At 33.2% G+C, this 53,471-nt stretch overlaps 2 protein-coding genes across 2 annotated transcripts; one reads left to right on the top strand and one right to left on the bottom strand.

The window, feature by feature from the left end:
- Nucleotides 1–1,763: 1,763 nt before the first annotated feature.
- LOC106708864 (synaptobrevin-1) lies at nt 1,764–2,834 on the bottom strand. The gene has a single exon (XM_014500445.2). The coding sequence runs from the start codon at nt 2,683–2,685 to the stop codon at nt 2,314–2,316; it is 372 nt and encodes a 123-aa protein (XP_014355931.2). The 5' UTR covers nt 2,686–2,834; the 3' UTR covers nt 1,764–2,313.
- A 206-nt stretch (nt 2,835–3,040) lies between these two features.
- On the top strand, nt 3,041–7,618 carry LOC106708863 (T-complex protein 1 subunit beta). Its single transcript, XM_014500444.2, has 10 exons — nt 3,041–3,225; nt 3,346–3,519; nt 3,604–3,739; nt 3,925–4,144; nt 4,648–4,786; nt 4,910–5,118; nt 5,238–5,412; nt 5,650–5,827; nt 6,439–6,642; nt 7,318–7,618. The coding sequence occupies exons 1-10, from the start codon at nt 3,223–3,225 to the stop codon at nt 7,488–7,490; spliced, it is 1,611 nt and encodes a 536-aa protein (XP_014355930.1). The 5' UTR covers nt 3,041–3,222; the 3' UTR covers nt 7,491–7,618.
- Nucleotides 7,619–53,471: the final 45,853 nt, after the last annotated feature.

The following is a 53,471-nucleotide window of genomic DNA, read 5'->3' as shown; positions in this document are numbered from 1 at the left end:
ATGTTACTTTTATTAACATACAAATTTCTGTACTGTGGTAAGAAGCTCACAAGTATAAATGATCAAAATTGCTTGTGCCAACGGGTGTTTTCAGTTGGGCCGATCTATCTGCCCAATGGATTGTCCAACTAATATGTTCGAATTCCAGAAAAAGATCCTTCTCCCTAATTATCCTTACATAAAATATATTGCTACATTTTCTAACTGCCATCCATGAAACAAAAGCTCTAAGTCTTCTTTGGCAAATATATTTCAAATAAGAAATATGTACTATATAAGATAACACTATAATACCTAAGATTTAAAAGTAAGGAGATTTTAAGCACTAACATACACATTAAAGCATTAAGTGAAGTCCGGCCCTGTGGATTAGCTAGCACATTTCTTAAAGCCTTAATGATACAGATTTTCAGATGTTAAAGATGTAATGAATTTTGAGATATTTTAAATACCAATGCAACCACTGTTTTAAATTTGACTATAAAGAACTGATACAAAGTTTTCACTTTATTGAATTTCATTATTCATTTTTGCAAATGCCAACAAAGGCTTTTTTCATTGGCTGAGAATTACTGTTACCATGGTAACCACCTGCTATTTTCTTGCAATTTTTGTCCCTTACTCGCCTAACATTTTTTTTCAATTTACTTATTTAAGTTAAATGGTGTGAAACTATATAACATAAAGATTGTCGTAAGCATAGGGGTTTTACAAAAAGAACTATTCAATATGCAGTGATTGCTATGATCCTGTGTTAATGCTTTATCATATTAATATCTATATTAAAACTTGAAAATTCAAATATCAGTTGAAGGACTAACTCTAGACTTTACTGTGTTATGAATAATCACTGCCCATATATTTCTTATCTGAAAGTTGATAAAGACTCTCTAGACTGTGTTATAAGGTTACTTTAAATAAAATAAATTTCCATTTCTTGAAGAATACATAGTTTAATTATAATCTTATACAATACAAAACAACTAAGTAAATACAGTATAATATAAATTTAGTAAACAACATCATTTTACATTACTTAGCTTGAAGGTAAAACCAGACAGAATGGAACTCAGATGCTGTAGTAATTAGTAATGCTTTTGGTCCCATATGTTGTCACTATTTCTCATCTATTTTCTTAAATGCAGTATGTTTTCCAAATAATAAGAAATCTTAAAACCAGTATATAGATGTATACTATACAAATAATTGTGAATTACTATATTTATCTATTTAATCAAATAAAGTTTGTGCTAAAGATATGATACAATTTGTGCTTTCTAACATTTTTAACAGGCAACATTTAAAAGCAGATATATCCAATAAGCAACAATAACCACATTATAACCTCTTTTTGTCTTTAATAATGGTATAAATTCAGTTCTTCCAATCAAACTGGCCAGTACAAGCTCTGTATGATCAATTAGTAATTTTTATAAATATATAATTTTTATGCTGTAGAAGTTGGCCACTTTTCAGTAATTGCTTGCCATACATAAAGCAACACCTAGTAATACTTAATATCGCTATGATCTAAACATTAATATTTGACTTTAAGTCAACAGGTTATATAAATATTTACCTGAATAAATTACTTTTTCCTATGCATTAATAATTTTGTAGACACATATCAAAAGCTATTGTATAAGAAATTTGCAAGATATATAATATAACAGTCTGAAGGTAAATATGGTATAAAATATAGTTTCTCATAGGTTTCAGTCAAGTTATAGGTCAAATTTCCATAATAGAATTAATTTGAAAAGTGTGATTGTAGATAATAAATCAACTTCGGTAAGTCTATTTACTCATTCTGCATATAACAAGGGTAAATTCCTTTTAAAATAAATGTTACAACTTTCATATCTTAGATGTGTATAGAAATATTAGCAGACTTTAAAGATTGCAAAACTAAAGACTATATGGTGAGCTTCTAGCATATAATATTAGAAGATAGACTCCACCAGAAGTCTCACTTGTTGCTTCACTTAGAACATACAAAGATTACTCAGTGTTACCCTTCACAACATTTAAATTATTGTGATTTGACCTGCACTGAATTTATAGGCCAGCATGGTTGACTAAGGTCTAGTCACCTTTAATTTGGGGTAGGCTCCAAGCTGCTGGATGCGGATATATGTAAGCTGATGATACCCATAACAATATTGTACAAAGGTTTTTTTTACAAAGGGTCAAAGACAACATTTACTTGTAACTCCAAAATAATTTGAATGTTACTAAACTTAATAGTCTTTAAGTGTAAGTTTCACATATTTACCATTGTTGTAATGCAGAATGAATGTAACATTTGTGCATTTATCGACCAGCCGCTGGAGGAGCTTCAGTAACCGGTGGAGGAGGTGGCGCGGGGGTTGAGCTGGATCCGGATGTAGCCCACACAATAATGATAATAAGTAGAACCGCACCGATAGCACCAATAATTAGCATCATCTTCATGTTTTGCCACCAGTACTTCCTTTTCAGCTTACCGGCCTGCTGTTCAAACTGCGCAGCTCCATGTTGTAATGCATCTGCGCGATTGTCTAGTTCGGATAATTTCTGATCTCTTTCCAATACTTTCTCAACATTGACACGCATTATTCCAACAACTTCATCTACTTTAGCCTGAGTTTGTGCCAAGCGTTTATCGCTTACCCTCGGCGCAGATGTTCCACTTTGTTCTTCCATTGTTGGATGTTAACTTTTTAAAAGAAAGCAACAAAATTAGAAAGAATTAGACTAAATAATGAACCAAAACGATAATACTTGTCACGTATATAAATAAGGCAATATGGCGGAGGACATAACGTTTCCTTTTGACAGCCTTCAAATTATTTTTTCAAAATGAGTCAACGATATGCAGCGTAATAAAAATTTTATTTTAATCTATCGATTTTTTAATTATCTTCCTAGTTCGGACTGAAAAAGGTCTTGACAACTCATTAAAAGTGCTATAAGAGGGTACTTCAAATCACTTCAAGCTTCGTAGTTTTTAGAAAAATCGAAAAATATCAGATCATCTGTATGCTATAAACTGTAAACTATATATTATGTGTGGCAACACCGTTTAAGATCACGAAAAAAGTTGTGCGGCTCTTGTTCATGTCTCATGCATGTTGATCTCTGGTAATTTATTTCTATAGTTTCAAATATTCGCCTTGGTTAGGTTTTATATTTGTTGAATAAAGCAGTGTTTGCAAAAAGGATTTCTAAAAAAATAACAAAATGGTAAGTGTTTTCTTTATAAATTGCAACGTCTAAATCACAAGTGCGCCATGGATGAGTTATACCGATCTTTTTATCCGCACATGTGGTAATTTTTGACTAAATTTCTTTAAATACGTACAGGTGTCACTAAATCCAATCAGAATACTGAAGAATGAGGCTGAAGAAGAAAAAGCAGAGATTGCTCGAATGTCTAGCTTTATTGGAGCTATAGCTATTGGAGATCTTGTAAAAAGTACTCTGGGCCCAAAGGGTATGGATAAGATTTTAGTATCTAGTGGCAGAAATGCTGGCCAGGTATGATTTTTTTACCTTTACAGAGTTTTATACAGTGAGTTTGTTTTTTAATCAGAGATTATAATTCAATGATTCAATTTATAGGTTGAAGTAACAAATGATGGTGCTACTATATTGAAATCTATTGGAATTGACAATCCTGCTGCAAAAATTTTAGTTGACATGTCAAAAGTTCAAGATGATGAAGTTGGTGATGGCACAACATCGGTTACTGTATTAGGTATGACTTTAATATTCAAGATATTATTATGTTGTAGATCTTCAGCTCCAGATACAAAAACAAATTAAAAAAGTAACTAATTGGTAGATTGAAAAAATAGTACTGAACCAGTATAATGTTTTTCACATGTAGGTGGAACTAGCCAGGTGACTTGGGATCATTGAATTTAATATTATATTTTCCAGCTGCTGAATTGCTGCGGGAGGCGGAAAAGTTGATTGAGCAGAAGCTTCATCCACAGACAATAATTGCTGGCTGGCGCATTGCTAGTGCGGCTGCAAAGCAAGCACTTGCCGAAGCCAGTTATGATCACACAACAAATATGAATGAGGCTTCTTTACGTGCTGATCTTGAAAAAATTGCTCGCACAACACTGAGCTCTAAGATTCTGTCAAATCACAAAGAGTAAGTGCTAAGAATATTTATAATTTTTGGAAATTATAATGTTATTTGTTTCTTAAGCCTAAGTAATTTTCAGTAGCTTCATTCTAGGCCTATTTATTTTTATTTGTCTTGAAAATATAAAAGTTTCTGCTAATTGTAAAGTTTAAGCTAATTAAAGAGTATAAAATATAAATGAAGAAAATTAAAAAAAAAGTATACTTTAATTTCCCTTTCTAAGTAGCATAGAGTTTTAACTAATCTTAAATTTTTTTTAATTGGGCAATGCTATTTTTTTAGTATACAGTCAAAACCGTTTATAGCGACATCGTTTAGAACAACATACCGGTTAAATTGACCAAAATCAAAGGTCCTGGCTGAATGTTATATACATATCTTTCCTATTAATACCTGTCACCGGTTGTTACAACTATCGGTTTTTACGACTCAATATGAGTAGTCCCTTCGATGTCATTATAACAGATTTTGACTGTATTTGTTAATTTAAAATAATGATAAATTTTCAGGCATTTTACAAAGTTGGCAGTTGATGCAGTACTTCGTCTCAAAGGTTCTGGCAACCTTAAAGCTATACAGATTATGAAGATCAGTGGAGGTCTGTTGGAAGAATCTTTCCTAGATGAAGGTTTTCTTCTGAATAAAAAGGTAATTATTAAAATATTATCTTTTATCTCTAGTAGGATAGGATAAATTTTAAGCAAAACAAAATAAACATAGTTTGAAGCCTGTATAATATTCTTGTATATAAGGTTTATTGTTTTTTTAAAGGTTGGAGTGCATCAGCCAAAGCGAATTGAAAATGCAAACATTCTTATAGCCAATACACCAATGGACACCGATAAAATCAAAATATTTGGATCTGTCATTAAGGTGGATTCTATGGCTAAAATTGCAGAGTTAGAAGTTGCTGAGAAAGAAAAGATGAAGGATAAAGTTAATAAAATTTTGGCTCACAAATGTAATGTATTTATCAACAGGTTAGTATTTCATAGAATAAACTATTCAAAAAAAACTGCATATCCATGTGTAAAAAGAATGTATCAAATTCAATATATTTTTCCTCACAATAAGATAAAGTTAAAAACACTTTTTACAGGCAACTTATTTACAATTACCCTGAACAATTGTTTGCTGATGCGGGTGTGATGGCGATTGAACATGCAGACTTTGACGGCATTGAGCGCTTAGCTCTCGTCACCGGTGGTGAAATTGTTTCCACATTTGATACACCCGAGAAAGTCAAACTTGGACATTGCAAACTTATTGAGCAGGTAGGTTTTTTAAATAAATATATGATTTTAATTCATAAATGGTTATGGAGGAGCTTTAACTGGTTTAATTATATTGTTTTTGGTATTAGCTTTGGTCCAAAAAGTGTGAACTTTTTTGGACCAAAGGTTTCTTAATCATTTCAGAAGCTCTCTCGGTTGTACGATTTTGTCAAATGTATGTCACATTCAAATTTATCTTTGTTTTGCTATTTATTTTCAACAATTTGGATAATTCAGGTGCTTATCGGTGACGAGAGCCTAATCCGGTTCTCTGGTGTGGAGCTGGGGTCTGCCTGCACCGTGGTCATCCGCGGGGCCACACAGCAGGTCATTGACGAGGCGGAGCGCTCTTTGCACGATGCCCTCTGCGTGCTCGCTGCCACCGTCAGGGAACCAAAGGTCATCTTCGGTGGTGGTGAGTCTTGTACTTATATATGTACATTTTTATATGGAACATAATAGATTTATAGTTAATTCAAGTGATTGACTTTTTTCCTACAATATTTCTTTTTAACAATGTTTTCATAGTTTTTTGGTAGTGGTAGACGCCAGCAACAACAACATCAGTTGCACGAATAGGCTGGCTCGCCCAGTCCAATACCACGACCACACAGAAGATAGATGTGAAGTGGAAGTAATTCCGCGTACAGTCTGATGAATGTGGTACCGGAGGCCTAATTTTAGTCCTCTTTCCTTCCCACCCCTTTTCTTATAACGAAAGGATGGGAAGGGGAGGTGGATTTGGAGGAGGAGATTCATAGGAAGGTTAAATATTCTTTTTTTGTGCGTCTCCTCCTTCGTCGATTGAGGGTAGGCGACGCATCTGCAATTGCGAATGTCTATGGGAAGCGGTCGCTTCGCCGTTTCGGCGAATTCATGTGGCCGTTTACTCGTTTGCCACCTTGTAATATATATTTAAAAAAAGTTTTGATAGGTAATACTGGATAAAAATGTCTTAAATGTTATTAAAGAGTGTGTCAGTGAAGCACTATTGGCTTAGGAATATGTTTTTCTTTGTTAACTTAGGTGCAAGTGAGATGTTGATGGCGGAGGCCGCATCGAAGGCGGCGTCGCGTACTGCGGGTAAGGAGGCTATCGCTGCGGAGGCTTTCGCGGTGGCGCTGCGCCGTCTGCCCTCCGCCGTAGCTGATAATGCGGGCTACGACAGTGCCGACCTCATCGCACGTCTCCGCGCACATCACGCACAAGGAGAGAACACCATGGGACTCGGTATGTACCATATACTTCATTTAATAGATAAAAATATACTAGTAGGTGGCTTATTTACAAATTAGGAAAATGTTTGCTGTAGCTTTTTTAAGTTGCCTTATTTGATATGGATTGTGTTTTATTAAAATCGTCTATCTCTATGACATTATTCGGAATTTAGTAACAATATGTTACAAAGAGTTGTTAATAAAACACACTTCGTGTAATTTTTTTGTCACTGCATTTAAACCATATTTTTTCTCTATACACTATCATTTCCCTGGCCTTTATCCCACTTACGTGGTGTCGGCGCACAAGGTTTTATAAATCCTAAAGTTTTGCCGCCAACCCTGCTTGGCAGGAATATCTTAAAATTAAATATAATAGAGACTAAATAATAATAGCTAAATAATTCAAAATTCTAAAAATATACCAACAATCAAAATCTAATATATAAAATTCTCGTGTCACAGTTTTCGTTGCCATACTCCTCCGAAACGGCTTGACCGATTCTCATGAAATTTTGTGAGCATATTCAGTAGGTCTGAGAATCGGCCAACATCTATTTTTCATTTTTATTTTTATTTTTTTTAACTGCGCGCGGACGGAGTCGCGGGCGACAGCTAGTTAGTAATAAAATTAGTAGTTAGTAATTTAACACTATTCACACGTTACAATAATTTTTGACTATAACAGACATGGAGAACGGATGCGTGGGTGACATGAAAGCGTTGGGTATAACTGAGTCGTACGTGGTGAAGCGGCAAGTTCTGCTGTCGGCTGCTGAAGCTGCAGAGATGATCCTGCGCGTAGACAACATACTGAAGTCAGCGCCGCGCCGCCGTGGTCCAGACCGCCGTCCTTGCTAACTCCTCACCACCATCACCTCATTGTTAAACAATATCTGCTACATGTTAACAACTACCAGTCTTACTTACCAGTTATCATTTAAATTGTTTAAATGTTCCTACGTTCTAGTGTTTCGGATGTCCATGGGCGTCGATGATCACCTTGGTGTTCCTGTCGCTTGCCCCCTTCTCTTATAAAAAAGGTTATAATTATAAAGTAATTAAAAACGGCTACACTTACGTATATTATACGAAAGTGTAGCCGTTTTAAATTAGTTCCGATTTTAATGAATGATCTTTTTTTTAAACTTAGGAAATCATCCTGTACTTGTTAAGGTGAAATAAAGTTAAAAAATCCGCATTTTTATTTTTAGTTGGAATTGATAGAAATGCAAACAACCGTCTCCATATGAAAAGTGACTAGCAGATATTTGTTTGATATTGAAAACTTGTAAGATGGGAAGTGTTATGAAAATAACAAAATATTGATTCTTACACTTCCAAGTATAATTTTATAATAAAGTGTATGCTTATGAAATAATTTTCACAAATAACTATTTTATTTTCATTTAGTTAGACTGCGAAAGAATAAACTTATAATTTCATTTATTAGCGGAAGTGATTTCAACTTTTGCATTTATTTTCTTATCATGCACAAGTTTGTTCTTTTGTAGAAATTTAATTAACTTTAGTTTTGCTAGAAATTCAATACTGAATTATTTGCTTTAGTTTGCTTGGCGCAAGTTAGATGTAACAATTTATTTAATTAAAAAATTAACACCCTAAGTTTGTTTTTTATTTTTAAAAACCTGCAAATTCGTTAAGCCTATACTATGCCCACGTGAGTCCTCACATATGCCCACCTTCCCGTCAAAGTCCCTTCTAAAACGGTAAGACAAAAATAAAAATAAATGTTTTTTAGTGATCAGCCATAAATCATGTGTACGAAATATGTCATTTTTTATTGGATTGACATACAGACATTCAGTTCTGATAACTAGATAATGAATTTATCTCTTATATGATAAACTGTATATGTTCAGATTCTAAAGATAAAATATTGCTTTGTGATCTTGTAAATTATACAAGTGGTATAGTGCGTTTCATATAAGGTAACCTTCATCTGTCAAACAGCTCTAAAGAAGTATACGGAATTCGACGAAAAATTATTTCCTTAAATATTATTTTTGAACTCGAAGATTCATATTCAAACCGGCATTATTTACAAAGTATGTATTTAACTGAGTCTACCTTTTTACGATTTGTTAGTTTAAGCAACATAATAAACGACGGGTTTGTGCATATTTTTTTAGAACGTATTGAAAGTCCACTGGGACAAAACGATTGTGACATACAACCTATAATAACAATATAGATCGGCGCAAATAATTACCCCAGTTCTATGTAATTTGAAAACTTTAACCGTATAAGTTCCGCTTAACACCTTTACATAAAGTATGTATAAATATAAACCTTCAACATCCTAACTCCTACAAACATTCAGTTAAATCCTATCAACAAAATGAAATTATTTATTTTTTTGTCTCGACAATTCCATGATTTATCCGAACCAGGGACTCTAACACAATTTACCGTTATTATTTGATTTACCTCTTCAATTTATTCCCGTATAAAAATAGAAATCGAAATTTTCTAGTCTAAAGGTGTTTTATTTGCTGTCCTTTTGGGATAATAAAATGTCACGGGATATTTATTACATAAAAGTATATGACAATTTGTATTAAATTATTGTGTTTCATACTTTTTGTTTTTGACAGATTAGAAAGGAAAATAGGAACAAAAATGATATAAATATATTTAAGTAGTTCCTAGTTAAATAGCGTGAACTGTACAAAACAAACAGTTTTAAGTTTCCTAAATGTATTTAGATTTTCTTTTTACTTGTGTCCTCATGCAGATCTACAAATGGCCTAAAATTGAAATTATATAAATGATCTTGTTATGCTTTAGCTGACGTAAAAGAGTTTAATTGTTGAGATAAGGCATAATAGTCAGTTGATATGAAATAACTACGTTAACGTGATTATACCGCGCCGCCTAATAGTCTACAAACATGCGATTGTTACCAAATAAGAAAGTTCTATTATAATTTTGTTTTCAAATTTTTTTTTAGAATCCAGTTAACAAACAGCGACTCAAGTTAGTAGTTATAAATGTTATGTAGTATATTTATTATTTACAAAATTATCATGGTACACCAAAGTACAAATAGTGACTTCAAAACTATGTTCTTATATAAATTCTATTAAAATGTCATTCGCAATAATTCAGCAAAAAAAAACACGCTTCATAAATCAACCGCGACAAAGACAAATATACTTAAATGGATAATACGTATCCTTGTTACATATTTTTTCGCGGAACGAATCGGTGCGGGCGAAACTCGAAGCTGACATCTTTTTCATTTTTAACTCCACCCTCGCGCCAGGTCGGAGACAATTTGGATAAATTGAGTATATTCGCTGGCGACCGTTTAAATTATTCAGACGCCAGCCTTCGCGTCTTCATGACAAGGAGAGGATTGCACAATAAAGCGGAATATTTAGAGAGTGATCACGTACTTACGTCGAGCCTACGGACAGAGAGTGCCGCCGCCGCGGCACCGTCTGTTCCTGAATATGGCGTTTCTATTCTTGCTGTACGATCTATGCTGAGTTTTATTAGGTAAATATATTTCAAGACTATACTGACTGTCAGTTACGAAAACTTAATCTGTTTGGTATGTGAAAAGCTTTCATCTTTTGAAAGCGGTGTGAAATTATAATGTGAAAGTCAGTTTGGATATTATATTACGTATGTGTGAATATTAAATAGCATCTCCAACTTACAATATATCTACAGTTATGATGTTATCATAAGATTTTGTACAGGAAAGAAATAAATATAACGATTACTTTTAACTCAATATAATTAAAGTGTTCTAAAGTTCTTTTATAAAAACCTACGTTTTTATGTCTCACAGTTAAGAAGCGACGGGCACCCTTTTTAAGTAGTAAGAACATAAAAGAAGCTTTAACATGTAACTTAAACAGCATTTCATTAAATGGCAGACGCAAAAAAACAAACAACCGACTGAATAATACTAACTAATGACGGATGTTTGTAGTTGTTGCAATGTTTCCAAACGGCAAGCGGTATACCACCACTGCCAGCGAGTCGAGATATAATTTGTCCCGGTATAAAGTTGGAAGAAGGGCCATTTTAAATTTACTTTGCACAAATTAAAAAAAATTGGGAGATTTTTTACAATTTCTTTTAGAGTATTTAACACAGTAAAACATTTTATGTAACAAAAATCTTAGTTTAACAGGGCACATTGAAATTGCGTTTTGTTCTAACATCGCATCCGAGTCATAGATATTTAATTAATGTTTTATGTTTTGTTTAGTATGTTTTAGGTTATGATAATAAAGATATAAAATGTAATCGTATTTATAACAGTTTATCCTGTTATCCCGGATTACTGAGGTAGTAATTATCCAAGTATTGTGATCGCAGCCAAAGTTTCGACGAAATAGTTTTCTTTGCTCTCGTTTATCTTTCTTAAACACTGGAATTGGCCGGGGATTTGGGGGCTAATTACATCGCCGCTTTGTTGCTTAATAAGGCGACCGTATTTCCTTTGCAGGATATAAACATCCGTTAGTTTATTTAATGTTTTTGTATTTCGTCCTCTGAGTTTAATAAGAAACTACTAAATAAAAACATTATTCTATTACAGTAAAGAGTATTTACTGTTGTATTTGTTTAATTATTAATAATTGTTAATAATTTTTACCTTATGTATCTCCTGTACAACAACAACATAGTCGTCTTATTCCTTTTTTTTTTTATAAAAAGGATATTCATTGTTCTATATCTATACAGTATACAACAGTTAAAATTCACAATTACAAGATACAACTAACTCAACTACAACTACAATATTTTAACAAACAAAATTAATACATATAGATTTTAAATGACATCAATCGTCAATGTTGTATCGACATTCAGGTCGGTCTCATGTAAGCTTTAATTGGCCCAGTTTAGTTGGGCAGAGATCGCACCACTAAATAGAGATTTGTGCGGGACTAATCCTCCTTGATCCGTGGTATCTACTGGCATACCTTTACATAAACTGAGCGCGCGCCGAGCCCGGCCGGCCCTAAAACTTCATTGCTCCACTTTCCAAACATACTCGACATAACAGAAATATTTTATATTATGTAATCTTTAATCAGACGTTAAGTAACACAATACTGAAGTTCGAGAGTCAAAATGTAAGAGGAAGACTACACTACAATCTTAAATAGTAAAACAAGAAAAAAAACACAAATTATAATGATAAGTGAACAAATATATTATGATTGAAATTACAGGAAAACAAAATATTAAATATTTTTACCTGTTTTTCCTTATTCTTACGAAATATCAACGTCATGTGGTTTATCGACTTGGTCTTACAACTACTTACAAAAGAAAATATTTTCTGTTTTACAAGCTCTCTGTATTCGAGGGATAAAAATCTCTTAAATCCTGACTGACACTTCCCTTCAATATTTAGTATACTTTTGGAAGCCGTTTTTTGAAACTAACATTTCATAATTTTACTATTTCCGTAAGTACAGTAGTAATTGTTGTGATATCTGTAGAAAATTATTTGTAGTAAAATGATCAAGATTTTTTAATCCAATATGTTAATGACAACTTCGGTATTATTCTCGGTATAGGAATTGCATTATTTCTTTTTTCTTCCCATCTTAGTACTTATTTGAAAGAAAGCAGCTAAAAACTTCAATTTTTCTAAATCCTAACTCATGTACATTTTACCGATAACTTTTAAATAAGGACAAGAATCCACTAAGGTGCCAAACAGAAAATAAATTACTGTCAAAACTGTATTTCCCCATTTATTGTTTACTTGACTTACTTAAAAAAAACGTACGTTTTAACCCATTGCTATTGATAAATATAGCAATTCATATCTTAAATGAATTAAAAAAATTAATCACCCATCGCTTGAAATCAAAATTAAATGCAAAACTTATCTACTAAGTTTAATCTGATTAAAAAAAACGTACTGTTTATATTTCTGTCAATTGATTTGCTGTAGTGTGTCGCAGACTTAAAGCTATTGTACGAAGTGACTTCCCGACACGACAAAGTTTAGCAATGCGCCAGGATAAGTTTCCTAAGCACCTAATATTGTTTTAGTTGGTGAGTCGCGAGCGGGAACGAGAGCGGGACTCCGGCAGACAGTTTTGGCAGCTGCTCTGCTCAGTACATGATGTATGTTAATGTCAACTCGGAGATTATTTCTTGGCACTGAGACATGGCGACCGTCCGTGCGATTGTTAGCTTAGCATCTCCCCTTCCGACATCGTATTGTGCGTTAACGTTTTGACGATGTTTTGAGTTCTAATTTTAATCTGACGTTTGTACTCCTTAAGTCTTCAAAAGACTGCAGTGAACAATTAGATTCAAATGCTCAAATGAAGGTGTGGTTTAGATACTGAATGTAAAGAACTATATTACGACACAATCACACAACCATCTGCCGTGTTTGTGATTGTTTCCAGTATTAAAAATAGACCAAATGTATCGTCTTGTAACTTGCATACTAGAAGTAAGTAACAAAAAAACTTATCCCTATCTTCATTGGTATTTAATTAGTCTTACTACGTCTGGATCAGACCGTAAGTGGGAAATAAAAAAAATACGCAGTACACAAAACGAAGACTTAGCATTACTACTAAATTTTCGATAACAGAAATCCTGGTAATATAATTTTCCACTTGAACAACTGGTAAAGTGCTATAAATTGTATTTTACAAAAATCCAACTTTGTTCGTCGTATCCGCGCAAATAAAATTCAAGCGGCGAGTCTGTACATTCGCAAAAAGAAAACAATAAAATACAATAAAGTTAACGTCTGCCTGTGATTGAATTCGCTAAGTTTAAAGTGTGTTATTTCTTCAGCGGAGTTCGCTTCGCTGACAGTACATAATATTAAGTTCAGGATGCGTGCCAGTTGTAGCCGATGAATGCATCGGCTCTATTAGATTTATATTCTCAAACAAGAGCATTTTATCAGCAACAAATTAGTCTGGATGTTTGTGAAATTGAAGTATGAGAAAATTCAAAGTTTGAAAAGAAAGATGAAATTAACTATTTCATAGCTTACAAATAAACTAACAGAGCAAACTTTATAATGTGTTTCATTTCTTCTAGTTTTTCTTAAAAAAATAACTTATCAGAGGTCTAGTAAATCTCAAAAAATGTGTAAGGTTACCTACGGATACTGTACCTTTTTATACGGATTGAAGGGCTCAGGGGGCTAAAAGATTTTCCTATATTTATTACTCTTGGAGAAGTTTCTTAGAATTACTCGATGTTCTTCGTCATAATATAGGCACAAAGGTTTTATGAGCTACATTAAGCTAATGGACACAGGTGGGCACAGTTAATCCAAAAGTTAACTTCGTTAATCGTTAATTCGTTAATTAAAAAATTAACTTCGTTAATCGTTAAAGCGTTAAATTCTCGAAAATTTAACGCAAGTTAAAGTTAATCGTTAACAGTTAACCATACCAAAATTATACATACTAATTTCACACTTATTGTGGCGGCACTTGTTTAAAATAGTAATTTAACTATGCATTCTATAACAAATTAGTATTGGAGACAAGTATGAATGCATTATAGTATATTTCATTACGAGTGCGGAAAGTCTATCATTGCAAAGAGTTCCGACAAATGTCTATCCGAGCCGAGGCGCAGCCGAAGGTGAGGGTTGACAGTTGGGACAAGTTGTGATAACAGTTCCGCACGTGTACTACACAACTATTTTTAATACAGTTGCGAAAAAATGAAGCAATTTAATAGAATAATAAAAACACAATAAACTCAACTAACTAAAATGTTTGAAAAATGGCGCCAACTGTAAAAGAATACAAACAGAGATTTTTTTTGTTTTTTTCTTCACCCATTCTGGGTAGGCAAAGGGAACTATGCCCAAACGGCCAAGTCTTCAGTAGATTATTTTTATTGATATGAAATTGAAATGAAATTTAATGAGATGAAATAAAATGAAAGCTAACCTAATTCATTGAACCAAATCATTAAATCGGGTATTGTAATAAATTAGGATCTTCTTTTTAGAAATATTTGCATGAATCATAAAAACTTCAATGATTTTTTTTTGTAAGAACTTCGTGGTTGGTTTTTTCTTTTTATTAGACATTATTTTGACAGTTGGGAAAGAGAACGCACGAGTTTTTAAAAGCTAAAGAAAAAGCACGAGTAAAAAATTGTTTTAATACAGTTGCTCAAAAAGGGATCGGAGGGTATTGCAGGGACGAAGAGCGTTCGGAATGTGGGCTATTACATACTCTTGTTTTATATACTCGTAATGAAATATACTATTTCGAACATTCTTTTAATTTTGTCCTGTTGGTCACGTCTTTCCCGGACGCTCTGACGCATCACAGTTTCACGCGAACTTCACATATATCAATTATCAACTCGTTCGTTTACCATTCGAGTCGCCCAACATAGTTGAACTTACAACCGTGGCGTGATGCGTAATTTAAACAAAATGACAGTACGTCTCCAAGTTTCTAATTTAACGATTAACGGACTTTTATTAACGGAAGTTAATTTAACGGAAGTTAACAAAAGCGTTAACACTTTTTGAAGTTAACTTAAAAGTTAATCCGTTAAGCAAAATGTTAACTTCGTTAATTAACGATTAACGGATTAACGAGTTAATGCCCAGCTCTGCTAATGGATATGATCAGATGATGAATGTTTCAGGAACAACAATGTAAGTACTTTGCTCTCAATAAAGTATTATAATATCAATGAAATTCACTAAAATTCGCTACTTATAGAAAAAAATAAACTTCTCTCTGAAATAATAGAGACAAGATGTTTTTTTACGTATACTTGTGCAATGGTACCCCAACGTTATCAGTACTAATTGTGCAAATCTAAGTTCCATTTAATAACTAGACTTTGCCGGATTAAACTGGAAACTGTCGAATAAAATACTCGGAAATGCTAACGTATACAGTATACACATTGCTGCAAAACAAATATCTTTAGAAGAACCATTGGAATAAAAAAATGTTATATGTTGTGACACATAATTCAAAACTGACTTCAATATACTTTTATGTCTAAACTTATAAGTGACATAGAATAGTATGCATACTCAAGTTACGTAGGAAGTAGTGACACCATACACTTCAAGTTAACTTCGCCGCTCTATCCGCGTCTCGGAACTAGCAGCTTCATATTAATCAATAGGCGGTTACACATCACTTTGAAAGTTCTTGATGCAACAACTTCTAAGGTACCTAACGTGAACGTAAAGAACACGAGGTATAACTTTCTACCTTATTGTTAAAATATATTTACTTACCTACAGCGTTATGTGCAGTTAAAAACGTTTTATTCTGACTTAGTTTGTCCTTTTATATCGTTTGGTTATACTACGCGGGGTTTAATTTTATATGGTTGCATCTTGTGACATTTTTATTTCAAGTGATTTATTTTACATTGTTCCTGGTAAATAATCAACTTAATTTTAACTTAAGTCATAGAGTTGACTTTAAGTTCTGTGGCCCTAGCACGAATATTTGCGATAGTCGCCATCGACAAAAATTGTATTAAAATGTATGCAGCAGGTGTAAAGTACACCAAAACTCTTATTTATTTTGATATAATTGACGATACGATCGTGATTGACACATACAATGCTAGGCCCTCTGCTATGTCATGATAGTTGCAAAGGTTTTCTCAAAAAGTGACAGCCCTATGCAGACGAGCCTGGTAGAGTAGAGATAGAGAGGCGCGTGCGGCGGGGGCAGCAGCGCGTCATGGACTGCGTCCGTGAAATTGAATTAGCAAGTCATTAGTGACGCCAATAAAACGAGCCGTCGGGTCACCCCAGTAGCGCCAACCCTGTTCCTGCAATGTGACTTATGCGCTTCTAGTTACGTTTTATTACGTATTAATGTATTTAAGTCGGAACAGCCTTAATGATGCTTCGTTTTCCTTGTGTGTTGAAGGCGCTATTTTCATTAATCCAAATTGCGGAGTTTAATTTAAGTAAAAGTTTCTTGATTTCCCCAATAGCAGTAAAAAATTAGTAGCGGACAAAATAGCGGTAAAAAATTTTCACCGCTATTTTGTCCCCAATCATGCTATTTATCAGCTACAAGCATTAATAGAACTAATTCCTTAAAATCAATACGCTGTTTTTCTTAAGTAATTCTTAATCATTTGTTCAGGATAAAATATTCATTTTTAAATGGTGCGGTAAATTAACACATAAATTAGTAAATGACTAAATAAGTGACTAAAGCAGCGCATACGTACAGGTTAGTAAATACGTGTCTATGTCAGAAATATTTCAAAGTGGCTGAGCGGGATTCCCTCGGGGGCGGGCGAGGGTAAACTCTTGCGAATTATAGGCACTTAGTTTAAACGATGGCCCGTCGGGACACCGCCGTACACATTCACTATTCTCAAACAGAATGTGATTTTAAACAAATCAAATTATTTGTCACCTCTTTCTAGATTTATGTTAATTAGATAAACTCGACGTTGAGAGCACTAATCAAGGTATACATTTCAAAGGTACCTAAATGTTTGGAGAGTTATTTTATCTAATAATTACCTGGTGAAAGGTGTAGAAGAGCTTGGATTTTCAATAGTCAATGTATAATATTTTATGCTGTTGATTATTAAATCCCTTATATTTATTTAAAAATTTAAATCTTAGAAAAGGAAGTGGTGTTGTATCACCATTTAGACCACAGCAACATACAGATTTTTTTACACAAGTTTTACACGAAGATAAGTATATATTTATAGATGAAATAGCATATTATTTGTATATTTTTCGATTTAGTTTTGGAAGTTCTAAGATTCATTTCTGAAAAAGTATTATAATTTGTTAGACTAGACGCACGGTAGTAATTTGTTTTCGGTAACATACGAGTACTAATGGAAACGATAGTAAGACCAGAATGTATGGAAGAACTGATCATGCCAAATGGAGATTAGTAACCGCTACTTCTAAAAGCATTGTCACTGAGTCATGTGAGTGTTTCATGGTTAAAATTTTTTGTCATTTTGAGATTTGTATTTTGTGTAAATGTTTAATTTTTTTATAGTATAATGATTCAGAATATTTTTCTGTGAACGTTTTAATTAAATTGAGGTGAGATCGTTTTTGCTTAAATTTTTAAATACCTCCTTATGTTTAATAATGTTAACTTGAATTTTTGAATGAATGTTATGGTAGTGCTAACCCGTTGAACCCGTATGAACAACATTGTTTGACTTCGGAACAAAGTAAATAGAATGCATTCAGTATTGACGTCTTTATGCCTGTAAGATCAAAGTTTGTGTTGAGTTAAGCGACTAGCGACCAATCGAAGAAGTTGTGTTATGATCAAGCATTACTTCGTAACTCGGACGGTCAGCGTCGGTTTGCAATTTGCAATATTGTCTCTAAAGTCTTAACAGTTTAGGGTTGTGTTAGCAGCGCATTGAACCAAGATATACTTTCAAGAGCAGTGTCGCATTACATTAATAATGAAAATAAAATTGTCATGTAACTGCGATAAATTTAACAAATAAAAGATTTAATAAAGTTTATAAAGATATTAGAAACTATGTACTTATGTACTCAGTTCATCTTAATTATTTTGTAAAATAAATTTGAAAGCCAATTTTAGAATGTTTCAAAATCTAATTCCATGGCAGCCCCTGTCGCGACTCTACCCAAGTTAATGTTGCGTGTAAAGTTATGGCCCAGTTTGAGAACTGCATGCGCGAGCTCCGCGGTGACTGTATGAGCTTCTAGAGGAATTCACGTCACGCAGCGTTAATCCTATCCTAACCCGCAATATTTGTTTTACTGTGAATATTAAAGTAAAATGTTGAGAGGGAACAACTGAGTTAGATATTTCCTGTCTGCCTTTAGCACATAAAGTACGAATCTATTTACAGTAGTCAAATAAAGGTTAAGAAAACATTAGACTTTTTCTTCGCCACCCTTTTTGTCGAAACCCTTCAGTTTAGGTATACGTTAATTGCTTCGTGAGAACAGAAACACCTGACGATACTAAGGTATGTGTTGTACAAAACAACCGAGCAACATTAAAGTCTTACATTTATTTTGACTCGTGTTTTTTTTTCATCGTAAGGTGGCAAACGAGCAAGCAGCCACCTTAATTTACTGAAATGGCCAAGCGACCTCTGCCCATAGACATCCATAGATGCGTTACCTTACTTTAACTTTTTAAAAGGTGATAAGGATAAGAGGACCAAATTAGGCCTTCGGAACGCAAAGTTCTCAGACAAAACACGAGATTGCTTCTACTTTACGCCTATCTTCTGTGTGATCGTGGTAATGCACCGAGCGAGCCGGCCTATTGGTGCAACAGATGTTGTTGTTAATGGCGTCTACCACTGTTCGTATTTACTCAAAAACATCGTTTGAAAAAGTCGGTGCTCTTGTACCTTTCAACATCTGTATTCACATATTATATGTAAAGTTTAAAAATCGTAAAAAATGATGTAAAGGATAATAAGGAATTTCGAAATTTATAAGTCCTCTCTTCAAATATGAGCCTATTGCTGCTTAAAAATGTTAATAATGTTAAAAGAAGTTAGTTCTTGAGTTATCAAGAAATGTTATAAATAGCAGGGGTCGAGCGTTTAAATCGCTAAAGTTAAATACGTTACAGTAAAATATGTGTGTAGGTGGAATTCAGTGAGCTTAGCGTTTATTAATTTATTCCGCCCACCGACCTTCACCCCTCACTTTAAACCATAATATCATTGTAAATATTGAACTATCACAAGACGATTATATATTTCTAAATATGCGTTTCTCTACAGAATACACCGTCAATATTCGCTTACGAAACATCTGAATAAGACATATTATTCTCTTCCTTATATTAATAAATTTATTGATCCACAAAAATTTTACAATTGACTCTGCCTCCTGTGGTACCTGTGTTACAGGAGGTAGTACCTTCTCTCTTAATCTAAGTCTTAAATAGGTACTTATTTATACAGTAAGCTTGTATGTGTGCGCGAACGCGCATGTGTGTGTATGTGTGTGTTTGTATTTGTGCTTGCGTATGTGTGTGTGTACGTGTATGTGTTTTTATTTTTATTAAGAGTAATGAAAGAGATGTTAACATTTTTTGTCCTTGTATTCCGGCAGTGGAAACCCACAGTTACACTTCGTTTGAACCGTTTTGTGCAAGATGCATTAAATCATCCATATTTGTCATGAGTTTTAAATTAAAAATTAAGATAAAAACCGTAATAAAATAATAACATAATAAAAGAAGTACACCACTAAAACAAAAGAAAAATACTTGTATCTTGATTGAATCGAGAATAAAACGAGCATCGTGTGCATGTGATTATCGTTTTGAATTTAAATAACGTCGCTTGAGGGAGTCATAACGTGAATTATTTAAGGCGGATGACAATATTTTAGAAAGAATAGCTTTATTTTAAAATGAACACCATCATAAATCCGAGCTCGCTGCAATAACGTAGGACAGGTCCGATGTGCGCAGAATATAAAACACACATAGTTTTAGAACGCTAAACCTATTGACATCATAAATTTTATAACGAAGTATTACTCGGATAGTGTTCCCAATTGTATTATAAATTTTATCACAAAATATTTTCTAATTACTTTTACCTGCGTTACTAACAAAGTGCAGGGAACAGAATAAAAATTATGTTCCATATTTTCATATCATGATGTTTTTTTGTTTATGAGTAAAAGGAAAATGCGGGAAAAAGGATGAGAAAAGGGCTACACTATATTAAGGCACTACAATAGCATAATGAAACAATATTGAACTCACTACTTAGTTTTCTGTAAGAGCTCACTTTCATGCAGAGAAGAGTTTTAATCACCAGGGAGATCGTGGTCAAGAGTGCAAGGAACAAAAGAACTTGACAGTATTTTACATTAAAAAAAACTCGAGCAGGTATAACAATAGGCAGAAATGTTTCATCTGATTTACGTAACATTTGTAAAAGCAATTTACATAATGTATGTCTGTGTAATTCGAATGTCTGTTTCACACGGCGTGAAATTTCGTCGCGAAAAGAACGGATTTGTATTAAGACAGATTTATGTTCTAATTAGCCATTCTACGGATGGCGGGGGACCTGCGTAAAATAAATTTATGCGACCATACTTTCTTGTTTGTTCGAATATTCAATGGTTTAAATATGGCAGGTAAAGGGTTACATTATATTAAAAACAATTGATTTTAAATACGCGAAGAATCGTATGCCATATAACTTTGTTTTCGCTCTGAATGGCGAACAGTGAAAAAATCGCCAGTATATTTGCAAGCCTACGGCCATTATCAATTCACACTGGATGGATTGCAACAAAGGGTTCATTCGGGTTGTCGTTTTTATTCTTTTTTTTCAACGCTATAAAATGTCCCTTGCGTTAATTTAAAAATCCTCGCCGGAACAAGCGACAATCTTTCCATTATTTAAGCTATAAAATTTTGCATTAAGTACTTAAAGAATTGTTGTGTCTTATTTTTTATAACTCGATAGACATATAAGTAGAAAAAAAAAGTAGAATATTTTTAATTGATTAATCATCTTCTTTCGTTTTACTGTAACTGTGAGATTTAAGATTATTTTAATGATTGTGTAAGATTAATTCGTATGTTACATTTGTATGTATTTACATTTCTATCTCTTGATTGCAGTCTGGTTATCATATTATTGTTTTAGTTCTCGAACGCGGTTGAACAAATGTTCGTTGCGGTGTACCGTCAGGAACCTGTTTTGAAGTTAAATTACCAAAGTTTGACAAGCGGCCCGCCTCACCAAACTACGCTGGCAATAATTCTGCACGCCCTAGTCCGAAGACGATCTCTGATGCAATTGCAATTGATCATTTTTCATAGGAGAGTGGTTGCCCTTTTTCTTTAATTCTTTATAATATTTGGAGCAGTAATGAAAATAAATTTTGACTTGGTCATCCTTTACATATCGCCAATATATTTAATTAATTAGTTTAACGTAATTTATGTATTAGTTATTTGCTTATGTAATATGCAAATAACTAATGATGATTAATGATTACTCCTCAATATCAAGAATTGATCTTGTGCGAAAATATTAAAATACACATTTGAATAATGTTTTATATAATTGGTCGCTAAAGATGCACTGTGTTTCGTCACCTTCAATGACGAACTATATTTTTGAATTTAGCGGTTCGCCTATACAGGTTTAATGTAGGTAGCTCGACTCATTTTTATTCTCACGCACATGCGGGTAGTTAGAAATCCCTGACCGCTTCGGCACAGCGCGGGGCCTGCGGGGGCTCGTGCGGGGAAGACATTGTCGAGAGTCGAAGTAAGTTAGACGGAAAGAGTTGCACATCGGACGTGTCGATTAACTAGCGTACAGGGTTGCTAGAATTTCACGGTTCCGCGTTCGGTTCGATAACAACGCGTCTATAGCACGCTTACGGGAAGCGGTGCATCAAAAGGGCCGCATCGCAGGCGCCTATAGACTATTTGGCTGTGACTTATTTGACTCGGCTAACACCGACAGAGTGACCAGGCACCTGCAAGTGGTGAACGGGGCATCGAGTTGATAAGTGCCACTTCATAAATTTAGAATATTACGCCATCCCTTTCAACGTGTAGTCGAAGGCAGGATGTGCAGCGGGACCCGAACCCGTCGTGTACAATAATAATTTAGCTACCAATTTTGAACCACTCCTTTTACAACGAGTTGGTAAGTATCGTCTGGACCAATACAGGTGTCTGTCTCACCGGCGAGCTGATTGCTTCCTTACATCTAATGAAATACTTCTCCCAAGGCACTCGGCCCCGTCGTCTCTCAAATTGAAACTGGAGATTATCTTGTTCCGGCAATTTCGTCTTTTCTTTATACTTTTCATTAAATCGAGCGACTTCACGATGTTACTATTGACGATAATTTGAACGTCCCTTACAATTTATTTTCTTCAAACAATTTCATCTAGACATATTGTAATAGATGTCTCGTTTAGATTCAAGATTACCCAATAATATTAGTTCGGTTCGGTATTAATTTTAGTTGCAATAAGTTCGGGACACAAGGAGGCTTATAACATTAGAATAATTCGGTCGTTCTGAGGACTTCCCGCGACTGTTAGCAGGCCGTTTAATTAAAACTAACAGTTGTCTCATACAGTCTCATCTGGCAATTTGCGAGGTATTACGGGCCGAAGTTCACCCACAAATTATCTCGACTTCATTTAACAAAGTGGTTATGTTAATACGATCTTGCGAGCGGATTTTCTTAGAATGTTTTTGTTGTGGTAGGAGTGTACCTAATGACGGCATTAAGAAGAATTATGGTATTTAATTTAAAGTTGATAATAATCCAGTGTTATATCGCAGTTCACGGCGTGTTGGGGCGGCGGCCATTAAAGCGAAGCGCAAATGAGTTTTTTATAGGCATCATAACACTTACAGATGTTGAAATGAACTATTGAATTAGTAATAGCGTTTAATAAACTTTACGGCGCTTGTGATGGACTTCAGAGTTAATGTATCTATGAAATTTTTTATCGTTTTTCTCGATAAAACTTTGATGTGGCGCGACGGGAATAAGTTAATACATTTTGAAAGGATAACGCTATTACGTTTCGACGCACGAATTTTACTCGAAAATAACAACAATTACTGGTATCGTGCAATGAAACAAATCGCCCTCCATATGTTTAGGAATAAAATCCGATTGTCTTCATACATATAAAATTCACTGGTACCGGTCGTGAAATATGTGACGCAAATGTCGACAATGAATCCAGAGGAGGCTGACATCGCGCGTGTTAGCTCCCTTGCGATTGGCTGCCGCCCTTATCTTTACTATGATATAAAAGGCAAAGCACCATTCTCTGAGTAATATCTTATGCGTAGCAGTGCTTATGAAATATGAATTCCATCTTACAAAACATATTATTTTGTTATTACCGAATATACTGGTATTGCTGAGGTAGGTGAAACGGCATCCCTTCAAAGCATGATGAAATAGTGTTCTATTTTACGAGTGAATAAAATAAGTTAAAGTGTTTTAAGATGGATTGTGTGAATGAGGATACGTAAGAAGTTATACTGTGCCGACCCACCAAGGGAAAAGGGTAGGTTGATGGTAAGTGTTGGTTGTAAGTTGTGACTAATTTTAAAGGGTAATTTTAAATTTCAATTTATATTATATTTACTTTTTTAAATCGCCCCTATACTATATTATACAATCCGACGCGAGAGGTACTTAAGAAGGAAAGTTTAGGTGTTCGTGATGCCAAACAGCATGAAAAGAATATAGGTAAGTAAGGTGTTTGAAACTAAAATAGTAGATATATGATAAAAGAGATATGCACAAGAATTAATAAAAAAATTCTAAGATAAAGCTGCTTTGTTGTAGAGTAAGTTTTAGTATTTGACGGTGCAGAGAAACGAAGCAGCCCGTGACGGCGACGGCGCGGCGCCCGGGTAAGCGTCAATGGAACTCGGAAGCTACGTATATAAATACCGGTCAAAAGCCAACTTACATTAATTCGTTTTATTTATTAGTATATTCTGGAATGAGCTCTACCCTTACTAGAGGCTTGTTTCTATACAATATATGTAAAATGTCATTTTAAAATGTTTGATAACAGTGTTCTTATTCGACAATGATTATTGAACATAATTTATAAATTTAATTTCTTTGAATATTTAAATTATTAAATTATTATTCAGTATCAATAAAATGAATGTTCTAATTTTCTCGACATAACAAGTCGTTGTAATGTTCTGCAGTAATAAAACAATTTGCCTTTGTGTTCTAAATCTCCACAGACTCAATTGTTTCACAAAGCAACGAATACATTTCAAGTAATAAAACTGGTGAATCTCAAAAGACTTGACAAGATTCTAAAGTTCGTAAAATTAGCCGTCGTTGCCAAAACGTTGAGTAATATTACTTTGAGTGCGTTTTGTTTTTGTTATGCGTTTCGGTATGGCCTTAACGATTACTCCGGGCATTGTGGGGCCGCGGCCGCTGCCAAGACCCCGCGAAGAAAGAGCTAAACTTACAAAAGTTTCCGAGTCGTTCAAATGGGCGGCTTTTGTTAGAGAGCGACTTATTGTTCGGGACAGATTGCGGGGGATCAGCCGCCGACCCGGCTCCCAATTCGCGCTAGACGTAAGACACGTGTAAGTGTTGTGGGAAAAATTGTTTTTCTTTTATTTTCCTCCCCTAGTTTATGGCGTCGTACATAGACAATGTTACTGAAGTTTCCTTTAGATGTTGTTTGCGAAAACATCATAACATATTTTGGTTTATATCTTTGTTGTAAGGAGCAGTATTTGATACTCAAAGTATAATTAAATTTTATTACGATCCACATTGTATAAAAAGTTTTTATCTGGTATACTAGGGAAGTTAGTTTACATTTAATTCATAAATAAAAAATATATTAACCTACTACAATATACTTACATTCACGTAGACTTCAAGTGAAAAGATTGAAGGCTTCAGCGGGAGCTGTCCGGGCGACATAACGAAGGAACTCGATCCGGCGTCACTTCCGGCGGCCGTCGCGCGGCAACGACTTCCGGCGCGGCGCCAGCCCGAACTCCGCTCTTCGCGCCCGAACTTACGAACACTTAGCCCTCGACAGCTGACGGAACTTCTGTAAACATCGGATAATACGTGAATTTGGGGATCCATAAGCACTGTCTACATTAATAGAAAACCAAAGATAATGATTGTATAAGGAAAATTATATAGGAAGAGATTTTTTTCTACATACATGTTATGATGGGAGTCTTCAGATCATTCTACCATAAATTTTTAGAAATGCATACAGGAAAATCAATCATTTTCTTTATATAAAAGAATAGAAACGGTCTCAGAGTCTTAATACAAAGTAACATCTTAGATAGGTCGGAGTAAAGTTTCACCGCTGAGAGCCAATATGTGGCTGACAGTGTTAATCCCACGTAGGTAGAGCTCGAGTTATAGGTCGACGGGACGCAGAATTGCACGATCTAAGCGAATACCCGCTCGCTGTGAAAACTTTTGGTTTAAACCTTATACTTATCTTGATTAAAGAAACCCACAGATACCTTTGTATATTGTTAATACCATAATTCAAATGTCTTAAACTGAAACTAAATTTCAGCTCTTAACCTAGATAAAAATATTCTTCATTATACTAGAAATGTGATATTAAATATTCCTTAGAGATAAGTTTATATACATTATTTAAGACTTGTTTTTGTAGTTTAAGTATGTTGTTATATATTTTTTACAACACGTTGGTTAAACAATCCAATTTCATTCTGTTTCCTGTTAACGATGTTTTTTGTTTATGACATTTCCATAATATTGATAAAGATCACCTCCACGCTCCAATGAACTTAATTCGTTCTTATTTTCCATAAATCAGTGTCGATTCGGGAATTCTTCGCTATTTTCATACATATATCTGTTTAATTTCCGTTTGGGCATTGTTTTTAGAGGGACAAACGATTCCACGAAAGTCGAACGTCAATGTGGACCTATGTAATTTCCTTTCGCATTCAATTTAATACTTCGAGGACTGAATGTCGCCGACCCTGTAAATTACATATACTGACTCGTTAAGCCGAACGTAAAAAGGAAAATTCATTTATGAAAATACAATCGTTGTGAAAATTTCGAGAAATCTGGCCCCAGTTTGGCTTCGATACGTCACTGCACTCAGTCTTCGCTTCAGTATGTACTCGAGTGATGTAATGAAATTTTATAAACGAAGGACGCGAGTCTGAGCTAATGTTTGTGAGGTCGTTTTTTATTAAAAATCGTCAATCATTTTGCTGTCGCTAAAAATTTGCTGAGTGGTGGCACATGATGGCCTTGCCATGCCACAAGATTCACGAGTATGCTTAATAGGAGTACATGTTATTAACATGATTAATAAATAAAAAGTATCAAATACTTCAATGTGAATAAAGTGTAATAGTGTTAAACGTTATTCAAAAGTTTTAAATAACCGGTTTTATTTGCTATAATTTGTTTAAAATTTAATTTATGTTGCCGGAAAATTGACTGTAGCATCAAAAGTCGTTAACTTAATATTACATGAGTACTAAATACAGGTTATTTTCTTTCATATTCATTATTAAAATAGTAATTTTCAATATAACATACTAAAAGTCTGAATTGAAAGTTGTGTCTAAATTATTATCTATTTGTCTAAATTATATTCAATTTGATTTAAAACTAGTCCACACGACAGGTTCTATAGAATCAAAAAGCAAAAAAGGTGAATTATAAAAATCGTTCCACATAAGTGAAGTTCTAAGGTGAAAAATATACAGACGAATCCGAGAACCTGCTATTGAAGTCGTTTAACAAGTGCGTGCCTTTGCGTGGGGCTGCACGCGATCTCGCCTGCCGCACTATCGCATTACACCCAGTTAAATCTGCCCCAATATTTGTAAAGCCTGCTTATTATCGCATCGTTTTGTTTAATTGTTTCGTCTTGTCACGCCGGCCGCTTTTTGTGTGCGCATTAGAATTTGTACAATGGAAATTAATTGCTTGTCGTAAATACAACTCGCTGATATAAATAACAAGGCACAATTGTGTTCGTAATTACTAAAAAAAAGAAAGTTTTATGTATATAATAATAATAAGTATATTTAAATAGATGGATTTAATATTAATCGTTTACATTTTAAATCATGTTAGATAGTTATAAGCGATTTAAAGTAAGTTAACAGTGAATTTAAACTTGTTTGGCTCAACACATGCATGTTATTGCTTAGTCTACTTTTGTATGAGGTGTAATCTTAGTACGGGTTAAGTCGGGCCGTGGGATTGCGAGGCGACGATGCGGCGGGCCCGTGAATAGTGCGAGCCTGTGAAAGAAAATCTAATTTGGATTTGAGGGATTACAGAGGGAGTTGTTTCGGCCTAGTGACGGGTAGAGGGCGCTACGCCCTCGCACCGTCTTGCCGTGCAAATTGAATTGGAGTGAAGGATTTCCCTGTCTCTATTTCGTTCAGTGTCACCTTCCTTTAGAATTGCCCGTTTCAGTGAACGCATAGATCCTTAATCTTGTATGGTAATATTTTGGTTTTGATACAAAATATTTATTAACTGTTTTGTGGGGTACATTTTTTTTGGAAGAAGGGTTGAAAATGTTTTAAATTTGTAAATTAGAAGGTATAAAGATTCGACTAACCATAATAATGTTAACAACGAATTGTCTTAGGAAGTTTACTAAAAATGAGTTTATTTATTAATATAATAAAAATAAGAATTATACAATTATAATAAGATCTCTTAAAAGATCAGAGAGATTGACTTGACAATCGACTTTAAGTTTATTCGTATTGTTTAAACTATCCGTTTGGGACAGTTGGCAGTCCCACACTTTCTTGTTAGCGTATAACAAAGTTCATGTTAAATGTACCGCGCCGATATTGAATAACTAATGTGGGCAGGCTCGAACTCGGGACCGAGTTGCCTGCATATTTCATATCAAACGTTGAGCTCTTTTATTTGTGTCTGACCGCTGACTCGCCGGTCGCGATTGAATATTTTTTATTAAAAAAACAAGCCTCTTGTTTATTGTAAGCAAGAGGACATTTCTCATGGGAGAGGCATCTTTCATTCATTATAATTTCTTTAATTATATTTTATTGTAAAATCATATGTCTCTGTTCTAATAATTAATTTAATCGGACATTTTTTACAACTTAAAATCAACAAAATTCTTGCAAAAATCCTATTGGAAGACGACTTATAGGTGGAAAAATTAGTATCAAAGGTTAAGAAAATTTATGAATATCTCAGATAAAATTCCCAGCCGTTGGCCGATGATGAGGGAACGAAGATTTGATTAAGTTATCTGAGGAAACTATCCTGACTATTTATGAGAGGGAGGAAATATGTAACCACGCGGATATCAGTCGACTACTCATTTCGGTATAATTACACCTGACCAGCTTGCTCTTTCTGAACGTAATGGATTTAAGATACTATCAACGTGAAGAATGAGATAGAGAGTTTTATGCGTATAAATATATGTAGTATGTACAGTAACACTTTTTTCTGACACAAGAATATTTTAAAGACGAAAAGTGCTCTTTGTTTTAATTATTGAACCTTTATACATATAATTTGAAAAGGGCATTGACGTTTACACATTTATACCGTCAAAAGGATTTATTTGTTGTGGGAACTAATCCGATACTAATTCTATTGAATGGAACCCTTTATGTAGTTAAATGACACCGTGTGAGAAAACTTTGTAGGCTATTTTCTCCGTGTAAAGACGATTAATCCGGATATTACTAAATGATACGCCAATATATCGGATCGTAAATTTGCCGTAAAACCCCCAAATTCTCGCTAATCGAAAATTAATGTAGGCGGTAATTTACGAAAGGGCACCCATCAAATTATATCAGCACGTGACATTTTGGTTTATTACGCTTTATCTATTGTCTTGATTACTTATTGCCTTGTTAATGTTTGCATTGCGGGTAATAACTCCTGTATAAATAATAATATTATGACAGAATTGATTCATGATACGAGATCATGTTTTATTTTTGGATTACGATCTAAATCATTTTTTTCATACATTTTTATCCTATTAATAATAATAATTGAATGACAAACTATAACGTAAGAACGCGTCATACTTACAAAAACACGTGATTAAAACCTCTTGGTACAAAATGACGGGAAGGTTTGTTAACTTCGACAATCTTAGTGCACAAAACACAGGGGAAAATAAGCAAAATTAGAAAACATGGAAGATATTGTCGCTGCACGATTTAACATCTTATCCCCTGTAATACATTTTCGGGCACATGTTCCTTTTCTGCTCCCGTCTACGCCTAAGACAGATAACTTCCCCATGATTTAGTTTTATTGTTATCCGCAGTCGAATGCCTGCGATGTTCGATCGCTCGCTACGTGCCTTACTATTCTGATATTTATCGATATATTCCTTGTAAACATGCAATTATTGAGAAATATTATTTGCAAGGGGATCGGACGAACTTTTATGCTCAGTAACAATGTAATATTTTCATTTTTATTAAATAACTGTACCTGTTGGCACTGTAAGATATATCTGAAGTATAAAGTTTAAATATAATAAATGCAGCATGAATACTATTTACCAAAGTACAGTAAAAAAAAAAATTTAGAAAATATGGATGTTGTTCGGAATGTTAAATCATGCGTATGTACTCGAGACGGCCAGCTGGTCACGCCAGGAATCGCAGGATAAATGAGGTAAAAAAAGACCTTAGGAAGCTCAAACTCCAAGACTGGGTCGAGATGGCACAGGATAGAGGAAATTTGAGTCTTTTATTGTTTGAGGCCAAAGCACACTTCGTCGCTGCGTTACTCTAGTAAGTTAACATCTTTCTTTTAAAATATGATAAAAATTTTGACGGTCATAAAGTATTTTTTCAGAATGACAATTCATTCGTGAGGACCAAAGATAACCTCTGGCCTCGCAAGCGATTTCTTGTGATAGACCGCAGATCAATTAAGCTATTACAGTTCGAAAAATTCGACAGTATTTATAATACCCAGTTTACTTTGATATTGATCTTACAAAGTAAATCACGTCTTCTAACGACAGTCAAAAAGACGATTGTCTTTATATAAGTGCTGCAACAATCGAATTCCACAATTAGGTGTTGCGTAGTATTTGACTATTTAATACAGCAGTGCAGTTGAGTTTTTTCAAAGGGGTTTTTATTGACTCGTTCGGTCACGTTTCGTCGAAAGATCGCCTCTTTGGTCAAAGTGGAGGCAGTTTCCAGCGATTTAGGTTAACGGCATCGATTCATCGTGAGAACACATCGTTTTACGATTTCAACGGAACATTTTTTATATGGTAGTCGCCAATGTTTATATAACCTTTACACTTTCGACTCAAATTAAACAGCAATGCATTTTAACAAAAAACAAGCTGAGGAGATTTTAAGTGATCTTAATGATTTTTTTTAATCCGCTACAAGATGTCTACGAATTTAAATATGTACCATTTCAATTATTTTACATAGCCGTTTTTACACATGTTACTTTGTTTATCAAAAAATGAGTAGGTAATCCAAAAAAATTCAATATTTTTATCATAGTTTATCTCAAATTATTTAAAACCATAAATACAAAAAAAAAAAAAAACATGTTTCGTTGTATTTATGGATACAACGAAACATGTTTTTTTTTTTATTAAAGTAAGTTTGCAAGGATCCATTATTTCAGAATTTTATACGATTAACGGTCACTCCTAAAACATAAGGCCGTTGAATAACAATTTCCCTAACTGAATTCAACCACCGCATAAATTCATATTACGATAAAGTGGATGATAAGTTCAAGGGGCACGATGAATAGATAATAGACGGCTATAAAACATAAACGGACTCTTGAAATTGCGGAGGATATGCGGACATAAAAGGAGTCTAACACGAAACAACAGCTCAAAGCACCTAATTTCAGGTGCTCTTAGCGTCTACCCATAATAACAGGGCAGACTGGGTAACTGCTATTCAAAGGAGCCACCCACGGAATTACAATGCGGTGTAATTCATACTAACGTGAAGGTTAACCCGTGACCGCTACGGATTCCTCGTCACGGCTGAACTTGCTTATTGCCTTAACTTAACCTTTAAATTGTATTGTTCTCTATGATGTATAGCAGAATGAAGCCATTCCTCTTTCGTTAATGGCGTATCCATACATTGTATGAGCTACATTTGCAAGTTAAACACTTCTATTTAGATCAACAAGACGTAAAATAAATAAAAAATCATTTGTACCATTCTACGTGGAGGTATGTCTGTAAAAGACTCAAGTATTTTGCAGAAAGCAGACATAGTGTTTTAGAATTCATATTTAAAAAAACGTATCTGTCAAAGAAAATAAAATCTTTATAAAAATATCACAGAAAATTCTAAAGCTATCCTTGCAAATAAAATTCAAAGTGTACAACAACGAAAAAACTTTTCTATTTGTAGTTGTGCAACGGCGCAAGTAAATATGCAAATAGTTTGATACCAAAGCGTATTTACATACCTCTCTTTGAATAATCTGGAACACAGCGAATGGAGGGTGCATGATAATAAAACTAAATCACAGAGGCTCTGCCATTGTGCCTCACCGGCGCCGGCGGAAAGCGGACATATGTGTAGGGACAACTTGATTCTACTAAGAAATAAACTACACAAATATATATATATAACGTACACTTCAATCTTAGCAGTTTTTCCTTTAAATTTATTTACATTTAAAATATTTAACTTTCTATAGTTAAATATGCATAAAGTTTACGTAAAGTTTTTATTTTTACGCTTTTCTACTTTAAAATGTTTAAAAATCGTGAATATGTGTCATCGATATCGGCGTGTAAAATGTAACTACCGAGGATTTAAATTTCTTTACATGCAAAAAAGAAAATATAAGTAACAAGAATTTTTGCAAATTATATTTTGATCTATTTTAACTCCCTAAATTTAATTTACAATAAAGTAAAAATAAGTAGGCCTCTATAATCTTAACTCAAATCACCTAAATAATTGTATAGTTCATTTTTGATAATAAACGAAACGTGAGTGCTTAATGCCGCTTTTCCTTAACGAATATAAGTTTAGTATGACCATTAGTTTTAATGGTGCCTCCAATCAGTAATTTTAGAAGTAAAACGTTTTAGTGAATGGTACGGTTATAGTGGAATAGTGAGTTTCCTTTTGTGACCGGAATATGGAAACAATCGATGTAGTTTGTCGGGAGCTGGACAAAATTGAATCGTGGTCTACGCCGGAAACCGGATATACGTCCTTGTAAGTTCCTTCTATCTCCAACGGTTACTATCATTTAAAAAAATGTTTTAAATTATTAGTTTGGATTTAAATAAACGTTGAGACAAACAGGAACATTTATTTTATTTAATAATAAAAGTACCACGTCATTTTACCCAACGCCAAGTATACGAGAAGCATAGAAGATTAAGTTTTAAAGAAAATTGTCTTAACGGCTCAGTGACCGGCAACAGGTCTAACTTGCTCAACTTAGGAGTTGACTTTACTTGAAACGTACTTTATACTAACAACTTGGATAGATTCTATTTTAAGAAACTTTAGTGCTTTAAGTTTCTGGACAAAGTTTTTTTGAAACATTTGTGATATAAAAATGAGCTCTTACGATTTTTATCTTAGCGTTACTTATCAGTCGTTAAGTAAATAAAACCTAGATTTTGTTTACCGTACCATGCCAAAAATTAGCTTGTACATGTCAATTTACTAGTAAATAATATAAATTAAAATTTTCATTATATATCTCTTTGCATTGGAATGAAAACTCATTGCCAAAAATCACACTCAATAAAATTTGTTAATTTAAAAGCATTGAAAATTACCATGGACGACTTAGTTGATAATTATAAATCCTAGCATTTTCATCGAGCACACATCATTCACGTACATCGACTTTTAATTACTTTCACTGCGCCTATTTAATCTCGAACTTGCCGCATTTGTTTTTGAGTTATGGCTGAAATTAAAATGAACGAGTCTGCATAAAATAATCGTACGAACTGCGAGCGAATGTTGAAAATTGTTTTCGGTTATACATACAGGAAATGAAGGGTATTTTTATGAGTTACAGCAAAGGTTATATCAAATTTTATGTAAGTATCTTAAAACGTTATGAATTATATTGCACAATACATTTTATATTTATTAAATATTTGTACGTTTTTCCTCTCACGATATCCTTACCTTTTTGTGGCAGGTCATTTACCTTCAATACCTTCGCGTCCATATGTTAATTTTCGTATAATTTATGCAGTTCTAATAACTAACAAATAGCAATAGACGTAAAGAAATTCAAAGATATATGTGAAGTCAATCAACCCGCATTGAGCTAGAGTAGTTTACGGCCAAGTCACCCCTAAATCAGGGTAAGCTCCGAGCTCTTCAGTGAGGACGTATAGTGAGCTGATGATGATGATAAATATTTTAAAAGTAAAATCTTTTTATTCATTAAAATGAATCCTTCATTCAACATTAAATATACAGCCGTTGAAAGAAAAATTACTTTTATATCTGAAAAACAATTAGGGAAAAAAATGTTTTTATTTAAAAAAAGGTGGAGACTCAGTTTTAACGAAATACAAACAATAGAAGATATGACGTCCACACGGGTAGCCCCTGACATATATATGATTTAAAATTTCCATAGAACTAGTTCCACATATCCCCGGGGCATCGCGAGACTACCTCTGTAGCATTCTTAATATTTTCTACTTGACAAAAACAATTATAAAAGTAACAAAGCCATCGTTGGACGTTTCCGCCGTTATACTTTCTCAAGATTATTTTATAGTTAAACAGTAGAACAAAACCAGTTTTATTGTCATATTGAAAGAAAAAAATATTATGATTAAGATTATCATCATAGATAAAGTCTACGTATTCTCGTAGCCTTTTGAACTCTACGAAACTTCGTAGCAATAAGACTATTTAGTCATTTTATATAATTAGAGGTTTCTACTTACTTTCAAAAGTACTTAACTTCAAATACTCTTGTAAAGTTTATTACTCAGCAATAATAGCAATCACTAACTACATAATTTCACGCTACTAAAAAAATAAGTAAAAAAGGAAGAAAAATAGTGAATAGGAAAATCAGTACGAAAGTAGAATTTATTACACATTGTAAACGAAGAAATGACTTATCTCTTCATTATAATGTAGATAGTTTTTTTTATCTGTGTAGATTTTTTAATCATTGAACATCTAGATAAATTAGGTAATCGTGGTAATAAGGAAAATTCAAGTAATTTAATTGCTTTGTCTAGCTAGAACTGTGAGAGCTTACGAGGCTTTGTCGAGATTTATTGCCTCAATTATACTTGCTTCTACCAACTTACACCTGCAACTGCCGTCTTTTGTTCTCATACGGACGGATCCAACTAACACATTGACTTACGTTAACGTCAGATTCCACTGCCTAAAGTTCAATGCTAAAATGTGTATAAACCCAACACATACTTTGTAAAAAAAATGAAGCATGTAAAACAAATATTTAAAAATTATATCATACTAGCTGTCGCCCGCGACACCGTCGGCGCGGAATCAAAAAAAAAAACTTAATAAGCAGCTTATGTATTTTTCCAGACTATGTTTTACATCTATGTCAAATTTCATCAAGATCCATTGAACCGTTCAGGAGATATCTACAAACATCCATCCATCCATCTAAACATTCGCACTTATTATATTAGTAAGATTTACTCTTAATTTAAATCCCTTTGTTAGAAAAAAAGAACTTTACGCCATTTTTTCTGAAAAAAATTGTATGAAAATGAGAAAAAAAAATTATATGTATAGTCCACTATTAAAATAGGATTTTTATAGATTTAACAATACGATATTTTCAACCGAAAATAATATTAATTTATTGAATCGAAGTATAATAAACATAATATCTCGTTATTAAAAGGGCGAATCTTAATAAATTAATTTTAAGCTTAATTTATTATGTTCATACGAAATTGTTTCCAGGAGGGATTTAGTGATTTTAATGAAAAAATAAATGATTATACAAAATCTCTTAATTGATTTTATACAAATTCAAAATAAAAATAAGCATTCAACTTTAATTTAACTTCTTGCTTTTAAGTGCAATTGAAAAACCAAAGACGTCATAACCCCGCCAAAATCTACTTCTACATTTGCTTAGAGTCTAATTGAGGGACCCGAGCTTATCTAAGTTATAGAAGTAATTATGAACTCATGTAAATGATTGCTCATTTTTTTATAAGCCACATAATGTTAATAAAATATTGCATTTTTTTAGTGACAGAACAAAACCAAAATAGCACCACTTTAGCTAATATCATTCAAAATAGAACACGTTTCTAAACGAGTGTCCCTGACATACATATACCATTTTAATTTTTCACAAAACTGTTCTGAATACTGAAGAGTGGAGTCGAGGAGACGAGTACTGTTATGTTTTTTTTAATAATTTAAACGTATCACTGACTGCCATATTCAGAGTCGTATCATGGTTAAAAAATGCTAAGTTTCAAAGACGTAATGGTTAGGTTAATTTGTTCAACATCAATTGTTTTCTATTAATTTCAATCTCTTACAAATGGGTACAAGCAGCGGTGGGTAGAGGCGTGGTGTCCGTGTTTGCTAACTACATACTAAAATTTAAGGCAATTTAATTGTCACGAGTGCGGGACGGCTTATGTGGCTCTGTAGAAATTTATTGCCTTAATTATACTTGGTCTGGGCGAGTCACACCTGACACCGCCTTTTGTACTCCATCGGCCGCGATTTAATTACACCTAGACCTGATGTACGGGATTTTCTTAACACAATAACGTGTACATCTGCAGCCATATATCTGGGGAACATTCCATCTTTTATTCAATACGGCCGCTATTTTTTTCCTTACAATAATAGTTCCTTCTTAACTTAAAAATGTGCATGCAAACTCAGAAGAAAATGAACTTAGAAAAAAGAAAAATCTACTATAAATATTTTTCTACGAGTCACGGTTTAAAAATAGAAAGAACTTGCTTGTTGCTGCAAATTGTGACTAGGATGTGCTCTAACTTCCACATGTATGGTGCATAATACAGTTGCACTTGCCAGCGCAAATGGTACTTTTTAATGATAATTTCTCTGCGTCTAGAACTATCCTGCTCACGCCGCTACGCTGCCCGGGGCGCGCTTTGGGACGTCATTTGCTTGTCTCATTTCTAATTCGTATTCCTATTTTAAATTCCACGAAATAGTCATAAGAATGAACAACTAGAGTAAACGTTGTTCGAAAGTTAAAACAAGGATGTAATAAAAGTTATGGAAAGAATTAAAATAATTAAAATTTATGAGTGATGATTTTTATTAAAATTTGAAAAGAATGAAAAGTTTTATGTCCACTCCATGAGTACATTACATCGGAACATTAAAGGCAACAGTATTTTAGTTATAATGTTTCGTAGAAGTAGCAACAGAGTTAATTATTCCGAAATCTTTCACTCTCTCGGAACTGGTTCTATTAAAACAATTAAAAGGGCTTTAGATTTTAATTGGGGCGTTTGTAGTCTAACGAAGATAGCAGTAAAAGGTGAACTTAATAAACTAAATAATGGTATAACTAAATAATAAAAATAAGATCAGTATTTACACATTTTTTTTAAAATTAAGCATTTATTTAAGCTTACTATATATTAATAACATAATATAAAATGTAAAAGGAAAACAAATACATAGGTACTCATATGCGTAGTTTCTCTTCCAGATTGTCTCTTCAGATTCCTGTAAAAAGAATCATATTATGTACATCATTTAAAAGAGACTTCGAGGAATGACAAAATGTTTAAAACCGGTGTTTAGACAATAGAAACTAACGGTAATATCAACATTTCTCCGGTAATTTTTTTAGTCTTTAAAGAGACGAGTTTACCTCTTTCTCAAAGGCCGGCAACGCATATGCAATTTCTCTAGTTTTGCGGATAGGCGTCGATGATCAACCCGATGTTCCCGCTGATCGTTTGGCCCCTTCTCGTAAAAAAGAAATAAATAAAAATGTGACAAATAGAGATACCCGGTCGACCAGGCACATTCATCAAACGGCAATGTTGCGGCCCTTAGCTAATGTAGACGTTGTTTAGCGTTAGTTAGTTGACTTGCGGAGGGTAAGAAATACATAAATGTGTGTAAATTACAACCACGGGTAATTGTAAAATAAATGTGCTGGCTACAGATGAAACTCATGGTATCGACGTGCATAGAATTTATGTATTGTGGCAATTATCGCGCAATGCAATTTACTCATGAAATTGTCGTCTTTTGTTCCTAGGTAATGAAATTCCGTCTCTATTGGATACAACGCGCATGTCGTTGATTGATTACTTTGAATTGTTAACTAGCTTCAATGGTTGCTGAGAGGATCCTGTATTTAATTCTATTTTGAAATATTTTAATAGTACGACCAAAATAATAATTACTTTATTTTAAAGTTATGTTTGAGTTAACTTTAGAATTTTTATTTGTAGCTTATAAATGTTCAAATATTAGTGAAGGAATTATATCTTTAACGTAAAAATACATTTTGCTACAAAATGTTTTAATTTGTTCTGGGCGTGTACGCCTGAATTCAATGAGACTTAATTGGCCTGCCCCGACGGGAAGCGACAGTCAACCAACTGGGATTTACAAGTTCAAATTAAACGCAATCTGTACTTGGAACAGTTATATTCTACTTTGAAGGAACATTTTTTTCAATAGGAATAAAATTATTTCTTAAATTTATTTTCACAATCCATTGAAGTATAATGAAATTATGGGGAATATTTAGGGTGTTTGTGGTTTTTTGTACCAATATCTATAACATATAGAAGCAAGACTTGATCGAAACTTCAAATAGATATTGTTATATAAAATATATACAAACATATGTATATCTGCATTTATAGATTTATAATTTATATTATCATTAACTCACTATATGTCCCCACTGAGGGGCTCGGAACTTACCCAAAGTTAGGGGTGACTAGGCTATGGTCAACCACGCTGGCCCAGTGCGGGTTTGTTGACTTCACACATATCTTTGAATTTCTTCTCAGATATGTGCAGGTTGCATCACGATGTTTCCCTTCACCGTTAGAACGTTGGATAAATGTACATATGTAAAACGAAAATCACATTGGTACATGGGATTCGAACCCAGGACTTGCAGATTGCAAGTCAAGTGCTTAACCACTGAGTCACCGACGCTCCATAATTTTTATAATTTATATATTATACCAAAATTATTTATAAACATTATTCCTTACTATGCTGTATAATATTACAATAAGTATAAACATATTGGTTTTGGTTTATTCTGTCACTATATTTTATTTTACAAAGAAATGTAGTAACGATAACGAGCTTTAGTGTTAAGCCAGAAAGTTGTTCAGGCGGTATGATTATAGGGCGAGGTACAGTTGAGCTCAAAGTGCTCGCTGTTAATGTTTATTACAACGCCGCCTCAAAATTTTACGTCGAAATTCAATGGTCGTTTCGTTACTGCGAATTAAAAAAGGTAATTGTTTCTCTAAATTACTAAATATAAACATAATCATAACATAATACAACTTAACTATGAACATAATTAAAAAGCCATTAAAATAATCAAAATGTTGGGTGAAATTGTTTGCAGAGTTTGGAAATCCATATAAATGTTATCACACGTTTAAAACATGTTAAACATACAAAAATATAGCAAAGTAATCTTAAGACCTCTGCTTATTTAAGTTTTTTGTACAGCACGTTTTATTTATGCCATATTTTCAATAAAAATATAATATTAAGCTCGCCAATTTACTTAAACTCCCGCCTGCAAATAAAACCAAATGATTTGGAATATACTACCATGCGTAAAATTGAAAGAATCTTGGAATTTTCTTTAAGCAGTATGAGTTTGAATTTGACTGCTTTTATAACCGAACGCAATTTTAAATTAAAAAAGTTATAAAATATTAGATTACTTATAAAACATCTACTATTAAACTTAAACAGTATTATTCCAAAGTTATTCAGTAAATTTTATCACGTCGTTTTAACGAATTTTTATTCATTTTTACTAGTGTATTAGAGCACTTAATATACGAGTCATTGCGGTGTTTGGCATTTGATTAATAGTAAACTATAGTCAAACAAGGATATCTGGCCCGATGAGAGAGGCGCTGCTATCGCGGTAAATGCTTTCAGAAAACATGTCAAACCTACATTAGCATAGAATGTGGTATAAAAGAAAAACAAGACATGACAACTACAGTACTAAAAGGATTTTGTGACTCTTGTTTGATATTGAAAGGAGATCGCTAGTGAGCTATCATAATTAAGTTAGATTTATTCCCACCGGGTCAGATAATCCTTGTCGATCTATATGTTCCCTCACTTTCTTTTTTAATTATTACTTTTGTTCTGCGTTTACAGAATAAGTTCCGTAGTCACGTTAACGTAAGAAAAATAATATTAATTATTAATACTTTCCATTTAGTCGTTTCAAATCTGAAATAATTAGCTTATTATTTTTAATCTACTATTTTTAGTTGAAAATATTTTGATTGCAAACAAATAATATTAAAAACAAGCAGTGTGTAGCCACGATGTAATTCCCTGCGACACTAACGCTCAAATTTTGGCGGCATTTTAGCGGCGTTTTTGAAGTTACACTTAGCCAGTGCTCCTCACACACTAAATATGAAGTACTAATGCATTCCTAAAAGCGGTCTTAAAATTGTGAAGTTTTTGGCGGTACCTTTCAAAACCTTTGATGTGATTTGTAGAGTACAAAATGCTGAAACTTTTAAATATCGTGGTCTGAACGCATTCACACGGTTATTTTGAGTTAAATGGCGTTTTTATATCCGACATTTGTTTTGACTTGTGTTGTTCTGTTCTGTGTCAATTTTTTTCCGAAGATTTTATTTAATCAATTTAATTTTACACAACATGCCAAAAATAGAAGTAAAAACGATATCTATACGTCAAATACAACAAATTTCTAATTCTCCAGACCCGAAACGATTTTAATATCTATTTTACTTTTCGTAAGTTGTATATATTTTTTACGCTATCATGAATAGAGCCTGATCTTAATTTGATTAAAAATTTAAAATGAAATCTTTATTTTATACATTTTCAATCTCTTAAATCTTACATTTGCTTGGTACAACAAACAGTTATGATTAATACAACGGTTGATATTAAAAAAAGGCTGGTACTTGAATACTAAAATAATTCGTAATGCTTAAATGAACGTAAGGCAATCAAATTTCCATATTATTATACTACCAACATAACCAAAGCTATTCAGATATAGGCTGTTTGTAAGTTACACATACATCATTTTTATTGTAATTTATACAACTTTAACATATTAAAGTTACCATATTTCTACTACTATAGTAATTAACAGCTTGATTCAGTAAAATCTATTATTTTTACCCAGATTCTAACTTTTTACAAAAAAACTAAACTTTTTTAAATTAATGTCAGACAAATTTTATCAAAATCTTACTAATATTATAAATGCGAAAGTTTACATGGATGGATGGATGTTTGTTTGAAGGTATCACTGGAAAGGCTGAACGGCTCTTGATGAAAATTGGCACAGATGTAGGACATAGTTTGGAAGAACACATAGGCTACTTATTAAGTTTTTTTTAATTTCGCGCGGACGGAGTCACGGAAGACAGTTAGTAATAAATATTTGGATGCAATCATCCATACGAAATATATAGTTGGATTTAGATTGGAAACATTTCACCGCACTCGTGCACAATATTTAATTTTACATGTTTGCGTTACGGAAGCGCGGTGCTAGTCGGAAATTGAAATGTCTAATATTGTGACGTTTGAGGCTAGGTGTTTGCTTCCGGTTTTGTCGGTATTAAAATTTCAAAACTTGTTCCAGTATTTGCTGAATTTGGATTTATCCTTATCAACTTATTTATTAGGTTTAATCCTCTGTAGGCTAGGCGTTGGATGTTCGTAATGCTATATTTGAATTTTACTCCATGTTGTTAATGAACTGAGGATCATGCGTTGTTATATGAAAGAAATAAACTCAAGCTAAAAAGATATGATTTTTAAACAGGTTTTAGTAAATTACATTGTGGCTCGCTCTGTGCCGAGGCACTGATAGGCCTTTTTATTTCTTCAAATTACATTTTTTTTAAGAGCCCCGTTTGATATTTTCAAAGATTCTACCACAGTTAGTGAATACCTACCCGCAGGCGATGTTCACGTTCGTATAGCATTGCGTAGGAAAGGCCGCACCTGTGTCGCCGCGGGCGCCTTAGTCGTCGCGTTGTCCGTAGTCAATACATTCATTTCAATTGAATTGCAATGGAACCAATTGAATTAACATGTTCGCATAAAAGATTTTAATATAACATATTTTCATTTTGCGTTAGCAATCGATCGGTTTGATTTAACTCAACGTACTTATTGGAAAATTACAGTTTTACATAATCTGGAGCAATGTATTTTTTGGGATCTTCTACTAATTATTTATTTAAATGGATCCTGATCATTTCAATTAGCAATTGATTAATTTAAATTTTTGTATAAAATAGGATTTTACAATCGTAGATCTTATCTTGTATTTTATGTTTCTTATTTACTTATTTGTTTCTTCATTTACTTTAATGGCATCAATGTATGGTATAAGAGGCCATGTTTATTAACTGGCCGAGTGGCGTGTGTCCGCCGCGAGCGAATCAGATGTGTTGCTGCATAGAATGCTAATTTATGGACTAAATTGAATATTGTTATTCAAATTTCATTGTATTTGCTTGTGAGAAGTTGACGATAGATTTGATTAATTATTTTGTCTTAGACTAAGTCTAAGTCTTAGACTAATTCATTACTAACCTAGGTTTACCGTGAGAGCTTCCTAGAACCTAAAGTTTTAACCACTGCGCAATATTACCTTTATACGTCAGTTTAAAGAAAATTGGAATTGGCTGCCATACATGCACGGATAATTAAAAATGTTATTTAATGGTATTATTTTATGTCATATTTGTATTGCTTTAATTAGTCCGTGTATGGCAGGAATAATGTAATAATGATAATTCTAATGTGCAGATTATTAAACTAAATGTAATTATTTGAATGAAGTTGTAGGTCTGATCGCGGTCGAGTTATCTCGTGAACATTTCATCGCCGTCGGAAGCGCTGACGGGATCTGGTTACAAGTGCATAATAATGTGCGGCGTCCGCTCGCTAACACGTCACACATATGTGTACGTTGTGATGATTTATTACAAATAATAAGTACCAATATTGTACTTTTAAATACATAAAATTATTTTAATTACAATGTTTTCTTTATTTTAACCACATTTCATCAACTTATCCTTCGCTTCATTATGATACGTCCAACATAGTTTTAATAAAAAATATGCTAAGCAGTAAATCTTTAACTTTTATGCCGATGTGCCTTAACGATTTTTTTTAAATATTTAAAAATGGAATGCAAAAATATAGCCCGTAGGAATGATTTAAATTCGAATAATTATTTTTAATTGCAATTATAACGTGAGAACGTGTAAAACATTTTACTAAACGCCAATATTTTCAGTAATTTAATATTCACATCTCGCTAGGTCGGTAGCGTCGAGTTTCTCTCCAAGAATTTATTACCTTAATTATACGTGTTCTGCACGCAGAATAAAGCGTTTGTTAATAGTCATTCCGTGCTCTGATAGCCCAAGCTTTTAAAAAAACTTTAGCGTAAGCATTCATTTAATAAAATTTAATAATGATATATCAAGAACAAATTGAATGCGTTGAAAGGATTATTTAATTTAGTATGCGATAAGTTTTTCTAATTTTTTATTATAATAATCATCAAATGGTCTGCTTAATCAATGACCTGCTTTAGTAATATCATAATTATACACATATGTACTTTCAGACAAATTTTACGAGTATAGTAGAAAATTAAAAATTATTATGAGTTCAGTTTTTGTTGATGGATTTTTCTAGTCCAAATAGCGTTGACTTCACGATGTAGTAAGGTTGTACGACTACATTTTATTTGATATACAACATTGTATGGCGGAAAATGATGTCCTCTCTACTTGTTACTTGAATAGCTGTTCTAACCTTAAAATATATGGTTCGTTACAAGTTATAGTGTTGACATAGTAGTGTATTTAAGTTACTTCAGTGCAACAAACTTTAAATAGTACCTAGTACGAGTTAATTATTTTTCTAGTCTCATATTAGCAATACTTTTAAGATCTCTCAATATGTTTTTAATATTCATTATTGATTGACGACCTCATTGCATATTTTTTATCATGTACGAGTAATATTCTAATAAATGCGATATGTGTCTCATGTCAAAGTATACACTCTACACGGACACAAAAAATAAATACAACCGTAGTTCACAAAAATAGTTTAACAATTTATTGTAAGTAAATAGCTTCAGTAGGTTTTTTCTAAGTCTAACGAAATGAACACAAGCTGTACAATTATAATACGAATTCTGATTTCCTAGTATAATCTCTATGTAAGAAATTTTGTCAGGGAGACAGTTTAATTCAAATAAATTTGACTCGTTGTTTCTGAGATAACATTTTGAAAAAAATAATTTGAATTTCAAATATAATGTGCGAAAAATTTACAATATCATTAAATAATGCGAATTCTCTTACATTGGTTTAAAAATCTCATAAGATCGGATAGCAAACCTCTTTAGACATCTTACGATTACAGTAGGAATACTTGACTTAAAATTACACCTTCCTTATTTAATGACGCGAAGCAAAGATGGCCCCAGAGGAAAATTTCATCAACTTTTAGCACCGTTCATCAGGCGAATGGACCTATTTGAAATGTTTATAAGTTTACATCGTATTTATAAGTATTACTTACTTACTTTAACTATAATGGTGAAAGAATGAAAATAATTCTAAGAATAAAAAATATTTAGATACGAGAACAATGATACCCATGGATTATAGGCATTTATTGAATGTGTATGAAGGATATTTCTTATGAACTACTAAACTATTAAGACAATCATTGGAACTAAATACTAAATATTTTCCTTCATCTAATAGAATATTTTTTCGTAGCGTTGCGCTACGTCGTAGCAACATTTTTAGATTTAAGATTAAAACCAAAGTACATAAAATACTAATTATAATTACATATGTATAATGTCAAGTATATGCAGCGTTAATACAGTATAGAATATGTTGATTCACGTCCTCTGACGCCTAATAAAATTGTAATAGCAGTTGAGACACAGCGGAAGGGCGTGACAGAGACGCTCGGCTACACGCGCTCAATTTAAGGCTCTATTTTGTCAAGGTACAAAGCTACGAGATTTGCACCAAGTAATTTTGGCACTTATTGTTTTTTATTTCCAGAAATGTAAATAAATCAGTTTTTTATTAATAAACAAACGCCCCTTCCTTGCATACAAGCTCTTCGGTTACGAGTAATTTTAGCATAACCTATCTTTGTATTACCACAGTTGCATAAATTGTCCATTCGATAAGTGAAAACAAGTAATGCATCTTTATCCATTTCTATAAAAAATAGGTTTGTTTAGAATCTAAGATAATATTTTTTTGTCAATTGAGTGCACTGACAAGTGAAGTTGAAGCGCAGCAGCAAATGTCACGAAACAGTGAAGCAATTCCAAGCTTTATTTGCTCTGAAGCATATTACACGGGTCATATAATCTTTTTAAAGTTTGGGTTACTCCCGCTGTCGTATTGCCGCGCAACGAACTCATGGTACCTATTGTAACTTTAGCCGGTTGAATAAACTGAAACTACTTTATAACTTCTTCATTTTACTATTGTCACATCTAAACTTTTGTTAAACTAAAGAGCAGGCCGATTGATACAGGGCTCACTTCATCATATTATCTATCCATAGTATGGTTTGTTTGCTTCTATTGAATACGTCCCCTAGGCGGATCTCTTTGTTGACTTTGTTGTTTTATTTACAATAACTATTAAAATTCGTCATGATTATGTGTTACCAGTTTATCGTATTTTGTTTTTAATTTATATTAAAAAATGTTCACATCAAAATTCGTATCAAAACCTGTGCTCAAGAGAAGAATACCTTAAGATAAGATTGTTGTCTCGCGTGAACTTTAGTCTTTTAATAATAATTCAAGTGTTACATTTTTACAAGTCTTTTTTGTTCACTAAATCAGGAAATTAAAGTGAGCAAATCTACTAACAATCTAACTTCATATCTCGCTAATTATTTTCGTTCAGTTTAACGAGTATTTTATTACTGTCTTATGTCTGTAATCTGTTTTCACAGCTACTTCGAGCGACTTGTTCTTTTTCTTGTGTGTAATTGATATATATTACCGTAATATTCACCGAGCCGGGCTCGCGCACTCTGCTTAGATTTTATTATACCTGAAACTTTTTTCATGGCATCAAATTATTATTCATTTTCTTCTACCTCGGGGAAAGCACTTTGAAAAGTTTTTGTCTCTTCAAATATAAATCACCTTTGCCCAATTTTTCAGCCCTTTTTTAATTAGGGGTTTCGTTGAGAGCTTACGGAATAATAAGTTTTAATGGTCCTCAGTAAAATGTATTAAAGTAAATTATCATCAAACTTAAATCATAGAATTAAATTAGTGGTAAATTTTTTCGATTAAAGCATTTTGTTAGAAAAATTACTCAAGATCTTATAAATTTAATGTAAAAAATTACAGTAGGCTTTTACTGACGAAGAACTCATATGAAAACAAAAACATGTTGTCTTCTCTATTATTATACTTGAAAAACTGAGATACATGTTTGTAACGGTGAAAACTCTCGATTAATGTTATTAAAATACCTTGATAAGTAAAACGTGTCAGCTGGAAATGACACTTAACAGCAAACAGCTCTTGAAACGTTACAGACTTAAATATTATCCCTTGAAATTTAATTTACTGTTTGTCAGTTAAGGTTGACACACATAAACTTGGAAAGATAAATTAAACAGGTCTTTGGGACATGGTAGACTAAATACGCTTATTATGGTCCTTTAATTTGGGCAACATTACTAATAACGAAGAAAAAGAAAAACGGACGCATTGATATTAGCTTAGTAATCTAAAGTAACATAGTGTTAAATAAATGAAATTCACACTACCTTTTTATTTTTATAAAAGAAATTTCATTACGTTTCTTATTTGTAAAAAAAATCGGAATTGTTCTGTCGTCTCTCATTTTTCTCACTTTAAAGTGGATTAAAAGATTAAAGTCATTCATAATATTTAGAGTAGAAATATTTGTATTGCGGCTATAACTCGTGGCGCGAATTACCTTTATGTTTTTTATTAAAGCACGTACGCGGCGCCGTATAAATCTGACGTCGGCCTTCCCACTTTACTTCAGTACAAACACATTTGCGTTTGTTATAATATAATCACAGCTCTACGCCTTATATCATCATTCTATCTTTATGTACTACAATATAACAAAATATATGTAAATTCATAAAATATGTACATAGAAAATTCAATAAATTAATAAATGTTATTTATAAAAACGCACAAGTAAATGCTTATTTTTGTGGCATTGAAAATTCCACAATCGTAACGAGTTTTTATATATTATTAAAACTGTTTTATCGAATTTAATGACAGCGATGACGATATTTTTAATACAAAGATTTTGATGTCACAGACCCACAGTTACTAAAATGATTATAAATTTCATAAACTTGCGAAAAACGGAGAAATTAAGCATAAAAAGTGCGCTGAAAACATGTAAGTATCAATTAAAACAAGATTTCTTGTAGAATTACTGCTACATTCCGACTAACTTAGTGGACATTTTTCATACTAAAACTAAAAATGAAAAATTTTAAGCAACATCAATAAATAATAAATACTATTATGACAAGATGGTATTTAGAGAATATTTGACTTAAAGTATTAGATAGTTACGTTGCAACACGATGGATAGCGGTTTCGTTTCCAGGTGCATTGCTCATACGACACTTTAATGTGCATCGTACTTTATAAAGCTTATCCGCACAAGAGCTTGTCACATACAGTTTTATTTAAGCCACTCACGCCGCGCATACGTAACCAGCAACAAAGCAAAACTTTCCTCTCGTTTGTATTTTTTTGATTAAATTTATGTTATTAGATTTCATTGTTATTTAAGAAATGTGATAAAATGTCTGTCCTTATTTTCAGATTTTTAATAAGTCTAAATTCAAGTTTAAACATATGATTCGATATAGGATTGTTGGGGTTATATATTATTTTATACATAATAAAGGATTGTATAAAACTATTGAGTTAAAAAAACTCTAATGCTAATAAATAAGGCTTATTGGATTAAGGTCTCTTTTATTTGTACATGAAGTTAAGAAATTTATTTAACAGTGGTAGACGCCAGCAACAATAACTGCTGCACGAATTGGCCGGCTGGTCCGTTGAAATACGACGACCACACATTAGACAGGCGTGAAGTGCAATTCCGCGTTTCGTCTGATGAGTTTGCGTTTAGTCCTCTACCCCTATTCATACAAATACACTGTGGTTCGTCATCTTCAATTACGAACTATATGTTTGAATTTCGCAGTTCGCTTATACAGGTTTAATGTAGGTAGCTCGAATCGTTTTTATTCTAACCGCACAAGTGGGTAGATAAAAATCCCTCACCGCGCGTCTGCGGGGGCTTATGCGGGGAAGACAGGTAGTCGAGGGAATTCGGAGAGTCAGCATCGGTAGTCGAAAGAAGTTGAACGGAAAGTGTTGCACATCCGACGTGTCTGTTTCATAGCGTACAGGATCACTTGAATATGTGGTTCCGCGTTCGGTTCGATAACGACGAGTATATAGCACGCTTACGGGAAGCGGTGCGTCGTGTGCATCGGGAGGGCAGCATCGATGACGCCTATAGAACTATTTGGCTGTGACTTATTTGATTGGACTGGCACTGACAGAGTGACCAGGCACCTGCAGGATGTGAACGGATCAGCGAGATAGTAAGTACCATTTCATTTATTTACAGTATCAAGCCATTCTTTGCACCTCGTAGTCTACGGTACGTTGGATCCGAACCCATCGTGTACGGTACAGGATGGGAAGGGAAAGTGGATTTGACGGTGGAGGGGACGCATAGGAAGAGGATATATCCTCTTCCTATGCGTCCCCTCCGTTGTCGATTAAAGGTAGGCAACGCATTTGTAATTGCGGATGTCTATTGTCAGTGGTCGCTTCGCTATTTAGCCGTGTTCATGTGAATGCTTGCTCGTTTGCCACCTTGTGATATATATAAAAAAAGAGTTGTATTATTTATGTAGAATCGTACATATAAGTTACCGGCGGCCGACTAAATGCAGGATAAGACTTATGACAGACAATGTCTCAGAATCTCTTACAATTAATCACGGCATGTTCCAATAGAATGTGCCTAATTTCCCGTACAAAGTGAAAAAACGATAATGCGAACACTGCAATAGTATACCTACCTAATACACAAACATAAGTCATTTTGTTAGGTTTACTTGGTACTTATATAATTGTAAAAGATAAAGAAGAAAATAAATGCAGTATGCCTTTACCTTAGACTAATAATCCTACTAATCTTACTATCTTACTTCTTACTAATATTATAAATGCGAATGTTTAGATGGATGGTTGTTTGTTTAAAGGTATCTCCAGAACGGCTTCATGGATCTCGCTGAAATTTGGCATGGATGTAGGACATAGCCTGGAGGAACACATAGGTTATTAATTAGGTTTTTTTTAATTCCGCGCGGACGAAGTCGCGGGCGACAGCTAGTGGATTGATATATCTATATGTAAGCTGATGTTTACCTATAACATAGACCAATAATTTTAGTAAAAAAATCTAATTTAACAGAATAGCAAGTAAATCGCAATGACGACGAAGACAAAGCGAAAGGGCGGACCGAAGGCACTCCCGATACACGAACCAAATACAAAGCTTTATTTACTTTAAGGTGCCATTACACGGCTCATATAAACTGCAAAGTTAGACGATGTCGCGTCGCGTCGCTGCAAAGAGCTTCGCCGTTCGAGTTTACACGATTGAATGAGAACCGATTTTATTTGATTTTATAACCACTTCAAATATATATCTATATATATTAAAGATTTTATTTACTAATTTAAAATGTTATTTTAAGACAATTTTTCAGTGACACTAAATAAACATAGTAAATAATGTCGCAGCGGATTTCTTTGGTATCATCCAGATATACTGTCTTAAAAGGGATATATAAATTAAAAGTCTCAATCCCTGGGACTTTATATTATAAATCCGAATGTTTGGATGTTTGTTAGAAGTTACTTTAAAAACTGCATGGATCTCGTTGAAATGTGGCATAGATGAAGAACATAGCCTGAAAGAACACATAGGCTACTAATTTAGTTTCTTTTAAGTCGTGGGCGACAGCCAGTATTACAATAAGGATGTAATAATGTACCAAGGACTATGTACTATCTACTCTTCACTCTTGGTTTAAAAAAAGTACATTTATAGTACCAGAAAGAAGTTTTTTAGATACGAAATATTAATATATCTACGAGTAAGTATCGATTTGATAAACCATTAATAGGCTTGTAAATTATAATGTCTTGCTTATAAAGTATGCGAACTCCTGAAGCAAACAAATAAATCGCTTAATAAACAAACCACTTCCAAAATATTCTGCCAGAGCGTCATACAGTTTGTTAAATTTAACTCATTAAAGGCTTAATTTAAACTTTGTCGGAAATTAAGAAGATCCAAACGTGCAGACTTAGTTATTATATTTGTGATTTATGTCGGTAACAAGTTACCAAAAAGTATAGATTCAGGATTAACAATTATAAATATTATTGCGTTAAAAATTATTTATAGTTTTGTTTAAAAAAAATTATTTTTTAATTTTTTTCAAATTTAATAACGACTTAACTACCTCTTATTTAACTTTTATCTTAATCTGTATTTTGTATCACTTAAATTTACAACTTAATGCGTAATAAATTAAAATTGAATTTAAAAAAATATTCTACTTTGGAGAAATAAAAATATAGATTTTTTTAAGACGAATTTTCCTTGAAACCTTAAAATGATTCTGCGAACGTGTTAAAAATAAAAGAAGATTAGTGCACCTGGTCTCAGCGTAGGTAGCTCTGAACACTGGCTCGATAATTGAAATAATAAATCTATCAAGGCGCTTGCACTTCCATCCGAAGCTCGAGACGAAACCTTTTGCTTTATGTCGATTTCTGTCTAACCTTGGAGAAATGGATACAACTGAGCGTTCTAAATTGAATACTAGAAAAAGTTGAAATAAATTTTTAAAATTTGATCGTTCGTACATTGATTTGCCTTTACAAATTCCAAGACGACCCAAAAAAACATCCATCCATCTAAACTTTCGCATTTATAATATAAGAACCTTTTAAGTGATAAAGCATTTTCATTTTCACGTTACCGAATTTATAAATTCTTGCTAACACATATCTTTACAGTACAAACATTGTTAACACCGACTCTTAATCTTCGCCAAAGTTTGTTTAAACTTATAATGGGTTTAAATTAAGAAACTGAACAGCGTTGTGTGATAATATCTTGGAAATGCTCGCTTGTTTATTTGGCAATTTGTTTGTTTGTTTTGTTGAGTTTGCACGATTTCTGAGCAAGAGATAACCATTCATAACAAAGATATTCAAGTTTTAATATACTTACATCCTTAAAATAAACATGTACTTATGCATTTCTTGATAATTCATTTCATTTTAATAATTGTTTATAAACTTAAGGACTTAATTCGATGCAAAGGAAAAAGAAAAAAAAAGTGCAGCAAATTTTTTCAGTTCAAATTAAAATATAATATTTAAAATCAAAGATTCAATGTCGTAAAGTGGTCAAAGTTTAGTATTAGAAATCTACGCTAAGCGAGTATTTAATTGACAACGACAATAAGTGTAACTATACATAAGTTAAATCTATGCTGTTGATCGCATTTAACTTAGTGTTGGTTAGAGTGCGCGTGTCAAGCGATCTCATAGCGTTAAGTGGTTCGGTGCGACGTTAATGCGATAAGCCACAAGCTACGGAGAACCTTGATGTCTACAACTTAATACCAACTTGTCACATCTCACTACTAAACTAAGTGCATACACTGTAAAGTATGTGTCAGAGGCCAATGCTAGCCTTCTTCCCCCTTCCTCCTTTTGTAATAAGAAAATAATCGGAAATAGATAATTATATAAAATAGGTATTCGAAACGGAGTAATAAGTATTCTAAGAAGTATTATAAGAACTTAAGTCTGATTGAGCTTCAAATTTTTTACAAATATAACAGTGGTAGAACAACGTCAGTTGAAGGTAGACGAAGCATCTGCAATTGTCGATTGTCTGCTATTCAGCAGGCCGCTTGCTCGTTTGCCACATTAGAATATAAAGAAATTCAAAGAACTTTAAGATTGTCATTTATTGTAGCTTATCCTTAATTTTCCTATCAATGTGTAAGCGTTTCCACTGTCTAAATACCTTTATTAAAACATATTGAAACCTCTATTTTTAAAAGAAATGACGGTATGTTTTCAGCTCTGGAAACCCACAGTACCTCAAGTAAGAAAATACTCGAAACTATTAGCACACATTAGTCTTGTATACGTAATGCCAAAGTTCCACACAGTTGAGGAATTGTGCGGCATATTAGCGATACAATCAATCACGGCGGTGCCGGTGACATGTGCGTAATTACGCGCGACTAAGATGGAGTCCTATTCTGATCATTGTATCTACCAACAAAATAAGACGAACCATATTCGTAGAAATCCCATACGTTACTAAATAACCAAACTATTAGAGTATTATCATGCTTTTTTTTAATGCTCTTACAAGAAATCAACCCAAACCAATTTGCTTAATTCGTACAAAATATTTATTGTTGAAGCGAAATTAAATTTATGCTAAAGTAAATCTACATCATGTCTTAAGAATTAAAGGAGTTGAATTAAATTTTAAATTTTGGTCCCATTGTGGTTCCGTATAATTTGTTAAACAAGTAAAATTGTTATAATGAATATCTCTTGGAAACTGTTTAAAAGTCCTAACTCGGCAACTGTTGTTAAAGCTGGTGAAATATAATTCTTTCGTATCTAAATAACGCCTTTAAAGATAATTACGCTGTTGATTATGAAACTTCTTAATTACCAACAAAATTCTAATTAAACCTTAATAAACAATTTAAGTACGAAGTCTTTCGAGTATTGTATATATATTTTGTGGGAATAAAATATATGAACCATAATTAAAATCTTAATTTTATTATACTCACGACCACTTAATCTTTATTAAGTAGTCATTGGTAACCACACCCTGTATTGTGTTCAAGCAAGATAAAATAACATGCGGTGAGTCCGTTGCTCAAACAAATTACGTTTAATTATTCGTAACATAGTGATGAAATGAAAAAAAAAAGAAGAAAAAATAATCAACAGTAAAGTAAATGACTAAGAGCACAAAACTCGGCCAGGACTATACAACAGAATAAAATGTGACTGCTAAAGACTTGCAAAATGGGAACGTTAAAAAAATTATGTGACTTTTCTGTACATGTATCCTACGTTTCATCATACTAATATTATAAATGCGAAAGTTTAGATGGATGGATGTTTGTTTGAAGGTATCTCCAAAACGGTTCAAGGGATCTTGACGAAATTTGACACAGATGTAGAACATAGTCTGGAAGAACACATAGGCTACTGTTACGTTTTTTTTCTAATTCCGCGCGGACAGAGTCGTGGGCGACAGCCAGAGTAAATGTAAACGTGTTCCCACGGTCAAACTGTTTGCACTTGTTTTACATTAATTTGTTACGATGTACCTTTTATTAAATAAAATTAATTAGTATATAAAGAACTATGTATTTAGCATGTAAATTTAAAGATAGCATTATGTTACCCTGAGGTTTTGTTTTAAATAAGATGATATTAAAATTTCACGTAACATTTTACAAAAAATGTGTAACATTCAATCTTGAAATATTGAGGAAAAATGTTCTTCTCAATCAAGTGGGAAACTTTAAAAGTCCCCAACGTTTTCTATCTACCCTCGTCAATGTCACTTGTCGGTGTAGTATGTAAATATTTAAATCTCACGAATATTAAGGAGCGACGCTTCTTTTGTAAGATGCTATTTTGTTGGTTATTTTAATGGAATATATTTTGGTAGGATCCACCAAGATGGAACCTCATATGTATCCATAGATAATCATATTAATCAGTTGATAAAAGTCACTCCGGCAAATAAGTTCAATATTTGAAATAGGAAAAGTTCCTCATTTTAATAATACATATATAAAACTT

The sequence above is a fragment of the Papilio machaon genome, chromosome 5 (assembly GCF_912999745.1).
Source record: "Papilio machaon chromosome 5, ilPapMach1.1, whole genome shotgun sequence".
NCBI lineage: Eukaryota > Metazoa > Arthropoda > Insecta > Lepidoptera > Papilionidae > Papilio > Papilio machaon.
This window is presented reverse-complemented; position numbering and strand designations above follow the sequence as displayed.

What these genes read in the sequence shown, in the direction of transcription:
- LOC106708864 (XM_014500445.2), bottom strand. Translation starts at nt 2,685, where the DNA reads ATGGAAGAACAAAGTGGAACATCTGCGCCGAGGGTAAGCGATAAACGC.
- LOC106708863 (XM_014500444.2), top strand. An exon ending in GTGGCAGAAATGCTGGCCAG is followed by an intron (nt 3,520 to 3,603) that starts GTATGATTTTTT and finishes TTCAATTTATAG; the next exon opens with GTTGAAGTAACAAATGATGG. An exon ending in GTTTTCTTCTGAATAAAAAG is followed by an intron (nt 4,787 to 4,909) that starts GTAATTATTAAA and finishes GTTTTTTTAAAG; the next exon opens with GTTGGAGTGCATCAGCCAAA.